This window comes from Epinephelus fuscoguttatus, linkage group LG18, assembly GCF_011397635.1.
Source record: "Epinephelus fuscoguttatus linkage group LG18, E.fuscoguttatus.final_Chr_v1".
Taxonomy (NCBI): Eukaryota; Metazoa; Chordata; class Actinopteri; order Perciformes; family Serranidae; genus Epinephelus; species Epinephelus fuscoguttatus.
In genome coordinates, this window is record NC_064769.1 from 22710241 (window position 1) to 22782329 (window position 72089).

General features: G+C 41.5%; 1 protein-coding gene across 1 annotated transcript; it reads left to right on the forward strand.

The window, feature by feature from the left end:
* Positions 1-274: 274 nt before the first annotated feature.
* Positions 275-47084, forward strand: si:dkey-1d7.3 (transmembrane protein 132D). Its single transcript, XM_049603787.1, has 10 exons — positions 275-628; positions 7471-8398; positions 15006-15152; positions 23113-23284; positions 27796-27939; positions 35032-35240; positions 39476-39656; positions 40589-40702; positions 40810-41001; positions 45055-47084. The coding sequence occupies exons 1-10, from the start codon at positions 559-561 to the stop codon at positions 46525-46527; spliced, it is 3630 nt and encodes a 1209-aa protein (XP_049459744.1). The 5' UTR covers positions 275-558; the 3' UTR covers positions 46528-47084.
* Positions 47085-72089: the final 25005 nt, after the last annotated feature.

Sequence of the window (72089 nt, forward strand, 5' to 3'; positions counted from 1 at the left end):
ATAATCATAACTGGAAAAATAAAAAAGAAATTAAATAAAAATAAAAATAAATCATCATCATCATCATAATCATCATGTGTTTCTGCAAATGAACTCGCCCTTTGGCCCAGAATCATATCCTTAATTTGTTAAATCAACATTAAAAATGACTCGTGGAGAAACCACTGATCCTCTTGACCTCATGTGCATTTAATTTGCTCGCAGCTCTTCCCCTACCGGCGATTACCCACGTGGGTCTCGTTAATCTGACAGACGGCACATGTTTACAGATTTCTATCATGGGAATAGCCGTGCCTGTTGCTGTCCTGCCGTGCCAGCTCGAGCCGTGTGCTCCCGGAGGAAAACATCCCTCTCATCATCCAGAGGACCCAAAAGGAGGAGAGCACATTTGCAAAACTATCCCAGATGCAACAAGGCGAAGTTACGTGTGGATAAGAAAGTAAAGCGACATTTACTTTAAGACAATGTAGTGATTTGCTTCCTGCGCTTTCTTTCAACCGACTGCAGACAGTCACCAAAGCTTCCGGAGGGCGCAGCACAACCTGCAACTTTGCTGAAATGATGCTCAACTTTTCCCTCCGTGCATTGCTCCCAGTCATCGCACTGACTGTTCTTACAGCTGTTAAAGGTGAGATTTATGTCTGCTTTTGATGAGCTGCTGCTGAATTTATTCATCTATTGATCAAGAGTGTTGGAGGAGACCCAGGAAATGTCTTCACATATATGAAAATAACTGGGCTGGAAGTAGCCTAAAGGCTTCAGCTGTGTTTACAAGGAAACATTAATGAAGATGAAATGAGTACATATGCTCTTGTGGATGCTTTGATGATCTGAACACACAGAAATTTGAATTTCAAGATGTGCTTTTATTGGAGTTTTGGTGCAATCTCACACATGGACAAAATAAGACAGTATGCTGTTTCCTATGGTTAGCACTTTTTGGTCTTTTTTGGAGCCCCCCTACATGATTATGCAGCTATTAGGAAGATAGCAGGAGGATATATTTGAGAAGTGAGCCTTAAATATAAAGAACCAGTTTCGTAAATGTTCACATTGGGATTTTAGGACCATTTCGTGACTGGCTTTGTAAGGATGTGAGCTCTGTTTTCCTATTTCTGAGGATTTTAAAATCACTACCCATGCCCTGTGTCCATTTCATTGTCCCTCTGTCTGAATGAAAGTGACAGCACGCTCTCCGGTGTGCATCGGCAAACCTCATCTGTGGGATTAAAGAGGCCTGAAGCTGTGGTTGCACAGCTGTTCCTCTGGTTGTTTAAAGATAACCTGCATTGGGAGCTATGGAGTCACAGTAAGCTTGTCTGTCTCTCTGTGATACTGATATCATGCGAGAGTCTACTTCCTGAGATTGCCTGGGTTTATATCTGCCCGTGGTATCTGTGTGTGCATTTTTCATCATACATAATGTGGGGACCGCTGTATTTCTGCTGGTGCAGGACTCAGCTGTGCAGCTGTGCTCTTAATGCGTGTCTAAGTGATAGAGTTCAGCCTTTGATATCTCGCCTGCATGGGAGCCGATGAATATGCATGGCGGCCTTATCTTACAGTCCAGTCACAGATGTTGTGTCAGCGAGCCCGTCTGAGGTCGAACTAACATTTACAGCAGTAGCTGAAATAGTTCTTCTGATGTCACAAGTCAGGATACTTCAGGGGATCCAGCCAGGACTCACCAAATTGATATCTGATCAATAAATAATATGTTCAGTGAAGCACAGCAGTGTGTATTTTAAACATCAGATCAAAGGAATTTTGGGAAGGCTTCATTCAAACACTTTTATTTTAAAGTTTACCAGAATGTGAGTGTGAGCATTACTTACAATCATCGTCTCAGCATGGACTATGTCCTCTCTTGCTTTTTTGTCGGCTTTGCTTGAGCCTCTTTTGTGTTTTCTTCATTCCATGAATTGCTCTGACCTGCAGCATACCCCTATGATGTGATAGGGGCCAGTCAGTCTGAGGATACATTATAAAAGGATGGATTTACAACCTTGAGACAGCCGTTGGATCTATTAAAGGGGCTTTTTTTCTGACAAGCAACAAAAGTACTATTTGTACAGAAAAATTGAAGGTATTCAGACGTGCTTGTTGGAGTAGAATACTGAGTAGAGCTACATTGATTTGTCTTAAAATTGTTTGGTCGATCAACATAACAATAATAGCCAACTATTTTGATAATCAATTAATTTCTAAAGTAAAATTATGTTTCCAGCCTCTCAAATATAGAGATTTCCTGCCACTTCCTGCCTGGTATAAGTTCTTCCCCCAACTCTCTTTATTGGGGTTTTCAAAGTTAAACAAACAGTGGCAGGCGTATAAAAGTAAAAACAGAATTTCTGGTACAAAAATGTAGAAAATAAAAGTCAAAAATCAAAAATACCTTTAAAGGAAATGACCACTTTAGAATGAAAATACAGACAGTACGTACTCACCCTCATGCCGACAAGAGGTCCAGTGTAGTTTTTTTAATCCACAAAACTTGTTCGGGGTATCGGAGGATAACAGCTAGCTAGATTTTTCCATACACTTGAAGTTCATGGAACCCACATCCAAAATAATTTTGAAAATAAATAAAACTCTGCTAATGCATTTCAAAAAGGTCGTAATCCAAGTGCCCTGAAGCTGCGACATGCAAAATTGACTTGAAAAGACGTAATTTACTCCACTTTTATAGCATAATTTCTCACCGTGGTCAGTTAGCCTGCAGGCCTGCTGTGTTTACATGGCAACTTGCGTGAGACTCGAGAACATTCAGAGACGTTCTTGTTCTCGATTATTGCGAGTTGCATTGGCTTACAATGGACGGACGAGCCGTTCTGACGTTTTTTAGAAATGCATTAGCCGATTGTTATTACATTTTCAAAATGATTTTGGACATGGGTTCCATGCACTTCAAGTGTATGGAAAAATCCGGCTAGCTGTTATCCTCCGATACCCCAAACGAGTTTTGTGGATTAAAAAACTACACTGGACTTCTTGTCGGCATGAGGGTCAGTAAGTGCTGTCTGTATTTTCATTCTAAAGTGGTCATTTCCTTTAAAGGTGGTTTGTCATACATGTAAAGAAAAAGACATAAGTTTGCAAAATAAAAGATTTATGAGTAAAACATATCGTTCTGTTTAGCATTCTATTTAAAACAATTTAAAAAAGACAATGAATAGATAAACAGCTCTAAAAAAAATTTAATATAGCTGGGAATTTTGAAAGATGTCAGATTGAACATGTTTTGTGTCATTTAAACTAGGCTAGTTAAGGGAAGAACTTAGTGTATCCCTCTTAATGTGGTCTAGAAATGGTTGCCAGACCTGATAGAATTTGTTTTGACACCCTCTTAAGGAGAATTTAATCTTTTCCAAATGTAGGTGGTGCTTCACATCCTTAGCAGCAGGAGCCTGTGTTTGCTTCCAATTCAATAATATCAATGTACATGCTCGTAGGGTTACAAATAACATCCTATTATGTTGGGAGCTGGTAACACAAGATCAGAACCAGTGAGGTCAGTGGATCAGGATCCACAGGTCGCCCCAGGACGTCTGATAACAACTGAAAAATGTTTTGCCAATATCATTTTTAAAGAAAATCTTTGTGATTTGGATAAAACAAGAAATTTTAAGACAAGATTTTGGCTTTGAGAGACTGGGAGGGACATTTTTCACTATTTTCTAACATTTTATAAAACCAACAATTAACCTAGAAGATAATTTGCAGATTAATTGACAATGAAAATAGTAGTTGCAGGCCTAGTACCGATGATAAAAGCAGCTCCAAAGCACAGACATCTACTGAAGAATAATTTCCCAACTTAAGGCCAAAGTCAGCATTTATAAAACTAAAATTTGATTAAAACTTACCAGGGTTAGGATTCAAGTCCTTTGATTGTGATGTTTTAACTATTCATTCGTGTTTATGGCTGAAAGCCAATAATCATCTAAAAGTGGAAACCTCAGAACTGGATCATCACCAAAATCTAATTAGTTGATTCTTGGCCTGGGGCCTATTTTAAAAGGCCTGTTCATAGATAAACTCCCTCCCCCTTAGCAGAGATAATAAAGGGTCCCACTAAATGTCAGTTTATTTAAACAAGTTAGACGGTTGGGTTTCCGTTCTGACAGCCCCAGGTATAGACTGATTCGCAGCAGCAGATAGCATTGATGCACAGTCGGATCACCTTTGCATTCTGTTTCACTTGAGGATATGCACATGCGATGTGTACCAGCCAATATCTACTCTGACCTTTTAATGTAAAACTCCTTCAGGCATCAGTCTGATCCCTGGAATCCATAAGACAGTTTCCTCTGTACTTTTTTGAGTCCTACATTTTTCATATCAACTCTGATATCTGTGTCTTTTATAGATTTTCCTTTGCCTTCAGAAAGAAAATTGATTTACATATGGATATGTTCATGAAATATGGTTAGAAAACCAGAAAAGAATTATGTATTACTTCTGAAACCTTTAGGGGAGGAAAAGGTGTTGTGCATTACCGTACATTTACCTTCAGATAAATTATTTTTATGATATAGAGAAATTTGCACATTAATTCTGGATCACCTTAATACGGGCGCTGGCACAACACCAAGTGTCTTTGGCAGGAGGAGGTTCGGAGCTGTCGCACACAGCATCCTGTTGGGACAAACAGTCATCCTGCGGGAGTTAGAGGGAGGCTTTTTACCACACAGACTCTGCATTTGCCATTCCCTTTATTGCAGTGCATAGCAGTAGTACGTGGAGAGTGGAAATATGTTATTTCTGTTAAGTTTAAATGAGACCTTGGCTGCATAGAGTATCACATAAGAGTTATAAACATAGTATTCCTATGTTTTAGTGCTAGAAATGAAAACTATAATGAAGAATATAATGTGTTCAATTCATGGTGCCATTTAGCAGTAGTGTGTCATTTGGCTGAACACTTAATATGCGACCTGTGGATTTAGTATAATTGTTACCATCTGGTTATATTGTATACAATAGAGATGACGCTGTATGGTCTTTTCCCATCAGTCTAACCATGGGCAGATAATGAGACAATGGGCTCCTGGGCACAAATACACAAAAGGCCCCGAGCAAGACACACAGATTTTGTGGTTTTGCCTCTTTTTTTGTTGTTGTATTGAATCTCTTTATAGTCATTATAAAGGTTGGGTACCCTACTTTTAGGGGAACCGTCCAAATTATGTTGGTACTACAGAGTGCTGATTCACATTAAATCCATTGCTGCAAAATGTTGGCACATCTGGGTGAGAACACTAGGCTTAGGGTGCTTTCAGACCTAGAGTTGTCTCGCTTTGGTCCGAATCAGGGACTAATTTTGTTACCAAGTTGCATAATTGCCTAGAGTTGGTTCGTGTTCTCACGGCAGCATTTACAAGCGGACCAGATCAAATGCCTTGCGCAAGAAAGCGGCTCTTGATTAGTCAGAATTTCCTTGTGGGAAAAATCCAGGAAGTAAACAAAGCGTTGAAGAAGAGTACACTTGCAAGATAAATGTGACACTTTCTAATGTCACAATGGAGGGACAACTACGCAGGTTGATTTTAGCGCTGCTCATCGTGGACTATATTGCTGTCATTGTTCATTTTAGTCAAACCATACAGTTTGAAAACGAGGCATGGCTCCAACTAGAAAACAATGTTTTGATGCATTGGATGTGCTGAATGTGCATATTAAGGCAGTACAGGAGGAGGTGCACATTAACAATCCTCCAGGACTGTAACATGCTCATGTTTAACCCAAACAATGTGTCATGTGACTGCAGTTGGTTCGGATCGAAGTCAGAACACGTTCTCACCACAAACAAACCGCACCAGAGTTTGTTTGTAACCAGACTGGGACCACCTCTTCAAGAAGGTCTCGGCCCATTTTTTTTTTGTTGTGCACCTGAGTGCGATTGCTGTGTTCACACCTGCCCAAACAAACTGCACTTAGGTGACAAACGAACTTGACTTTGATTGAACCGACCGAACCTAACAGGGCAGGTGTGAAAGTACCCTAAAACAAGAGCCAAAAGTGCCATGAAGCACCCCAAAGCCTGAAAGCCAGCCACAAAACTCTGAAGCCAGCAACAGAACTCAGCAGAGCCACCGCAACAGAAGAAACCTCAGACAGGAGGCTGAAGCTCTCCGAATCTATTAAGCCTTTGTTGGCTTCCCAGCAAGCCAAAAATGAAACTGAAACTAATGTGGCGGTCAGTGCTGCCACGATAGTTTCAGCATCTGGAAGAAGACAGAAGATTAGTACTATGTGTGGCTAGAAAAGAGCAAAGCGGCAGAAATGCATTTTTAGTTGATTACTTTACCCCTGCAGCTTGTTCAAAAATAAAATATTTGTTGGTACAGAAAAAGTGAAGGTACCATTGGGTGCCAGTGCCAAATTAGAGGTGCTGGAAGTAGTACCGGTATCAGTTCAATACCCTACGGTATCAAACCCTAGTCACAATGCATCTTTTTGTGGTTTTGTGTTTCTTGGCAGTTGTTTTGCATCTCTTTGTCAACATTTTAAGTCCTTTCTTGGTTGATGTGTGTTATAGTAATTTGATTGACATTTTGCAAATGAAGGCCATGGGGGCCCCTGACACATGGAGCCCCTGAGCCTGTGCCTGGTTGGCCCGTTCAGTAATCCATCCATAAGTTCAACAACACTGAGCACTGTCATTCGACTGTTTTTTCTGCACTACATAGAAGTGAATCACCTCGGAGGTGCATTTTGTTAGTTCAAAGTGTTTTGCTAATGGTCATTTGATTACTTCAACTTTTAGAGACAGAATTAGCCAGGGTTTTAAGTTGCTTGAAAGGCAGTATAAGCGAAAATGTGCTCAGCATTATTAAATGGTTAAAAAAAATCCCAGCAGTAATGATGGTCCTAAAAATTAATGATCTAAATGTTGCAGCAATTAATTTTAGGTGTTTTTTCATAGAGTTGACGTTCAAAAGAGCAGATCAATCTGTCTCCTTGCACACTTAAAGGAAGCACTCGTACTATTAAAGGCCAAACCTAACTGTTCCATCCTATTTACATGCCTGACCCTCCTCTCTCCTGTTTGTCTTAATTCTTACATCCCTCCACCACAAACACCTTGTGTGTTTTCCTTTGCTCTCCTCTTTTCCTGTGCAGGAACTACACGGTGAAATGAGCCATGTTTGCTGCATCAACAACTAATTTTCTTTACCCTGAGTCCCACTGCCCTTTGCTCCTCACAGTGACCTACCTGCCATCACCACTTATTCTTAATCCCTGCAGAACTCACCCCCGTCCTTGACCCTTTGTTTTGTTTCTACAGCTGTGAGTCCTTTGTCAACATTCGTCATCCTGCCATCGTCATCAAAGGTTCTCAATTAAAATAACTGACTGATTTTTTAAGTGGCAACTGTGTGAATCTTAAAAGCAGATTTGAAATGTAACACTGACATGTTGAATAGTTACTGCACTAATCTCTCTTTGTAAATTCTCTCTTCCCAGTTGCTGAAAGTCAGAAGGTTGCCATGGACACTGGGACATCCTCCACCCCATCTCCAGTTTATCCCACTGTCAACTTTGAGGTTCTCAATGTGAACCACATGTTTCTGAGGCAAGACAGCCCAGAGCCATCAGGGAACTCCAGCCTGAAGACTCAGACTCAGACTTTTCTCATCACTGGTAAAGGCGCTGAGCTCCTCCAGCCAGCTGTCAACGCTTCATATGGCCCCCTTACAGTGGACGCCCCGATTCCTCCAGACCTGCTCCTCAGTGGGCGCACGATCCTGCCAGTCATTTTGGCCCGCCAGGTTCGTTCCTCATCTCCTGTTGTCAAGATTCTCTTCCACATGCCCACTGAAAGTGGCATCACTGTTGGGCAAGAAAGGACAGGGTCTGGAGAAGATAATGGCAAGAGAGGTACTGGAGCCAAGGCGAAGGAAGGAGCTCACTGTGTGACGGCTTATGCCTTCTGGGAGACAAGGGAAGTTCGTGGGGCGTGCCTTGTGTCTCCAGGTGGATTTTGTGTGGCACAGCTGAAGCCAGAACCCGCCTGGTTCAGCTCAGGCAGCCGATCGGGCAGCTCTAGCAGGGAAGCAGGAAGGACCGAAGGAATTAAAGGTCTTCAGGGGAACCTTGTGGAGGTCTACTTCCAGAGTCGCAGGGATCAGACAGGCCAGTGTACCCCACAGGATAGCCTGCAACGTGTCGGCGTGGGAAGAGGAAGAGACTCTGGAGGATCAGGGACACCGATGAGGCGGATAGGAAGTGTCAATTTGCTCAGAACTCCACCAGGGAACCCAACCTTTTTTCGACTGAGACTGGGAGGCGCAGTGGTCATCCAGACCTCTTCTAAGCCTCTGAAGGCCACAGACGTGGCAACTTTCTATGTCTTCCTGGCGAGCACATCGACTCTGGAAAGTTTCACACTCAGGTGAGAAATCTTCACTTTTTCTTTTGCTTTCCTTTTGCTCTTAAAATACAGGAGTTAAACTATTTTCTCGTATGCCTCTGTTGAACATAGAATCCAAAAACTGAGAAAAGTCTTATTGAATTAGAGTCATAGGGGTAAAAGGGTAAGGAGCTCAGAGGGCTCGGAGTAGAGCCACTGCTCCTTCGCGTCTTAAGGGGTCAGTTGAGGTGGTTCATGCATCCAATCAGGATGCCTACTGGGCGCTTCCCTTTAGAGGTGTTCCTGGTACATCCAACTGGTAGGAGGCTCCGGGCAGACCCAGAACATACTGGAGGGATTCCATATCTCATCTAGCCTGGGGGTGGAGGAGCTAGAAAGAGTGTCTGGGGAGAAGGATGTCTGGAATACTTAGCTCAGCCTGCTTCCCCGACAACCCGGCTTCGGATAAGCAGTTGAAAATGGATGGATGGATGAATGAATGGGGACCACATTTAACAACAGCAAAACTTTATCAAGTCATAAATTTACAAACTTTCACAGAGCTCCTGCAGTATAATCTAAGTGTCATTTATACAGTCGTATCCTCAGTTCTTTCCAAACACATGCACTTCCTCTGAAACCTTACCATTCAAAACGCTTCTGCATAAACAGTCTCGCACACAAACGAGAAGCGTGCCTACCAACATCACATTTTCGCCATGCATAACTAAATTAAGCATAAGGAAGTGTAGCTGAAAATGCCACTTTCAGAAAACATTATAATTATTCAACTATGTTGCTGAGTCTGCAGAGGCCAAGAGTTTAGGAGGAGTCACATAAAATTTAATTGTCACTGAAACGTATGAAGCAGAAAAAGAGACTGAAACCAAGTTGAATCACCATGATGAACGGTGTATTTGAGCATCTTCATGAAGGATAAGCTCCATGCATTTAAATGGTTACTTAAGGCACTTGAATACTGATGGGGCTCGCCATCAAGGCCATTCAGTAAAATGCTTGAGCGCCAACATGACTTGTGTTGTCTGCCAGTTTCACTGGCTTCATAAATTACTGACATGTTATATCCTGTCTACTTCAACTTCTCAGTTAGTGGGGGAGTTATGGAGAGCACTCTTCCATAAACAGGGAAATAATTGGCAAATGATTCACCGGTTTCCATATCTCAACATCCCACTAACATTTCAACAAGGTTCTCTGGGTATTTGACTTCATAAATAATGCATCTATTTAATGGAGCAGGAAAACAAATAACTAACATCTCCCTCACTCCTGTGGGTGAAAGTGAAGTTAATATAAAAGCAGCCGTGTTGCACTGACACCCACAGTTCAATCTGTTTCAAAGTTTCTGCGTTCTGCCTTTTGATGCACATCACTGAGTGGAGTAAAATCGTTTTTTTATCAGTATGTTTCAGATCAGTGAAGTGTAAAGCCATCGCAGCGAGGTTTCCAGTCTTTATTCAGCTTAATGGTTTTGTTTGAAACGCAAGACAAATTTTTCTCTAATCCCATGATTTAGTGATATCATGCTGCAAACAACATACCAACCCCGCAGTAATCTGCGGCGGCATGCAGGAAAATGGAGAGGAATGTTAAGATACGTGTATTAATCCATAGGGCACATAGTTAAACCTATGGCTGTGTGTCAGTAAATCCTTTCTCAAACATCATACTTACCATCCACAGGCACAAACATGCCTGCACACACGGACCCACTGACCTGAATGTATCTTTGCTAGCATTGTTGAAATTACATGATGCAAGATTTAGTAGAGACGCTGACTCTTTAACATTTTCTGTTGTTTTTACTATTTGGAAGGATTTATAGACTCTCCACCTAAAATTCCCCAAATTCTGACTCACTGACCGAACCGATGAAGTTCTTCCAGTCAGGTCAGTGATTTCACTCCGTGTATTCCTGACCTACTGCCACATTCAGAATGAGATTGAACAAGAAGAGACGACTGAGTCCAGAGGTTTAGTCCAAGTGAAGGCTAGCTCTGAGGAGCTTGGCAAAGTGATTGATTCCTCCTGGGAGAAATCCCTGCTCTACTTCGCTCTTTGGCCCAAGATTGAGTCCACTCCAGCAGGGTTAGGCCAGATAATCTGTGGCCCTGATTGAAAATGAATCAAGAGGTTAACCCTTTAGGGTAGAGATGATGTGAGCTGACTGCCAGGATTAACCATGTCGATCTGTTGGCGGTTTGCAAGGCCATCACACCCACCTGTTAAACACAGAGGCAGCTTGTAAGCACCACATTTTTTATTAAAAGTCATCTATTTTTAAAATTGGCATCACATGGAATGATGAACATTTCATCAGATTAATATCAAACTTTTTGTGAGCTCTTCAGAAAGTGAAAATGTACAGTGTTGGAATATCAATGAAACACAAGATGCCATAGACTTGGTAAGTTCATATCGTTTCTTTCTATTCCTACAACCACACTCAAAGTGGTTTACTCTACATGCCACATTCTCACACTGATGACAAAGGTTTCAGGAGCAATTTGGGGTTCAGTGTCTTGCCCAAGGACACTTGGACATGCGGACTGAAAGAGCCAGGCATTGATCGCAGATCTTTCAATCAGTGGATGACCTGCTCTACCTCCTGAGCCACAGCCACCCCCAAATATCCGCAGACAACACAGTTCCAAAAAAGAAAAAACTCCTTTTCTCCTGCATGAATGGCTGATGAAATTAAGAGGCAAACAAATGAGTTGCTCCAACTTTCACACTTTTAAACAAAGAGATTGACAGAGTCTGGTAAAACAGCAGTGGAGAGTTGTTCACTTTACTGGTCGATATCCATTCCGCCGTCACCCAACCCCCACCTGTGGTCATGAACTCTGGGTACTGACTGACAAAGACAAAGAGCGAGGACAGAAGTGGCCGAAATGAGGTTGCTCTGCGGGGAGGCTTGTGTGTGCTTGTGGGCAAGAAACTCAGTGATCCGGGAAGATTCTGGCATTGAGTTACTGCTCCTCCACGCTCAACAGGAGCCAGTTGAAGTGGTTCGTACCCCTGGGAAGGATGGTCATCAGGTGCTGTTGTCACTGTGACGCTGAGCTCGACAAGCAGCAGGAAAATGAGTCGGTGGGTGTAGGTAGTTTGGTTAAAGGTCCAGTGTGTGGGATTTAGGAGCGTCTTTTGGCAGAAATGGTATATAATATTCATAATATCGTTTTATCTAGTGTGTAATCACCTGAAATTAAGAAGTGTTGTGTTTTCTTTACCACAGAATGAGCCATTTATATCTACATACACAGGAGGTCCTCTTTGAGGAGAGTCCACCACGTTGTTTATACAGTGGCCTAGAATGGACAAACCAGACTCTCTTTAAATAGGGCCATTAGCCTTTTCGTGTCAGCCGCTGTAGTTCTTCGACATGCATATTGAAGAAGTTTCAGCTCTGTAACCTCACTGCAAGATGCCACTAAAGCCCCATTTCCATCTAGCAGTACGGTACACTTGAGTTCGGTGTGCTTTTTTTCTGTTTCCACTGTGAAAAGTTGTGGATGGTACCAATGGAACTGTTCTGTACTGTCCCCTTTTTGGTCACCCCTCTGTTGGGGTACCTAGCACACAGATCCTGTACTAAAAGGTGGCGCTGTTCTTACAGTGGCGAGTTTTATTAGTAGTGGGCTACGGCAACACTAAACCCCCGAGCTTGCGTTGGAAGGACTAAATGCTCAAACCCACTATTTTTAAATATCTCATGGAGAGAGACTCTTACTGCAGCCTGTTCTATTTTGTCCTGAAAATGTCCGTGTGCAGCCTTGTTCTGCGGATGAAAATAAGGGAACAGACTTTCATCTGTGTCACTGGTAATGAGGAAATACAGTGAGTGCTGGACGGAGCAGTGAGTGACAATAACCCCGCCCACATTTAATGGTACTGTGTGTAGTGGAAACACTTGGGTCTAGGTACCATGTCTGAAGGGTGACTTTTGGTTCCAAAGGTACCATACTGAAAGTGTTTGGTGGAAATGTGGCTTGAATTCAACACACTGGAGCTTTAGAATGGCATTTGCAAGAAACAAATGTAAAACTTAAAAAAACAAAAACAAAATTTATCATTCGTTAAAACTCATTTTTGATTGAATCATGATTGAAAAAAACAACAACAACAGAAAGAACATTTTCCAAAATGAGTTTTCACTTTTTTAGTTTTCTTAGTCTGCCTGCTTGAGCTACATAATCAAATTAAATGTTTATAGTTTTTACATTTCAAATATTCATTCACATCTTTAATGGGCTAAAATGTAACACAAAGATTTTGCCTTTGGCTACAAGGTTTATTCCAGAAAATGATTTTCTGCACAAGCATGTCTTTATCAAGCATTCATTGAATTGTCAACTTGCTTCAAAGACCAATCATGTTTGTGTGTGTGTGTGTGTGTGTGTGTGTGTGTGTGCTTGCTTTCTATGTTTTGCCTGTCAAACAACTCCGACCTTGACCCAGTCTCAATAGTTATTGATCAGTCTGTTTGCTGTTTGATTACAAATGAGTATTTGTAAGCATGTGTGCTGAGCACGAGGGCAGTCATACTGACCCTTACTGTAGCGTGAACAGATTTTGTATCTTCCTGTCTGTCAGTTTAAATGTTCTTCAGCTGTTTGAATACTGTTCCGTTGCTGAAATGACAAACTACAGGTTGTTAAAAGAGGAATAGACAGATTGATTGCTTTAAAATAGCAGGCTGCCTCACCCAACCATTACTGGGCAGCAAAAGTGTAAAGAAAAAAGAAGAATTTCTGCAATAATTTCCAAGTATATTATCTTCTTTTCAAGTCTTTGTTTGGGGGGAAGTGGTTTATTAATTGAATCTATCACTTTCAGACTGTGAAGTGGATGGAGTGGAGGGCTGCTGCTAGAAACTGACGCATCTAATAAATCTGGAGTTTGTGTCTGAACATGCTGATGGCAGAAACAGAATTCGTAGTAGACATAATGAAAGTGTGGATCTGTCTTTCCTTGGTTCAACAGATGGGACAAGTGACGAAAGTTTAATGGCATTTTAAATGTATTTACTTAAGCTTTCATTTTATTCTGACAATAAGCATCCTCTCATGACCAAATTCGACCTGTTGTCACATGGATGTCACACATAACACATCTTAATTCAGTGGCAAGTTTGCAAACCTAGTACAACACCTTACTGAGGCTGAGGTTGAGGCTTTCAGATTATTCTCAGCGTTAATATATCCTGCAGACAAAACCACGGGAGCTGAGTGACGCTCTTCAGTAAGCATGAGCTGAATTCCCTCTGGAACATTTCCAGCACCTTGTTGAATCCCCGCCATAAGGAAATTGGCCTGTTTTGGAAACGCACAAGGCTCCCACCCCGTAGCTAGGTGTCTGTGTGAGTGCTGATTAGTGAATCATTGCATTTTAAACGTGCATCAGAAGCGTTTTGTGTCCCCATTATCACTTTTCAGCCCGGAACTTAAATAACTGCTCTGTGATCCCGTCCAATAATATTTGACTCGACGATTTAGCAGAGAGACATATGCTTTGAAAAACAAAGGCTTAGTGATTGTTGGACCTCCAGCACTGTCTGGTCCATTCACATTATTTATAATAAGCGTTGTATCTCCCCTAGCAGAGTGATGTGTGTGTCTGAATCAGACACCTGATTAACTGATTCCCAGTTGTCCCCAGGGCTAATGGGAATAAATACCCCCGCTAATTCTCAGTCTGCTGGCAGCCTGCAATACATTAGCCTGTCTGTGACTCACCTCGTTAGGCTCACACAGACAAACACATACAAAGCACACACATGCATACACCGAAAAAAACACATGCTTATTGAAAGGGAAGGTACACAAGCAACAAAACGCAAACCTTGGTACCCTCCCATAGACTTACATTTAATAATTGTAGTAGCATATACCACATCCCAAAGGTGCTCTATTGGATTCTGGTGACTGTGGAGGCCATTGGAGTACAGTGAACTCATTGTCATGTTCAAGAAACCAGTTTGAGATGATCTGAGCTTTGTGATATGGTGCGTTATCCTGCTGGAAGTAGCCATCAGAAGATGGGTACACTGTGGTCATAAAGGGATGGACACGGTCAGCAACAATACTCAGGTAGGCTGTGGTGTTTAAACCATGCTCAGTTGGTACTAAGGGGCCCAAAGTGTGCCAAGAGAATATCCCACACACCATTACACCACCACCAGCCTGAACTGTTGATACAAGGCAGGATGGATCCATGGTCTTCTGCAGACCTTGGTTGTAACCAGTGTTATTTGAGATCCTGTTGCCTTTCTATCATCTTGAACCAGTCTGGCCATTCTCCTTTGACCTCTGGCATCAACAAGGCATTTTCAACCAGAGAACTCCTGCCCACTGGATATTTTCTCTTTTTCAGACCAACCTCTGTAAACCCTAGAGATGGTTGTGTATGAAAATCCCAGTCGATCAGCAGTTTCTGAAATACTCACTTAAATCACCTTTCTTCCCCATTCTGATGCTCGGTTTGAACCTCAGCAGGTCGTCTTGACCATGTCTATCACTTTACACACCTCACATCAAACCTGAGTTACTTAATCAAGTCATGAGTAAAAGTCATGCTTTGCACTAATTGGATTATGTGTATTTATTTCTTTCTGTATTTACTGCAGGGCAACAGTGAAAACAGGCCTATCATTCAGTGCGGCGCGGCCCAGTGACTCAGCGCTGTGGGACATCGTAGTGGAGCCTGGCAGTGGAGTGACTCCCAACACTGTCTCCGTCGTCTGCCAGAGGAAGGTTGCTATCACGGCAAAGAGGTCAGTCATGTTCTCTCTCTACTCACAGAAAACTATCTTTATCTTTTGGCACTCTCAATAAACTCTGCTGCTACCCTAAGGAAAGCAATCAGTTATCATGAAAAACTAATATCAACATTTCATTTTACTGGAAAAGTAATAATTTATGGCCTTGCACTTGGTGTTGTCTACACAGCACGGTATTTGTAAACAGTCAACTTCACATTTTAATCTGTGTGAAAGACTCTTACTGTATTATTTTTCACGTAGACTTGCTTTAGTCAGTAGAGGTAAGAGAGCACCCATGTGTATCTCCAAAAATCAGCACAAGAAGAAATTAGTTTTTCATACCCATTCTGCTTTTTGCAGATTCTCTTTTGTGCAGGAGTTCTTCCTTGAGGATTGACCGTTCACATCTGCAGACACTTGATGTCTAACACTCAGAATATTAAAAAGATCCTGCAGGAACTAGAACATTTAAAACAGCAATGGGAGGAACAAATCCATGACATCAAATAAACCATTGTTTCTCATAGTGCGTCCCGCGGGCCAGTGGCAGTCCTCAGAAACATTGTGTGCGGCCCCTGAATGTGATATGAATTGCTTTCATTGTATTTTAATTATCTGGGGTTCATTTCAATACTTTAACTTTCAGTCTTGTACATTTAATACACTACTAGACTACCGCATCAAACTGTGCCCCCTTAAACACGCATCTGTCAGGTTAGAGGCAACTTGGAGAAAGCTACAAGTTACCTGGCAACTAGGGGCACCTCAAAGTGTCATAGGATTTACGTTCTGTCATCAGTGCTAGTGCTGTTAGCTAAAGTTAGCGATTTCGGTGGATAACTCGCACCTGCATTTTTCCTGTGTGGCCCTCAATCATATGTTGGCTCCCTAAATTAGCACTCAGTAAGTTTCATTAGGATGCACTGAAGAGATTAAAGGTATTAATGGTGCAATGGTATTGATAGTTATTTATTACAATGGTTACTTTACAGAATAATATTTTAAGTTTATTCGTAGAGCACATTTAAAAACAACAAACGCTGACCAAAGTGCTTTAAAAAAGAGAATGAATAAAACACAGCAATGATCGAAAATAAAAACACAGACATAAATAAGAAAGTACTGGTACATTTTTAAAAGGAATAGAATATCTATTAAAATTGTAACACAAACAGCCTTGCAAAAACAACAAAAGAAATACAAACAAAGAAAAACAGAAGTGGCAGGCAAATCTTGTTTAAGAAATGGGTTTAAATGGTATCAATGGAGGGGTACGAACTAATTGTTAGTGGTAACTATTTCACAGTATAGGCCCAACAACTGACCCTTTGCTAAGTCCCGCCCCCAGATGCAGACTGACCAATCATAGCGTAGCATTAAGTCAGCTCAGACCAGTCGACCAGTCGTTTCAGATTTCCTTCATTCTCAGGCTGGTTTTGTGGATTTGGAGCTAAATGTTGTGCCTGGGGCACGTCATGTATTAATGATACTCGTTACCTGGAGAGGTTGGAAAAAGATATACGTTTCTTCCCTGTTCCAAAACCAAAATCAAACACTGAAAAGTGTAGGGTTAGCTAGCTAGCTACTGAAGATATAGCCTACTGAATGTATACACACGCTGCTTTTGCTTTTTAATGATTGTAACAGTGACAGTAGCTCAGTCCATAGGGACTTGGGTTGGGAACTGGAGGGTCGCTGGTTCAAGTCCCCGTCCGGACCAAATGTGGAGAGTGGACTGGTGGCTGGAGAGGTGCCAGTTCACCACCTGGGCACTGCCGGGGTGTCCTTGAGCAAGGCACTGAACCCCCCCCAGCTGCTCGGGGCGCCTGACCAAGGCAGCCCCCTCACTCTGACATCTCTCCACTTTGTGCATGTATAGGTCCTGTTTGTGTATTTCTGACCTGTGTGTTAATGACAACGGAGTGAAAAAATTGAATTTCCCCTCAGGGGGATTAATAAAGTATATAAATATAAAAAAAAGCCGACCCTACTGTACAGGAACCAGTGAAGGGAAGCCGGAAACTTTGCTGATATTCAACCAGCTGTGTGTCATCGCAGTGTGTGCAGATGAAAGGTGTTTGCCTTCCCCAGCGCTCCCCGACAGTCCAGCAGTGGAGGTCTGAGCGCTGGCTGTGGCACCGGGGGGGAAGCCAAACACTGTTCAAACACTGTTCTTAGTGAGGGGTCAACACTTGATCATCTTTGGTTTTTAACTAAATAAGTATATAGAGAAAAAAGAGAGCGCAAAAAAGAAAAATGAAGGGGAAATGGCTTAAATGATCTGCCAATTTATATCTAGTACCCTCTTTTTTTCCTCTCTACATTCATGTAACTATGGAATTTCATGTATTATTTCTTGTACTACAGTATCTGTGTCCTCAGTTTTCATCGGATAATGTCTGTTTTTCTTACCTTATCTGATATTAATTCAAATATTTGGTCTATTAACAACTGTATTTACCTCAAAAAATAAATTCCTAGTCCATTTAAGTTGTGACCCCCATAGGATCACCCCTTTAATGTGACTAAAATAACTTGAAAATGAGAAATTTAAACAGCAGCAGTAAATAAATCAAAGTGCTGTTGAAGTGCTTCTGCTTAATGAATATTAATTCCATAGCATTTTCACTGCCTGACTTACCAGGTACACACCAGTTGATTAAAACAGTTTTGCCTGATGCTTGCTTCGGCACACACCAACAGCCACCTCTGCCCAGCAACCTCCCGCCCACACAGTCACACACCACCCGCCGTCCGTCCGACCCACTTATCCGTAATCATCCATAATCACGGCTACGTTATCCAGGCTTAAGCGCTTGCACGTTCAGAAGGGGAGATTAGGAAGGAGAGATATTTCAAGTCATGTCCCTTGTGCTGAGCTCCCACCAGGACACACACACACACACACACACACAAACACTCCCACCACTGTGCTTTGAAGTGATGATACGTCCAGGGGTTTAAAGTCCCCCCTAATAGATGGATTTCCAGGAAATAGGGACATTAACCCCTTCTGTCTTTCTCTGTCTCGCTCTCACACTCTCTCTTGCAGTATTTTCCGCGTTTTTCTGAGTCCATTTAATTCAAGAAAGTACAGGAAGACAAGGACCACATCCAAGAAATGATGTAGACATTTTAGTTGGACTTAATGGGGAACAAGTTCTTTGTGCATGCTTTCATGTATATGCACCCCAGACACGCATCACTTCATGTTGTAAAGGTACAAAGACACAGATTAGACATCAGCTATCTTTAATTCCACACAATATATCAACAGAATTTCTTTTTTTCTAGTTTTGTCTAGTTGGACATGTGGCATATGGAGTTCAAACTGGATCAGTTACCCGCTATAGGGGGGCTCCTTAACTTGGTTGTTAAAGAAATAGTTTAATAGTCATTTTGGGTAGAGATAAAAATACTTGGTAGAGAAAACGATTGCTACCACTCTTAAGTTTGTACGGTAAGTTTGAAGCAACAGTCAGCAGCCAGTTAGCTTAGCTTAGCATAAAAACTGGGAGCAGGGGTGACACCTAGCCTGGCTCTGGCCAGACATAAAAACAAAAATCTGACTACTCATCGCTTATTCGTTGTTTTACAGTGCCAGGCTAGCTGTTTCCCTTTGTTTCCAGTCTTTATGCTAAGCTTCATTTGCGAGCTGTTTGCCATGGTTTCATACTTACACTGAGTTCCCATACTCCTCAGAAGTTCTAATTTTCTGAGTTTTTAAAGTGTTTTTCAGACTGTGCCAGGTAGCCAAAATGACCTGGCCCAGAACAGTCCTGAAGTCGGCATGCCGGATGAAATTATCTGGGCTGGGTCTGGTTGCCCGACTTGGCTGAGACTCAGCTTGAATGAGGCTCGAGAATCAGGCCAGTCAGCTTGGCCATTTCCGGCTACCGGCATTGCCATGACTAGGCTGTTATCAGAAATTACCTGGCCCAGCATCGGCCCAAACTTGGCAAAAAACATTATGATAACAGTTTGAAGCTTTATATTATTGATTTTGCCCCAGACTTGTTTCTGCAATGTTGCTTTACCTAACTTATTATCAGGGTTAATGCTAATAAATAACTTCTCCAACTAATTTGGATTTACTGATCCATCTACATACCACCTTTCACCTATGGTCATGAGCTCTGGGTAGTGATCGAAAGAATGACATTGCGGATACAAACAGCCAAAATGAGTTTCCTCCGTGGGGTGGCTGGGCTCAGCCTTAGATATAGGGTGGGGAGCTCAGACATCTAGGAGGAGGTCGGAGTAGAGCCGCTGCTTCTTGGGATCGAAAGGGGTCAGTTGAGGTGGTTCGGGCATCTGATCAGGATTCCTCTTGGGTGCCTCCTGTTGGAGGTATTCTGGGCACGTCCCACTGGTAGGAGCCCCCAGGGTAGACCCAGAACATACTGGAGGGATTACATATCTCATCTGGCCTGGGAACGCCTTGGGGTCCACCAGGAGGAGCTGGAAAGCGTTGCTGTGGGGAGGGACGTCTGGGGTGCTTTGTTTGACCTCAACTCAGTAACTAAAGTGTACCAAAATTTTCACAGACTTTCCGAGTTCTTGTTGACTTGAGGGGGCGTTCATGTGAATTTTCCCAGTCAGATTATTCTGACGATAAGCATATTTCCCAAACTGTTGACTTCTTCTTTTTAAAAGTGATGTTCATATACCTGCCAGGTTGTTTTGGTAACTTCTCATACTGTGTAGGCCAGTGTTCCCAAGGCTTGTTTTCATCTTTGTGGTGCTCTCTGGTCTCCTTTTTTGTGAGGCTGTCAGTGAAGTGACTCAGCAGAAGTTTCTCTTTGTGGAGCTACAACGTGGTATCACTGACCCTCTCTCCCCGGTCTCACCCTCGGAGAAGGGAGAAGTACATTAGAAACAGATTTTCACTGAAATAGTTCTCATAAGCTGAAAGAGAAAAGGCCGTAATTGAACTCAGCTTGAACCGCGAGTCTACTGCCTGGAGCATCAGTCGTAGTGTAGAGCTTAATATGATTTTTGATTTTATAATATCTGCGGTCAGTACTATTAATCTTTAACCACACAGTCCAAAGCTTATTGACGCAGACAAGCAAAAAATAAGAACTGGCCTTGAGTTCCTTTTGATAGTGCATGAACATTTCTTCACATTCATTTAAGCGTCTGTGCTCGTCCTTGTTGCTGCTTTTCAATATTTGTGCCTTTTTAAAATGCAAGTTTTAGCAATGTACTGTCGAGGTTCATTGTTTTGCCTTATGCAAAGTTTTGCTCCACTTCAAAGTGCCACGGTCCCATTCACATGCTGCTCTATTTTCCCTTTGATCTGCTCCTACTGGCAGGTATGCCTACACACTCCCCAGCATCAAATAACATCACATGCCATTTCTTTGACAATCCTTTGACCAGAATACTTGGCTCAAGTCTCTGCCAGCTCTCTTAATCTCCCCTCCACACTCTCACCTTATTCTTCCATCTGCTGACGGAAATGAGACCTCTTGTGTATTGCGCTCACTTTTGCTTCAAACTCCAGTTTGTTTTTCACAAATTTCAGAGTATTTTTTTTAGTTTCTTAGGCAGTGTCTCTTTTACAAATATTTACATTTCTCTCCCACGGAACACGAGAGAGTACACACACACACACACACACACACACAGCTCATCTCAGCTCCTTCTGCATTGAAGTATCTTTCGCTCCTGACACTAGTGTTTTATAAAAACTAAATAAAACTGACAGCTTTCAGTGGATTGATAACAAATATTCAGCAGGACAGCATTCTGTGTCTGTCAAATTGAAATGACACCTGCTTGTCTTGGTTATTTAACCCACATTGCTTCTACTAATTTAACAGTAGACTGAACAAAACAATCCTCAACAATAGACTAATTTAGCTTTGGATATGGTGCAAACACTCACCAGTATTACTCTCCAAATGGACACCAAAGTTGACATTCTTTTAGTGGTGATTGTAATAAAACCTGACCTCTGTGTCGGCAGAGGGTAAGTGCTAGTTCATGCTTCCTTTATTATTATAAACCCTTGATTAAAATTCATTTTAGTTCAGTTGTTATTCATGCTCCTATAATATATTCGGTGAGCCATGATTTTGCTTTCTGTAAGTCTGAATTAAAGAGCGAAACTCTTGAAACATCATGTCGTATATTTACAATACATGCACAGAATGTCAAGGTCTACACTAGACCTTTATTAGGAGTGCTGTTTGTACTATTTTTGGTCGTATGGATCAGTGTGCATTTATTATATTGATCTGTTCTGTACATATGACATCTATTGCACGTCTGTCCGTCCTGGGAGAGGGATTCCTCCTCAGTTGCTCCTCCTGTTCAAGGTTTTTTTTGGGGTGTTTTTCCTTATCCACTGTGAAGGTCCAAAGGACAGAGGGATGTCGTATGCTGTAAAGCCCTCTGAGGCTAATTGTCATTTGTGATTTTGGGCTTTATAAATAAAATTGAATTGTTTCAGTTAATGTCCAACCCAAGACACAATGTAGCTTTAAAATGTATGTGTCCAGAAAGATTTGAATGCAGCCTTAAAAGCAATGGTTCCCAACTCTTCTGCTACTCTTCCCCATCTGCTGCAAGCTCGCTACTGCAAGTCTTCACATTGCAAAGCCCACACTATTACATGTAGCTAAGGGTGGGTGGGGGTGGGGGTAATTGATTGAATTGATCTTTTTTAAGTCCAGTAGATACATTTTGCTGCAGTAAAAATGTTTGAAGCTAGATGAACAGACTAAAAACTATCTTATTAGGTGAAACAGATTATGACAGAGTTGTCCTTTGGGGACATAACTGTCAAAAAATTGACATAGCTGACCAAAGATAATAAATCGCAATATATTTTATCGCAATACTCAGCATATCGCAACATAATGAAAATCCCAATAGTGTTGTATCGTGACTTAAGTGTTATGATAAAATTGTATCGTGGATCCTCTGGTGATTCTAATCCCTAGTAGCTACATGCTAACGTCAGGGAATTATGTAATCTTGGTTGCTGATGTTGTTGATTTCTTCCTGATTTTGGATCATATTCCTGCTGGAACATGTGCTGTTGAGCCGATGACTAAGTTTTCGTTAGTTATTTTTTCACGGTAGAAAGTGCTGCTTTACTCAGTTATAGTCCTTTTCTTAGCTGCAATGATGGTGCAGAGATGTTGAGTTGTGGAAGACCTGGAAGCATGGGCTTTTTCATGAGGTGGGCTTAAAGACACTGGAGCAAAAATGGAGGGATTCAGACAGAGATTGGATACAGTTGTTCCAGCACAGACAGTATGAGGAAAATAAAGTGTTTTTTGAGCATTAAAGCATGTAAACATATTTCAGAAGAAATCCAAATTACATGTATTAGCCTGAAAATGAGCATAATAGGTCCCCTTTAAAGGTGAAGTCAGCGACACTGGAGAGAGACTGTTGACAAACCACTTATGAGTTCACTTATGTGTTAGCTTGTACCAAGTTTCTGGCTTTTGACAGCCATTCCCCTGTCCTGTGCATGAGCAAAATACCCCCTGTTGCTGACTGGCAGGAGTAGTGTTGTGTGGCAAGATCCAAGCCACTTTGTTTCCCGTTTACAGAGTCAAGGCTGTGTATGAGCAACAGACTGTGAGGAGATATTTGCTAAATTTGAAAAGTTTACCGCATTAGAATCACTGCACCTTTAAAGCCACCTTTGCCCACTAAATATACCCCAGCCTCACTCGTCGGGTGTGACCAGCAGCTCCTAGTTGCTAATGCTAAACAATCTTAACAAACTTTTGATGGATTTTGTGATGTAACTGGCATTATGGAGCCAGTTCACTGACTTAATGACTCTTTTTTTAACTTTTGCTACTGTTGCAGTATGTTTTAGTGTTTGGCATCATCCCATGATAACAACTCGTGGCCTTACTGGCAGCTGTTCAGCAAAGGTTACCTAAGCCTGCTTCAACTTGTCTAACCCTGTTGTATTTTAATTTTGCTTTTCTCCAAACAGGGGTCTTCTGGAAGTTTTACAACTGGACTTTGTGCCAAAAGATGTTTCGGAGCAGGCTGAGAGTCAGACGATCTCCTGGTGTCTGGAGTTGCCGGGGAACGTCAAGGATGTGGGCATGATGCGGATCTACACGACTCAGAGGGACTACGTGGGGCTGGCACCTCTGGTCATGGTGAGGACAATATCTGTGTTAAATTGTGTGGGCTTTCTACATATACATACATTGTAGTCTTATTGATCCTGATGTTTGTGAAGGGAGGAGGCCTTATTACGGCATAGGATGACGAGGAGCTGTTAATTGTAGGTCACTTGGCATTGCCACAGGTGGAACATTATGGCAGGGCATGAAAGGGTCTCCCACTTCCGTACTCACTCTTGATTAAATTGGTATTTATTGCATCAATAAAAGACAGTTTCAGGCACTAAACCTCCTGATGATTTCCTTTACGTATAAAAAAAGATGATATCATTTGAAGTTTACTTATTAGTAAGCAGTTTTTTGGTCTACTCACCTGCAAGTAAAGGACAACTCCTGGTTGTAGAAGCAAGAGCCACATCTCTTGATCATGCAGATGTTGCAGTCTTTGTTGTGCCATCTGGATGTGAGACACGATTGGCCTCCTTATTAAAATGTCCACCATTTCTATCATTAATTAGCGTTTTCTGGTCTTACTGTTGATTGTCGCTGTTGATGTAGTTGTTCCTCCGTGTCAAATTATTATACTTCTGCACAGCAAGTTTCAAGTCACCTCTGCCTGTCTGTGTGCGCCAGACATTTTATCATCTGTGATGCATTAATATTACTTTTGATGCTCAGACTAATTCCCCGCGGCTATGTGTACTCGAAAACTTTTACATCTCGAGACAACCGGTAGATATTACGATGTACAATCGGTGCATGTCTGTCTTTGACAGGAGATTCAGTGGGTTATTTCATGCTACAATAGTCAACATGAATCAGACATACACTGGGGAGCAAATATGTTTCATCTCAGTCACTTACAGGATTCACATGAGGGAAGAAACATTTTTTCTCTCTCTTGCACCAGTGGAGGAAATAGACTTATTAAGTGGGCTGTGGTGTTTTTCTTTTTGAGTAAAGTTGTCGTAGCTTTATGTTTATAGCAGAACAAATTACTGCTACAATTACATGTGAACAGAAAATGTACATTTATTATTTATTATTGAAGGAAAATGAAGGAAAGGCATGTTGGCAAAGAGGTGTTTGCATGTTCTTCCCATCTTCATGAAGTCTTATCCCCCTCACATATAACTCTATAAAGTGAGACACTACAGGTGAATAGGGTAAAATTTTAAAATAATAGATGTCATCATGAAACATCCTCAGTTGATTACTTACAATAGTATGAAAAAAAAATGTATTACAAGTTTTTAACATTTTAATGTTTAATTATGCAAATTAGGCATTATCTCATTAAATATGTGCTAATTTGCATATATTTTAGGAAGATAAATCTGAACATCTGATAAAGCCAGGTGCAAAAAAATGTTTTCATTTTGTTTACATTTAAGATGAGAAAGAAATTGCAGAATGATTTAAGGATTTCTGCTTTTATTACCTAGAAAATCAAAATATACTGACCATAGCCTTAAAAAAATCGATTTTTGCCGTATTTTTGGGAATAAAATGTCACATAAATCAGGCTAGGAATGATTTATTAAGAAATCCCTGTAAATATCTTCAGAATATAGCGAGGTGTATAACTAGTGTAGGTGCTACAGAGTCTGAGATGTTCGACTTGGAGCATGACAAAAAACTCATTTTGAGAAAAGGGCATTCAAAGATTTACAGAGGGGAATTTAATGCATTTCTATTGGAAACATTGCTCACAAATAGAATAAATGTTCAGGTCCTTAGTAATAATAATATAGTATTTCAAGCTAATGAAAATTGATCATTTGATAACATGACAGGCATATAATGCCTACAGCTGTACCCAACTAATGAACATATAGGCCTACACTGCACAATGCTAACTGTTTGGTAAATTCGACAAGACAAAATGTAATAAAATAAACGTCTAAATGTATAATTTGAATATTTTCTTTATATCACTTTGACAGATTACATAGTCTATTCAAGGAGTAAACTAGCCCAAAATCTTAAAATTGACCCATGCATGAAAAATAGATGTTTTTGCCTGCCATGTCTCGCCATAAAGGATTTAGCACTTATAGTCACTGAATGAACAATAACTGAAGGAACGATTGAACACACCATACCAAGGCTTACCATAGAGGATAAATATAACTCTGTTTGAAGCACAGAAGCAGATTTAAACAGAGCAGAACTATGAGGTGAACTTGATCACTGCGAGCCAGATTACTGGGGATCTCTGTGGAAACGTTGGACGTGGAGATCTCTCAGTGTGGCGCTGGCAGCACTGCAGAGCGTTAATATTGTTTTCTGATTCTGTCCGACTCCTGATCCACTGGCTTATGTTTGGGTCAGTGTCGCAGTCTGAACTAGAGCATGTCCTTTTTGAATTGCGGTCAGCAGCTGTCAGGCCGACAGAGTTCAGAATGTGAATCTGCCCGGGAACATCTGCCGAGTGTTTCCTGATCTACAAACATCAGGAGGAGGGAAAAAAAAAAACTCTGATCACTCAGCGCTCCTTACACACACATTCTGCCACTACCTATAATAGATTAAAATGACCTTATCAGAGATCTTGTAAACTGGGAAGTAGTTGTAAATCCATGTTGAAGGAGGAGTCAAAGTGTAAAAATAATCAGGCTGGATGTTTAAGAGCTAAGCTGCTGCTGGAGGTGGGCACAAAGTGGGAAAATGGGTGTCTGAGTTGTGATCCAGTGACACAATACAGCAGAGGATTTATTTTCATCCAGGTGTGTGAGTCTGTGAGAGACAGACATGTTCTCATCACAGAGAGATTTTTTTTTTAGCACATCTGTCCAGTTGGGAGCGTTGCATCAGTGTGATTTAAACGAATCAAGTTTGTGAGCCTGTGAGTGTTTTAATCTCCGCTAGTATTGCTAACACCCTGTCGTCCCTGCCCCCATACAGAGAGTGATGACTGTCCATGGTGGCAAAAGATCCTGTTGACAGTAAAAATACTCCTCTACTCTACTGTTAAAAGTGAAAGTCCTGCACTGACAATGGTACTTAAAGTATGTAAGTATAGTCGGGAAAATGTGTCACAAGTGTTACGTAAAGGGCTGCAGCTGACGAGTATTTTCATTAAGGATTAATCTGCTCATTATTTTTACAATTAATCAATGAAATTTATGAGAGCAGTGATGAATACCCATCACAATTATCCACAGCCCAAAGTTACACCTTAATGACACTTGTTGTTTCCAACCAAAAGTACAAAATTCTAAATTATTAGAAATAATCAAAAAGAAAAGCATCACCTGTGTTTCACAAGTGTTTTTGCACGAAAAATGACTTAGGCTAATCCAGGGGTAGGCAACCTGTGGCTCTGGTACCATTTGGGTTCTTTAGCCCCTCTCAGGTGGCTCGTTGTGGCTTTGACAGAAAAATATCACATGAAATTGAATAAAGTTGTTTTTTTTCTCCAACTATTTTTATTGGGTTTCCAAAGTTGAACAAGTCATGGCAGTAGTATAAAAGTGAAGACAGAATTTCTGGTACAACAATATAAAAAATACCCTTACAGGTTAGCTTGACCAAGAAATGTTTTTTATTTTTAACATTTTTATTTTTTTATTATCAGTATTTTTGAAGTTTTAACATTTATCACTTGAGCCTCCCTCACTGGACTAGCTATGAATTCCAAGTTCATAAAAGTAAAAGTCTCAGAGGAAAACACAGACTTCAGTAGCCTGTGGACATCTTAAGTGCTATATCATAGGCAACTGGACTTGCTTAAGTTTCTTGAAGACGTTTCACCTCTCATCCAAAAGGCTTCTTAAATTCTAACGGACTGGTGTGGAGTCACAGGCTTTATATTCTGTGTGGGTGTGAACCCTTATAGAGTCATTAATGTCACATGTGAGTCGTTAAGGTTAAATGGGTCCAAGTGTGAATGGGTGTTAAGTCGTTTGCTGTCATCTTGCATAAGAAGTGAAACGTTTTCAAGAAACTCAAGCAAGTCCAGTTGCCTACGGGGCAGTCGAAAGTTTGGGTTTTAGAGACATTCTGCTGTGTTTGTAGTAACCCGGAGTAAAACTGATAATGGTGGATACTTTTGTTATAGTTCTCTGTATGCAGTCTGAAGTTGTATTGAATATGCTGAATGATTAAAATCAAGCCAAGCTACAGTGTAGCTTAGCTTGCTTTCTGGACCTCAATAAAACCAGGTAGCAGCTCCTCCGTAAGGTATAATACACTTTCTTCAGTGTCGAGGAACTGATTAGATTACATCTAAGACTGTTTGATTGCTTGGAACTAACCTACTGTATCTTTGGCTGCTGTGGTGCGAGGAAGACGAAGAAGACGGGGAAGTGGCAGGGTATTTGATTAACTCAATTCCTTGTTATTTCTGAAAGTTAACATGTGGTCTAGTCAGAGCAGCCATTCATCTTTAGAAAAGCTTGATATATTTCCCGACCTTTCATTTGACATCCAGCAATTTAGCTAAACTATCTCAGCCTTCAACCTTTAAACCGCACTCAGAAAACTAAAAACACATCCACGAGTTTGTTACTGGAGTTAATTTTGTCCTTCTCTCCGCACAGAACACTGATATCTTGAACACTGCTGTGCTGACGGGTGAAAGAGTGACGGTACCTTTGAAAACTTTGGCTGTGGAGGCTGATGGCTCCGTCACCGATGTGACCAACTACACCAGCTGTCGGTCTACAGAGGAGGAGATACTCAAGGTAAGCCACAAGAGTTTTTTGTGATAAACATTTCATTGAATATATATATCTCAATGAGTATGTACATGACAGGGAGCTCAGCCATGGGTTTGTCTTTAAGGGCCGTTAGTGTAGTGAGGACATCTTTCTCATTTCCAATAATACTGTTCTATCCTGCCTAGCAGAGAGAAGGATATCTGTTCATATGCCGCCACCCTAGCAAGCAGATTATGCCAGTCAGATGCCAGATTGATGGTGCGCGAGCTGACTTGAATTGTTGCACGACCAGTCTACCAAACATGAAAATAGTCTGGACTTACTCAGCATAGATAGAGACAATTGTGTTTTTCAGGATGGATGGGTCCCCCAACAGAAATAAAGGAAAGGAAAGGGGACACTCGTACAAACAATTCTGTGGATGAGGTCCAAAACCTTTGGGGCAATCCCATAGCATATGAGTTATTGTACCCTCATAGGAGTGGTGTAGTGGAGCAGATAGTCGGGGTATACCCACCTCTTTTTCTGTCCATTCAAGGTATACATACCTGTCAGGCAAAAAGGCATTGTAATGTATCAGAGAGTATACCCACTTCCTCCTCGGTTACCTACCCATCTACCTACATGTAGTAGAACACCCGCTCATTATTTTGAAGTCATACTTTTCATTTAGAGACTCTTACTTTGAAATCTAGTTTCGTAGTGAGTTACTTCAGTGTCTTTTTACTCTGTTCATTTCGGCAGCGCAATCATCTCTGGTGCAGAGGTCACTGATGATAAACTGAGTGTTCACACACTTCTATGCTGCACCCTGTAAAGCCTCTCATTTTGCCAGTGAAGAGCTTAAACCTACCTGATGACTGTGTGTTCTCTGACTGACCAGAGCCCTGTAGTGGTCAATATCCCGAGTTCACCAGTTAAAAGGGTCATTCCCCAACATCTCTACTATCTAAAAAATCTTAAATTTCATTCATCTAGTGCAAATATCACATGGCATGATGTTGACCCATTCTTTTTCTGTAAATCAACTTATAAAAATCTTTTTCCCTGTACAGTTTTAAGGGAACTGAGTGCCTAGTGCTTTATTTCTCAGTCCCTCCAGGCTTTCACTGTCTGTTTTTGGGATTGCTGCAGCCCATAATGATTTCACAGCAGCTTTTCTGAAAAATTGTGATGCATGTCATGGTGTTTGTGGGTGTTTTTTTGCAGTGAAATTGGTGGGGGCAAAAATTACAAAATGGCTGTGAGGGGCTGACAGCTTATCAGCCACAATCAGCTATTGCTGCTGTTCAAAGCAGCGCTGACGGACAGGCTCTTTGAGCAGCTCTCCTCCTGCTCTCTCTGCTCCGTTAGCATGAGCTAACACAGCAGCAGTGGCTAACATCCAACACAGAGCCATTTAAATAGTCCCAACAATCTCACACCGAAACAGCTCAACTCTGTCTTTAAACTCATTAATAAGCATTAGGTAACATTAGCCATGTGGTGCTAGCCCTGTTAATGTGTGTGTGACACAGAGGTCACACAAGATAGTTATAACAGAGCCTGGCCCGACCCTGACAGACTTTTTGATTTAAGTCCAAATCCGACCCGAGCCCAATGCACTTTGATACCTGACATAGTTATTGTTATCATGGTTACAGCTCGTCTGTTTAGCGTGATCACACATGGACAGTGTATAAATGACCATCAAAAGGCTGCTGTTATGCACAGTCGAACACGCCACACGTACAACACAGCACACACACTCAATTGCAGCAGAGTGTTGTGCTATAGTTTATGTAAGTGCTGGAATTTGTTATTTACGTGACAGTGTCTGAACGCAACACAAAGATTAGCATGTCAAGTGGGCCAAACCCAAACCCAAACCTGAGCAAAATTTCTGATTTGTTATCCAAACTGCTTGACCCATCAGGTTTGGGCTCGGGTTGGGTATCCACACTCTGGCTCACACTCCTGCAGCAGCAGCAGTCTCATGATAAACAGAGAGATCAAGAGAGAGGACCAAGGAAGGGCTGAGCAAATGAAATCACTGCACACAGCTCAACAGTGACATGAGATTTCACCCATTTTAAAAAGTCAAATTTACAGTAGAGTTGCAGAGATTGGACGAACTGCAAGATCATGCAGAATTTTGGGGGGATTGGCTGAATTTGCTGTAATTGTTGCAATCGAAACATCATCACCGAGGGGCAGATTTCTGTAACAGCATAGAGTAATGAAGAGATGCTTCACTATCCCTACCATAGCTTGAGTTCATAAAAGGGGGTTTAATCAGCATGAATTGAAATAAATACTGTTATCATTTCTGTGTTGCTTGTAAATATGTTTGCTTTATGTCTGTATGGAAAAATGCCTGGGGATTATTATGGTAGATGTATCATTTGTGACTCAGGACATACCTTGTTTTTGCTATAGAGCAAGCACACTTTCACACAGAAATGTTAAAGACTTTGTTTCCAAATTCCGAATAAAAAACCCAAATTATGTGTACACCATAAGTATAAGCATATTTTTTCTTTGAGCATGAGGTAAATTAATCACATAAAGTGAAAAACAAACTCCTTTCCTTTTATGCAAACTTTGTAACTCTCCAATGTATCTTGCATATTTTTTTGTATAATACTTCTCCAGAGTTTCTCTTTAGTGCATTAATGCCAGACAAGTTAATCTTAAATTATGTGTATGCACACTCCACAGTATGCATAATCAGATGAATTTGTTCTAAACAAATGAAAACAAAGCTTTTTTATATCCAAAAAAAAAAAAAACCCAGCCTTTGTTTCTCCCATATTAAATTCCAGTATGAATTGAATATATCATTAAGGCCTGATTAGCATACAAAAAAGAAGTGTTTATTCCTGTGTATAAATCCACATCCAACGTCACTGTGCTATCATACTCAACAATTCCAGACTGTGTGTCTGTGTGTCAAAGCGTTGTGGATAAAAGCAGCCTCTTCCATATGGCATTAAACACTGAGCTCATGATCCCAGCACTCAGTCCATAAGCACAGTGATTTGACCTTTAAGTAATGGATCCATGTTACCGGGACAGTAGGAGCAGAGAGAGAGAGACGGAGAAGAGAATACCAGAGAGGACAAAAAGGAATCATATTATTTCCCATTAGACGACACAGCAGCCACTGACGAGGCAGTGTGCTTAAGTGTGTAAGCTTAAGAGAGTGAGAAAGAGCCAAAAGGAGGGAGACTGTGTTTGTAATGATTTTCTGTATCTGTAGAGGAACTTAATCCAGTTATTATTGTGTCTCTGAATGGTCTCGTACGCTTACTGCAGTCACTGACCCCTCTTAGAGCAGTGCCACCGATCAGAGGAAAGTAAACCTTGAAACCATAAATCTTATCTTTTAGGCAGCCACGAGGGTGGATCTCTATTAGAGACTCATTCACACACAGTACACAAACTCTTACATTCAGCTAACATGGTTGTGTGAATGTAAGAGTTTGTGTACTGTATGTGAATCAGTACACAAACTCTTACATTCAGCTAACATGGTTGTGTGAAAGAATTACTCTGTAGTTGCACTTTGACCTCTTTAAACAAACATATTGAATTTTCTTTGCCACTTCAAGGCAGAAGAGCAAGTTGACTTTAAATGATTGATTAAGTGAAGCTGCTATTGAGGAAGGGGACAGCAAAGGCTTGTCATTTTCACATTACAAATACTAAGTTAACCCATGCAGCTTTAACAGCAAAACATTTACAGTATACTTTACATTTGTATTGGCCATTTAGAATACGTCTTATAAAGCTATATATGTACATAAATGGGAAGATATCGCCTATAACACATGGTCAAGATGACCTGCTGAAATTCAAACTGAGCATCAGAATGGGGAAGAAAAGTGATTTAAGTGACTTTGAACATGGCATGGTTGTTGGTGCCAGACAGGCTGGTCTGTCAGAAACTGCTGATCTGCTGGGATTTTCACGCACAACCATCTCTAGGGTTTACAGAGGATGGTCCCAAAGAGAGAAAATATCCAGTGAGCGGCAGTTCTCTGGGTGAAAATGCCTTGTTGATGCCAGAGGTCAGAGGAGAATGGCCAGACTGGTTCAAGATGATAGAAAGGCAACAGTAACTCAGATAACCACTGGTTACAACCAAGGTCTGCAGAAGACCATCTCTGAACCAACAACACGTCCAACCTTGAAGCAGATGGGCTACAGCAGCAGAAGACCACACCAGGTGCCACTCCTGTCAGCTAACAACAGGAAACTGAGGCTACAGTTCACACAGGCTCACCAAAACTGGACAATAGAAGATTGGAAAAACGTTGCCTGGTCTGATGAGTCTGGATTTCTGCTGCCACATTCAGATGGTAGGGTCAGAATTTGGTGTAAACAACATGAAAGCATGGATCCATCCTGCCTTGTATCAACGGTTCAGGCTGCTGGTGGTGGTGTAATGGTGTGGGGGATATTTTCTTGGCACACTTTGGGCCCCTTAGTACCAAGTGAGCGTGGTTTAAACACCACAGCCTACCTGAGTATTGTTGCTGACCGTGTCCATCCCTTTATGACCACAGTGTACCCATCTTCTGATGGCTACTTCCAGCAGGATAACGCACCATGTCACAAAGCTCAAATCATCTCAAACTGGTTTCTTGAACATGACGATGAGTTCACTGTACTCCAATGGCCTCCACAGTCACCAGATCTCAATCCAATAGAGCACCTTTGGGATGTGGTGGAACAGGAGATTCGCATCATGGATGTGCAGCTGACAAATCTGCAGCAACTGTGTGATGCTATCATGTCAATATGTACTGAAATCTGTGAGGAATGTTTCCAGCACCTTGTTGAATCCATGACACCAAGAATTAAGGCAGCTCTGAAGGCAAAAGGGGTCCAACCTGGTACTAGCAAGGTGTACCCAACTAAGTGGCTAGTTAGTGTATTATCTTGTGCTCAGCTTCTCCTTGAAAGTTACTTAAAATAAAGGATAAGATAAATGCATTGTCTTAAAAACATTAAATGCTGATTGATTTTAAAAGTCTTCCCTGCATTTTCCATTGATGTATGAAGAGAACTGAAAAAAACTTTAGAGGCAGGATGCCATTCATTCCTATAAATGTTGCTCAGTGGCACACAGAGCCAAAAAATAACCTGCCGCATATAAAATTAGAAGAGCAGGCACATTAGAGACTTCCACCAAATCCACCAGCCAGCTACTATCGGTCATGAAAGAAGAAGAAGAAGATATACTTAATTCACCCCCGAGGGAAATTGACTCTCACTCTCACTCTGTTGTCACATACACACAGACCTGAAATACGCATACATGCACAAGGAGGTCCTATGCATGTATTAAATGAAGAGATGTCAGAGTAAGGGGGCTGCCCATGGACAGGCACCCTGGGCAGTTGGGAGTTTGGTGCCTTGCTCAAGGCAGGAGGCAAACTAGCACCTCTCCAGTTGCCAGTCCATGCTCCGTATTTGGTCCTGATGAGGACTTGAGCAGGTGACCCTCCAGTCCCTATGGACTGAACTACTACTGCCCCCCAGTTAGTACTCTGATAACTTGAATGGGGATAAAGTATGTAGTCATGCAGCTCTTTTAGACCCCTCCACATGTTATCAGACTGTATTGATCAAATTCTGATAGTAAAACGAGCAATTTTGCAGCGGTAATGACACTGAAAAAAGGTTAGCCAGTGATTAACAGGCGTCTCTTCATGTGGTGGACTCGAAAGTTGCAGTCCCACTGTTTGGCAACAACAAAAACTTGCTTCAAAGCCCGACACACTTCCTGGCGGCCTGTTTTTACTTCCTCATAATGTTCTAACAGTATGATGTTTACCATAATGGATTCACAATTAAAGTTTCACAAGGCTGCTTATGGATTTGTATAATGAACACTAATGAACAGAAAATATTCAGCTTTCTGAAACACAGCAGGATTATTTGCAAAATGGCAGGGTGTGATGTAAAGTATACTAATGGGCTGAGGCATGCAAAACCACAGGTACTGGTATTTTAAGATGCAACATTCTCTATCTACAGTAGACCCACAACAGTGCGTGTAGACATGAGCCTGACCGCCAAAGGGTAAAGAAGGAATGGCTGAAATAATGCCTAAAGAAATCCTTTAATCGCAGAATAAAGAGTGAATTTTGAAATTTTTTATTGTGTTGATTTGTCTAATCACAGAGCAGACAGAAAAAAGTGCTTATAAAGTTTATTTTTGTCAGTGTCCGTTGACCCTACATGACATTAAGCTGCACTGGAGAGCTGCAGAAGACATCAGAGATCTTGATGCGGACCAGTCAGCGTGATATAAAAAGGTCCTCACAGACTGGTCTCCCTTAACATTTCCACAGGAGTTCAAGTTGACTTGCCTTAGAAGTCATTCCTCCCTCTGCTTTTTCCTCTCTTTCTCCACCTCCTCCCGTTTCACCTCCCTCTCTCCAGTGCCACACTCTACTCTCCAGTCTAGTGCCCTCCAATTACTGCTGTGGAGCCACTGGTTTGTTAAGATAAGTGAGGCGGCAGAGAAGATAGGCCTCCAATCTTAAATAAAACACACCAACTGCTGTGTCTCACCTCATTGCTCTCACTGGTGGGGACCGCACCGCTCCCGCCTACCGTACAGCGACTACAGGAATAGTCGTCAGGCAGAGCTCATTTATATTCCCCAACAGTTTCATAGAGACCGCGGTTTTGAATTTACATGACATAAACAGAAACATTCTGCGATTCCCTGGCCAGGCTTTGGAAGTTGTACGAAATGAATAAAATGTGTGTGTCTGTGTGGTTTTAGCTTATTTGTATTGGTGCCTCTGTTCCACCTCTCCTCTCTTTGTCAGATTTTAGTAAAACTTTCTTTATTCGTTTTCCATGGGGCTTTACATGGAAAAACCTCTGCGAGTGTATGTCTGGAGGAAGCTGAATTTAAATCAGTAGACGACAGTTTGGTCCCATCTCAAGTCCAGTGATTCTGAACTTTTTAAAATCACTTTCTTGCCTGATATTAAGATACATACATATAGAGTGACAAACCGGAGAGAAGGAGAAGAACTTCGAGCTAGATACAAACCTAGGACAACACCTATAAGCCTCTCATTCACCTTTCTTTTTCTCTTCCTCCTGCAGGTGTCAGAGCGGTGTGACTACATGTACGTAAACGGGAAGGAGACGAGAGGAAAAAGCAGGGTGATGCTCAACTTTACTTACGGTTTCCTGAGTGCCCAGCTGGAGATGAGCGTGTGGATGCCCCGCCTGCCTTTGCTAATCGATGTGGCTGACCCCGAGCTCAGCCAGATCAAAGGCTGGAGGGTCCCTGTGACGACAGGCAGCAGGAGGTACGGCCAGTTGCATTGATATACATCTTTAATTGCTAGAGGTCTCGTTATCTTGATCCAGAGGTTGCCATGTGAAGAAAATCAGTAATCAGAATCAGCTTTATTGGCCCAGTATGTGTGCACATTAAAGAAATCTGACTGCTATACAGCTGAGTTTGATATACTGCAGTGGCAGGTATAGTGAGAACTGGGGAACTTGTTTTTAGATATATATTTAACCACAACAGGGAAAAGCAAAAGTGGTACAAAGACATTGTTTTGTACTGTAAGTCTCATGTCTTGGCTATGAAGTCCTGAATCAAGTCCCAAATCAAGACCAACAAGTTCTAGGTCGAGACCAAGTCCTGAACTTTGTGTCTTGTCCTAGAGGACAGCTGCAACATTTGGCTAACTCTACTTCTTCCCACCTGTCAATGATAGACAATTTTAATAGACAACATGAAAAAGTGCAACAAAAGCTCATTGATTTCATGTTTCCAAGTTCTTGGCTAACATAAGGCGAAGCTATATCTCGGCAAAGGACATTAACACTAGCCTTGTGCGTTCACTCTCCTTTGTGAAGCCAAAAATGTGGAAATTCTTTCATCTCCATCTGTGATTTTTGAGCCAAATGTTTTGCGTGTTGTCGCCTGTTTTTTCTAGACCACTTGTGGTAATCTGAGGTGTCATCTGTTGTTTATGTGCTGGTCTGTGCCAACTAAAGCACTTTTTTCCTCTATTGGATTGAAGTTTAATTGTATTTTAGATTTATTGTCTGAGAAGGATATTTGTTTTTACAGCCAGTACCAAAGAACACACAGATATACACACAGCAACATACAGATATCCGCGGCAAAGAAATTAAGTCGTTCCAAGCCATGATAGGTTAAAGTGCAAGGCATGTGACTTGAGTCCACACTTCTGGTTAAAAGAGCTGAATGTTTCCTGCCAAATGACACTGCTCAAAAAACCTAAGGGAACGTTTAAATCACACATCAGATCTTGCTGAATGAATTATTCAAGGCATCAACACCTTCATCATCCAGGAACTGCCTACGCACTCTTGACCACATGAGGCTGGGCATTGTTCTGCACCAGGAGGAACCCAAGGCCCGCTGCATCAGGGTAAGGTCTGACAGTCAGTCTGAGGATCTCATCTTGGTACCTAACAGCAGTCAGGGTATCGTTGGCTATGACATGGAGGTCTGTGTGACCCTCCAAGGATATGCCTCCCCTGGCCATCACTGACCCACCACCAAACCGGCCATGCTGGATAACGTTCACCACAGCGTCTCCAGACTCTTCCACGTCCGTTTCTGTGTTTCACCTGCTCTCATCTGTAAGGAGAACAGGGCGCCAATGGTGGGCCTGCCAATTCTCTGACGAATGCCAATCAAGCTGCACGGTGCTGGGCTGTGAGCACAGGTCCCTCTAAAGGACGTCGGGCCCTCAAGCCACCCTCATGGAGCCTGTTTCTGACAGTGTAGTCAGAAACATGCACACCAGTAGCCTGCTGGAGGTCATTCTGTAGGGCTCTGGCAGTGCTCCTCCTGTTCCTCCTTGCACAAAGGAGCAGATACTGGTCCTGCTGCTGGGTTGATGCCCTTCTACAGCCCTGTAGCTCTCCTTGTGCAGCTGTAGCTGTTCTCCTGGTGTCTCCTCCATGCTCTTGAGACCGGAAACTTTCCTTCGACCACACATATGCATGTGCCATCCTGGAGGAGCAGGACTACCTGTGCAACCTGATTGGACTGCAGGTACTGCCTCATACCACCAGTAGTGACAAGGACACTAGCAGAACACAAAAGTAGAGAAGAATCAGTCATTAGGGATAAGGAGAGAGCAACTGTCTGTGGACACTACATGTAAAACCATTCCCTTTTTGGGTGTTGTTTTGCTTTTGCCTCTCCATTGCACCTGTTGTCACTTTAATTTGCACCAAAGCAGCTGAAACTGATTCACAATTACTTGTGCTTCCTAAATGGACAGATTGATATCCCTGAAGTTTCGTGGACTTGATGTTATACTGTGATGATCATGTGTTCCCTTAATTATTTGTGAGCAGTGTAAATGTTATGTTGTGAGATATGTAACAGGAGAATGCATCAGCTGCTGTGATGTACACTGAGTCAGCCACGACAGAAATCTGTCTTTGTGAAGTTTACTACAATCAGTTTTTGTTGACACAGTGTCAGAGGGATGTGGATTCAGCTGTATGGTAATTCCTGAGTCTGTAGTTAGCAGTGGTATTGCATTGGATTACAGCACACTGAGAGGTGTATTTCTAATATCCGTCTGTATACTATAAATGCAGTCAGTAATAAAAACATCACATCTGTGTTGGGTGCATTAGTGGGTAGGATGCTGTAGAGCCAACACAGTTGCCCTAGAGACAGAGGTTAGTGGAATTTCACTCAATACTTACAGTAAAGTCATTATTTTTTCACTCAATATTAATGATGATGGCCAACTGTTAGCCTGTTTGAGGCTTTCATTTCCCCAAACATTCAATACCCACAAACAGATACAAGGTCAGAAATGTGAAACTTCGATGGCCTACTGTAATGGCCAGTCTCTGCTCATGGGAGTGAGGAAGTTTCTGTGCCATGCTTGTGTTGCTGCATGCTACGGTTTGGTACGTGTGCTTATATGTAGCAGAGAAGCAGCTGGAATTTCTGTCTAATTGGGAGCGATGGAACAGACTGGTGTTAGACTTTAAGCTTCATACACTGAATTTAAATTCTGAAATATTGAGCGTGCCATCAGGTTGTAGCAGATTATCATTTGCTGTTAAGTTATTTTTATCTCTGTTGCATTCAAATTAGATTAAAAGAAACATGTGCAATCAAATCACACTAACAGACATGAATTAATAGAAAAATAACACGGTATAAGTTAATGTTAATGAGCTGCCTAGCAACCCCATAGAAAGCGTGAAGGCTCGAGGGTCATCAAAGGACTAGTGGAAAAGTTGAGTACACCATGGCAAAAAGACCCAGCATTGAAACTTCAATGATCAAAGTGTTCAAGTGTCTTTAGCAATCAGCAAATACAAAAATACCATTACTCAAATTAACGCTTTGAATGCTGATATTTCAAAGACGGGTACTTGAATCAAATCAAAGACAAAGCTTAAACTTGAACTAAGTACAGTTTATTCTCTACAGTGAGTCGAACAAAAGGATCAGGTGAATGAGTTAGTTTGCCGGTGCTGAGTCACACTTATTTAATTCAAGCAGCATCTCCATCACACGTTAAGCTCTGACCTTGGGCTGTATAATAATGATGTTTATTTGGACTGCTGCTCCTGACAGTGGCTTCCTGTCTGCAGTGTGAAAGCAAATCCTCCAGCCCTCCAGCACACCTGTGGTGCAGTGCGTGGCGGTCCAGCTGTGCTTACGATAATTATACAGACTGATCATCGCTGAAGGGTTTGAGGATGGTTCTCAGCTTAACCTCCATCACACGCAAACAAACCAATCAGCTGTGGCATCCTGTTTAATTTAACTCAAATTCATGTGGAAGGAAAGGTCACTCGGCAAATGTTTTGTGCCTTTACGGCATCAACAATCTTCACTGCTTGTCTCCAGTATTGTTTTTGAGTTGACAGTCTCTCTGCTGGAAGATAGAAGCACCATTTAGGAGTTTGGATCACTGATTAGCTGCATGATTTTGTTGTGTTGTTGTTGTTTAAATAAGGAGGGATCAACAAACATCATGTTTTTGTGAATGAGTCTCCTGCATTTAACTCACTGAACTTTAAAGCCTTGTTAAAGTATGCTGCTGTTTTGCAGCAGATTCTTAAAATGTACATCACACAGAAATTTAGTGTCACTTAAAGAAATAGTTCAACATTTTGGGAAATATGCTCATTTGCTTTTTCACAGAAGATTGGTACAACTGTCAAATATGAAGCTAGAGTTATCAGACTTGTAGCTAATCTTAGTTTTGCATGAACAGTGGATGCTAGTGATAGCCAGTCTGGATCTGTCTGGATTATTTCTAGGAGTCACTGCACCTTGGCAGGAAATAATTCAGAAAAGAATTCCCTTTAAAACCACATCTTGTCACTTACACACTTTGGTTTTTGTATGGTTACACCAAGGATTTATATTGTGTTAATTAGTGAGCATTAGAGGTACCTTTGGACAGAGTCAGACCAGCTGTTTCCCCCTGCTCACAGTCTTTATGCTAAGCTAAGCTTGAACTTTAAATTACGTATGTGCCTTATTTGTCTGATTACTTTTGTGTGTCAGGTCGACATGGGACAGTGAGGAAGAGGAGGAGATGAGGAAGGGCAGGGGTTGCATGCTGCAGTACCAGCACTCTACACTCAGGGTGCTGACACCATTCATAGCGCAGGCTGACGCTGAGGTGTTGCCTGACCCGCTGACAGGGGCAGAGCCTATTGAGTACTTCCTGGGTCCTGATTGGCAGGTAAGTACAAGCTAACATGCTAGCACTTACTAGCAGGATTGAGTTATCCAGTTTTAAAGGGACAGTTCACCCCAAATGCAAAAAAACCCCCATATTTTTTCTCTTACTTGTTGTGCTGTTTATCAGTGTAGATTGTGTTGGTGTGAGTTGCCGACTGTTGGACATATCGGAGATGTCTGATATGATGGAACGAGATGGCACTCAGCTTGTGGTGCTCAAAGTGCTGAAAAATTACATTAAAAAACCTCAACAGCAATGTCTCTTTCCAGAAATCATGACCCGGTTTCTCAAGATAATCCACAGACCTTGTTGTGAGCAGTTTCATGTAGGAACTATTTTCTTTCTTCGGAACTACACCTGCCAACTGTATCACCGCGCAGAAGGAAGTGTGCATCTACTCATGAACAAAAATATTCAAATTAATAGTTCAATATTGCTAGCTCACCTGAGCTCACTAATGTTACAGCTCAACTAAGGAGGACGCCATTAATATTTACATTTCACGCTGTCACGAGCATGACCCTCTCGTCCATGAGTAGTTGCACTCTTCCTTCTGCTTTGTGATAAGGTTGGCAGGTGTAGCTCTGTAGAGAGAAAACAGTTCCTACATGAATCTGTTGAAGTTTTCAAATGTATTTATTTGAGCACCACAAGCCGAGTGCTATTTACTTCCATTATACTCAAGAGAAGGCAGACATCTCTAACTCTCAGCAACTCAGACCAAAATAGTCTAGACTGAAAAATAGCACAACAACTAAGAGGAAAAATATGTATTTGCAATTTTGGAATGACCTGTCCCTTTAACTATATTTGTCAGACAACAGAGTTATGTTCAAGACACTGAATCAGTGGAATGATAATTATCATACATTATATCAGTAGCTTTGGCTATGAATTTATCATTATTAACGATTTTCTCTTTTGATTGACAGGTGGATGTGACCAAACTTGTATGTTCCTCTTTAAAAGTGGCAGATCCTGATGTCGCCAGGGTGCAGGATGGCATGGTACTGCAGGGACGGGCTGTAGGCACCACAACTGTACAGGTGAGCCGTGATGAGCGTGTGTGTGTTTGTGTGGTTTCAGCAGGTGCAGCTCATGCTATAATCATGCATCTCCATCTGCAGTCTGGCTGAGCTTTTACTTGTTGCAGGTGTTCTCTCCTCTGACATCTTCGGTCCTGGCTGAGCGGAGCATCAGGGTGGTGGATGATAAAGTGAGTGTGACTGAGCTGGGAGTGCAGTTGGTTTCTGGGCTCTCTCTGTCCCTGCAGCCCAGCCCCGGGAGCAACAGGGCCATCGTCGCCACGGCAACCACACGGGAGATGATCACGCAGCTCAAACAGGTAAGTAACTGGAAAATTGTAGCACGCAAAGCATAAAACTGTGGGGCACGGCTCAGCTGTTTGTGATGGGGCTCGTCTCTTTTTTATGCCCGTTGGTTTTACAGTTACTCATTTTTAGCCTCGCCACATAACTCGTGAAGGGCCATTCAACAGAGTGTGAACATCAGATGGGACGAGAAATCAACAAAAGCAGTGAATCGTGTACAGTAATAAATTGAAAAATCAATGTGAGATTTTAAAACTACGTTTGCTTATTGTAGGACCGTTCATGATTAAGAGTAAATCAGGGATCTTTCATTCAGATTTTGCAACAGTAAGATTTATACATGTCTCATAAGATACAGAGCCACACAGTTTTGCACGTATCTAATAGATTCGAAAATAGTCAAGGAAATATAACATCAAAGCCATAAGATGTATTATAAATATTCAACAAGCCTAATTTTCCTTGCATGGAAACATCACTGAGCAATGCCCGCATTCTTTAAATCACTAGCTCTCTGGCTTTGTAAGTCCCATCCTTTGAAACTCAAAGCCATGAGAACACCTGTCAGTGTCTCCCCCCATAGACAAGGTTTCATCAGAGGCCTTACATAAGAGCAGAAACACAAATGCTGAATTCAGATCGCTATAGGCTCTGACTAAATATCAAAGCCTGCATTTTTGTCTGTGTTTATTCTAACTGCGTAATTATTTATTGGCTTTTAAACAAGTAAGCTGTTTCCCTCTTGTAGTGAGCTGCTACTATTGCAGCTATGCTTCTGCCTATGAGTGCACAGTCCTAAAACATCCCCTTTTTTCTTGTTCTTTAAAAGTGTGGGTATTTAACAAGCAAGCCCCCGGCATCCATCACAGACTTCCACTGACAGTTTTCCCTCCCTTTTATTACTGGTGTGAAAACACTCACGGATGCATGTAAAATAAAGCAACAGCATGAATAACATCAGCGTCCTCATTGACCCGCGTTTTAAGATGAACACACTTCTTGCACTGTTAGCAGATTAGAGGAAATGATTTGTTGCTGCTCTCTGATTTTCCTGCTTGCACTTTAAACCTTGTACATAGGAGGTAAGTGCTGATATTAGTGTTTAGATTTATGACTTTGCAATTAATCATAGTCTGGCTGATGATCAGAGAATTGCCTACATTGCAGGTGTACTGCTGATGAATTAATTTGATCAATTTTAATTTTGATTTAATTTGATTAGATCCTAAATCTGCGGTGTCATATATACATGTGCCAGAGAGTGTGTTGTGAGGAATTTAAAGGAATAATGTGAGCAGCAGGGAGACAATGTGCTGGAATCTTACTACCGTTAGATACGATACAATACGAAACGATGTGATGCGATGTGATGCGATATACTTTATTGTCCCTATACGGAAATTTGTCTTGGACTCAGGAGCTGCACAAACTGCCTCACAATAATGGTCCAGACTATAAAGGCAGCCGTAATTGGGCTACATGCACATCAAGTGTTTGGCGAGACATCTGTAGGGACAAAGCTCTATGTTCAATGAAACCTTTTATTCATGATATTTATACATGTAATACAAAGTGATCATGCAAGGAATAAAAGGTTTGTGGATGACAAGGAATTGAATCTGGATAGGACAGGGAAGAGAAGTGAGGCTACCAGCTTCATTTGAAACAGACGACATTAGAAACAGGACGTTATTTATTAATCCCTCTGTATTTTTCTATTTTTACTTTTAATCCACTCCCGTTTGCCTTATTACAGTTAACACATCACATCATCATTTCAAACTCAACACTTCCTCTATCAAATTAAATAAAAAGGTCCTTATAACTTTGGTTGAGAGAATCCCTTCATTTTCTAAATAGGCTTTTATTGTGAAACATTTACAGGAAGTTGTTGTGGAGGAGTCAGTGACTAGCATAGTTTGCATGTGGTGCATCAAATGTAGCTCCTGCCATCTGGTGGCACTTTTTATGACACTACAACAACATTTCGGCCGGCACATGAACAGCTGTAGGGGCTGAAATAATCGTAGTAATGATAAAAATAGGACAAGAACAACCCAACGACATCAACACGTCATGAAAGATGACCAGTGATGATTAGTTGTGGACCTTGTGTAGTCTGTCATGTCTGTTGCCCAAGTCACAGCACAATTTTATGTCTCCACAACTGCCTTATCTGACATAGTGACTGTGGGATTGGACAAAAATGTTGTGTAGTGTGAACCCGGCATAAGAGAACCTTGGCACCATATTATGGTGATGACCCATTCCAATTGCCAAAAAAAATGTGTTGGCATTGTACGTTTCAGCAAACTGTGTGTTATTATGTGGTGGATACTTTTGTCTTCTGGTTAGAATTAGGCACAAAAACAACTTGGTTATGGTCAGCAAAAGATCATGCTTTGGCTTAAAGTACCCAGTTTTGGTGGCACTATCCTGGCAGGAAATGCAGTCATGTTTCAGTAAAAAACAACTGCTCTTTGTGGCACTAAAATCAGTCACAGTTTGCTAAAAAAAAAAAAAAAAAACACCCAATTTTTTTGTTGGCAGTGGTCTGCAGCTTGGCAGGTGACTTGCCTATGTTTTACACCATCCACTGTCCACTCCACCTCCCAATGACAAAGTCAGCTCATATATTGCATCACTTTAAAAACAAATGTAATAAATGCATGGTTTGCAGTAATGTACAAGCCAACATTTTCCCCAGCCAACTGGGCTGGACGACCATATTCACCTTAACGGTTCCTAGTGTTTGTAAGTTTGGTACCACATGAATTTTTTCTGGATATCTGAGGATCTGTGAGGAGAAATTTGGCATTAATCAGCTTTTTCTGATATTTTTTTGTGAAACATTTAATATGAAAGCACTGCAGGATGGTTTTGAACTAAACTTCAAGCCCACATTTCAAGGACCAAAAGCAGAAAGAGAAAAAAACATTTTTGTACGAGGTGATAACCACACTATTCCACATTCATTTAAGATTTCTCCAGTGATGTTGCTCCTGCACAGGGAGCAGAGGCAGTACATGCAACACAAACAATATCATTCAAAACAACTTTTTTTGTAAACCCTCTGTGAGGGGGGCTGAAAATTACACTTTAAACTTGCCATGATAACACAGTGCGCCATTAACATATCCTAAATGTATATTTTCCTGTGAAGATACAACAGGATTCTACAGGGAGGATATGAATTATTCTAATTGCCACAGCGCAGCAGATTTGCACAACAATCACCTTAAGGGTGTAATAGTATTTGTGTTTTCCCTTTGCTTCCCAGAATGTAAACTCATTGTGTTCACAGCCACGGCCATCATCTGCCGTTACCATGCTGTGTGAGAGAGCAGAAGAGGCAGACAGGGTGCACAGATGATCATTTTAAAAGCTCACTCACACATTTAGCCGTGGCAGCTTGCCCATTTTAAACCAGCTCCCGGACACAGGCATGGGGCGGCAATTAGGCAGTCTATAGCTGAGCGACAGCTTACTTTACCTACAGTACACTGTCGCTTGGGCTGGTCTGGCCCCTTCAATAACAAACTGTTGGAACTGTGCCAGTGCAGATGACCAGCCAATTGTGCCTGTGATGGCAAGCTGTTAATGTTCTGCTCAGGGCCATTCATAATGTATCCAAACCCAAAATATAGGTTAGGTCTGTGGCGACCCAGTGGCTCACATTAGCAACAGGAAATAGGTCATTGTGTATTAATGTGATTGGATTGGCTCTTTACATGACCCTTGTGGCTGTACTTTTTTGTGTTTAAAGGACTTCTATTATACTCTCCTTATCCAGTTTGGCTAAATTATGTTTCATAGTCTGACTTCATAGGACTATAATCTATGGAACAATAGCACCCTACTGAGTGTAATCATAAAGAGATTAGCATAGGCAATTTAGTGCTATTAACAATCATGGGAATATAGCTCTCACTGAAGGCAGGGGGGAGAATATTGATTTGCTGTGTTCTGACCTCCTTTTTACACATGAACTCGGTATTGCTCAGTTATTACTGTCTCTTTCTTTCTTTCCTTTTCTCTTTCTTTCTGTCTATCTTTCTCTCTTTCAGGAAGCATTGGTCAGCAGCTGGGTTCAGTTCAGTGATGGTGCAGTCGCCCCACTGGACCTGTTTGACCGCAGCATCTACTCTCTGACCGTCTCCACCCCAGATGATGGGGTGGCCACTGTACGCCGCACCCCACAGTCCACATTTTTAGTGGCACAAGGTGAACGTGGAGGCCAGGGGGCAGTCGTGAGGGTGGAGCTGAGGATTTGTGAGGAATGCCAGAAATCCAAGAGGAAGAGCAAGTTGGCAGTGGGCACAGGGCTCCTCAGGATGAACTTTCAGAGTAGCAGCAGAGTCGTAACAGAAGGAGGTGGTGGATTTGGTGAGGTTGGCACTGACGGAAGTAAAGATGTGGGTGGTGGTGCATCAGAATTGGTAGGCGAGCTTAAAACGACGGTGACATCACAGCAATCTGTCACAGATATGGATAAATGGTTGTTCAGAAGCACAGCACTTGACCAGCGAGAGTCTACCGCAGCAGAAACTACTACCTCGACTACATATTCAACAAAATCCATGCAGCCGCAAGTCATATGGATTGGAACTACAACCAGGCCTACAAGAAGTAGCACATATGCTACCATTCCCACAACTACCACTACAACCATGAGCACTGCCAGAGCTACAGACACAACAGTTGGTTTAGTTGTTAAGGGAGAAGGCCAGAAACGAAGCTACGGAAACATGCTTGACAATCCAAATTCTCCCCTGAACAAAGACATTCCTAGACCAGAGGTGCCCAAGAAGGAGCCTCCGAAATCGAAAACTCCAAAATTAATCGAGAGTGACCTTATTAGGACATTCAAAGCCATGTCAGACATGGAAATCGGCATGTACGCCTTGGTGGGTGTCTCCTGCGTAGCCATCTTTGCTTTTTTGCTCAACTGTGCTTCGTATAATCTCTGTTTCCGGAATCATAAAACCCCCATACAGGCCGCCCCGGCACCCACCGGGGACCCGAAGGATCACAAGCACGACTGGGTGTGGCTGGGGAGCAACAATCACAGCGCTCCAGCTCCAGGTGACCCGGCTCAAGTGTCCACGATAAAACGTGAGGCCCACCACCCTCTGGAGTCCTGTCACTCCATGGACTCCATCGGCCACCGCAGCATGGAGAGCACCCTGCCCACCGTGAGCGCCCCCGCTGTCCCCGAAAGAACTGCCACCCTGGGCCGCAGCAGGACCAGCTCCCAGCAGCAGTTCCAGGCAAAGGCGATCGACCCCATGGCGAACCGTTCGGCCACCTTGCTGGCCCGGCCACACCGCAGCGAGCCGCTTCATTCCCCCACCAGCAAGCGGAACCAGGTCCAGTTCACCACCTTCACCACGCTGGACATCAAGCACTTGGCTGCGCTGAAGAAGAACGGTGTGGACTTAAACTGGGCCAACCAGCAGACGCAGGCCCCCGCTGGGCCCCAGTCACCTTTACCTGACATGCCGTGGCCTGTAGTCAAACCTCTGGGAGAGCCTCAGTGAGTTTGTTTGGTGAGAACAAAGAAGTGTATGTACAGTACACAGGAAGCTATAGTGGTGAATGTCTGAAAGAAAAAAAGCTGGCTTTTGTTTTTTAATAAAAGATAAATCACTTTAGAGGATGTATTTATTGAGATTAGATAGAGGACATTTTATATTGAAGTATGTGCTCAGTGAAAGCCTGTAAATACATTATGTAATGGTGTACCCATGAAGAGACACCTAAGAGATACTGAGTTGATTTTTTAAGATTCAAAGCATGATTTTATCCCTGAAATGCAAGATTCTTGTGCTCTGCAGACCTGATGTTGTAAATATACATATATCTATACTATTAACTTATTTCTACATTTCTAACTCAAAACAAATGAATTCTCATCTCCTCTTGCTTTTGTACAATCCCGTCGCCCCTGTAGAAACCACTCCAGATATTGCTAGTTGTCAGGTTAAATGCAGTACAGGAGGGATTATTTCTTGTAAGTAATTCTATTCTTTTCCAGCCTTTTTGTACTTTTTTTTTTTTTTTTGTTCTCGGATTCCTCCAGAGAGTACCTGAAGAGTCTGTGCAATTTGTCAGAGAATATGCAACATTTATCAAGCTATTTTGAGCAATCTGTCACCGCAGTCTGCAGCGGATATTTATTCAAATCAAATGCATGCTATGCAAATATAGTCTGCGCCGTGTTTGAAGTGGACATTGTTTCTGAATTTTTTAACAAACCTTACCTTGGGCTCCAGGTTCCTCCTGGGGGCCCTGCTTCTACAATTTGTTAAAAAATGTCTAATCTCGGTCTCTTGACACGGAGCAATACATATTCAGCTGTAAGATTTTTCATGTGTGAATGCAAAACAATGATGCCTTTTTCTATGTAGCAATCTCTTATTTTGAAACCAAAATGTGATGTGTACTTCCCAAGAGATCCTATCAATAAAGAGCAAATGGATTCATTTGTTATAGTCGAAATTGAATTTAATTCAATCGTTGTCTCTAAAGCCTTTCAAACAGTAAAGTATCATTCATGGGAAAGCACAGTGAATGGTTTGGATTATAGGCTCAAGCTCAGCGATGAATCAGTGGGATTTGATTACGTTTAATCACTTCTGAATGTGATTTGAGGTTGATGTCATCATTCATTCGTTGAAATGTCAGACTGACAGCAGTGTATTTGATGTGCCTGCCAATATTAGGATTCTGTGGCGCTGCATAGAATAACTGTTGCGCCGAGAGTAAATGGGGAGAGAAAAGTGATCCTCATTTTGTGTATTGTGACAGTGTCCCTAAAGAATTACAGGTATTTTATCAATGATGGGAGGCTTTCATAAGATAACTCACGGCTCATTTGTCTCTTTTTCCCTCCGCCCTCCCTTCCCGCATCTCTAAGGTGACCACAGCCACACTTCTCAAAATTACATTCTGGGAGCTGTGATGCATAAACAGCGTCCCCATTTTAAAGAAGCCCAGATAATCTGATGCCCTGCACCTCAGGAATTGGCAGCTGTGGATATGACAGCAAACGTCATCTCTCCCTGCTGCACAACAGCAGCAGGCGGATTTAGAGTGTTGATAAAAGTAATTTTAATAACTTTCTCCCAAATTCTCTACCTACAGGCCCAACGTTTTTTTTTTTTTTTTGTATGAGTATAGACTCTCTCTGCTTCCCAGTCAATTTATCTGTCCGGCAGCGGTAGAAAAAGTAAACAAACTCGCCTCGGAGATAAGCAGTGATTCAAAGCTGTCTCCGTGGTGCATCGTGGCCCGGCATCTTTGATTGCAGACCTGCCGTATCATGGAAGACGCTGAATTCAGAACTCAAAAGTTCAGACACAATAATGATTAAGATATAAAAGCTGCACAGTTTGTTTGACAACAATGGAGCAACAAAATGTGCCTCAATGTGCTTTTCTGCTGAAATGCTGCCTTTTTTTTTGATTCCTCAGACACTCAAGTTCATCCCTTATTCTCCCACATGTAACCTGAACACAATTCAAATGGTTTTGGCTGTCTGTGTGAAGTACTTGGCTTTATCGCTGTCTGGGAAGGCTCTTCAGTTAATCACACTCATCATGCAAGCTTTGGCTGCAATGGGAGATTGTTAGGAAACAGCATATTGTAAGATAATTCCAGTTATATCATTTTGACAATAATGGACGTAGCAGTCAGGGCTACTTTGCATATAATGAAGTATGCAAATCTCTGTGTGTGTTTGTCTTGCAAACAACAAGACAGCAGTAGAGTCCCTCAGTATCATTACAGCAGGATCTCTAATCTGGAGCATCAGCTTCCCTATTGACAGATTTAAGGGATTGGGGTCATTGTGTTGGAGGATTAGTGTGCATTAGTGGACCCTCTCCATGGCACACTCCTGATAATGTAGGCCAAAAGAGACAAGGTCGCTTCTTTCACAAGGCTTCTTTCACACAGGTTGGACACAAACGATCGCAGATGGAGGCAGGTGCTTGTGGGAAGGTGTGGCTGCAAATGGAAGAACTCACTTGTGAGACGCGATGCGCAGCGACTGTTTAACTGAGTGAATATAAAAAGTACTGTAACATGATTTTTAAAAGAGAACATCAAAAAAAAAAGATGACAGACAGAGATAGACGAAAGAAGACAGGCACAGAGAGAAGTCAGCCCTAAGATGAATGTGATGAGAGCGGTAACTCATATCACAGGTGGAGGGGAACTCAGACTGTATGGCAGCTCATTAAGACAAAGTACCTCGTGCTTCCCCGCTGCACTCGTCGCTGTCATTGCTTGTCAGCACAGTGTCACCGCTCGGCGTGCATCATAAGATAATGTCACCAAGTTTTTACAAAGAAAAGGACAAAAAGCAGAGAAGTTCTTTGTGTTAATGAGACAGATTGGGGGAAAACAGCTTTGTCGCAGCAGAAGACGGAACAGCCTTAATTGGCAAAAGACGAACTAGATGAAGCCGTGTTAAGGCAACAGGTAAAGAGTGTGGTCACAACAGAGGAGACAATATGCGACACATACGGTGGCCCTGTGAGCTAAACGTGCTGTAAATAGACTCAACACGAGCACATGGAGAAACATCTCCACCAACTTGACAACACATGCAGCATTTAGACAGCATTCACTGACTTGACGACACAGAAACAATAATTTGGCACTTATAATTCCCGGCAGACATCAAGCCAGATCCTTGTGAGGTGTTGCCATGCCAATATGAGCCTTAGGGGGTCTATGAAATTTCATGGCAATCCATCTGATGGTTGTCAAGATACTCCAGTGTGGACCAAAGTGGTGGACCCACCGCTAATATATGCCACTAAAATGTAAGGATCGACCGATATGGTTTTTTCAGAGCTGATGCCGATACTGATTATTATGTTACAGAGATACTGATAGCCGATATTTACAACCAATATATGTCTGCTGTAAAAATCATACTTGACACAGAATTAAAAAAATAAACACTGAGAAAGCACTACACAATAAACATATAATAAAAAAATGAATAATAATAAAATAAAGGAGAGCTCAATTAAAAACCAGGCTAAAAAGGTAGGTCTTGAGTTTGCTTTTAAGAGCCTAGGGTGTTACGTGTAGGCAGTGAGAAGCATGCCAGGGGCAAAACAGTGCAGCTAAGGAAAACAAAACTGTATATCGGCATATCGGTGAAAAAAATCACCGATAACACTAAAAATTTATAATATTGGCCCCAGTAATCGGCCAGGCTGATTATCTGTCAACCCCCTACTAAAATGATCACTAATATATACAGTACCAAATGAATATACAAATCCAGCAGTACAAAATGGTAAAATGTTCATATTGATTCATTTTAATTATTACTAGCAAAAGAAAAGGCCCATACAACTGTAACAGCATAAGTAATTAATGAATCACAGACTGAATCATAACAGTCCATAAATATAGACATATATGAAAAGCCAAATAGCTACCCTAGGTTTCTGATTACTTTGTCCAAATACAGTGACAGAAAGATCTAAGACATACAAATGCAGGGGCATACTCTAAAAGTGACACTGGTTGAAATGGTACGTAGCCTACGTATGCACTCACATTCAACATGAAGCATTGTGGCACAAATTAGCAAAGTGCAACAGAAAGACAAAAGTGGGGGATACAAAAGGAGCTCTGAGAGAGCATGAATGGTTTCTTCTTTTCAAAAGACAGAGTGAGATGGGCTTGAGTCAAAACAAACGAACACCAAAACATTCTGCAAGGCCAACAGTTGTTTGGGCTCGGTCTACATTAATAACGCTTAATAAAACCACACGATGTCCTTCTGCTTATTTTGTACAGACGTGTGTTCTAGTGCATGGGTTTAGTTTGGAGCAGGTTGACTGAGAGAAGGAGAGATTGTTTTCTGTGGGATGCAACATCTTTTTATGCTTTAATTATCTGACTTATTATATATTAGTCATAGGGCAAAAGACAGGAAGAATCTGGTTATGTACACAGTTTTGGAATACACATAGTAAGTATATATATGTGTGTCTGCGTTTATATGTATGTATATATATATATATATATACATATACATATCAGTGTTATCTCAGTGATAAGAAAAACTGTAGGACAAACAGGCAGGCAAAGAAGTGTTCAGTTGAACTGTTTCTTACAAAATAACAGATTTAAATTACAACTTTCCTCTTTATTTTGAAGACTTTGTGGCATTTGACAGGTGACATTCTCCTCTTCCTACTTAATACATTTCTCCGTCTCTGCCTCTTTCAGTAAGCTGTCTGGCTATGTCAGTAATTCAAAAACAGAATGCTAAAATATATTTTTCAGTGACTAGTGTAAAACCACAATAAATAAAGGACAGTAATATAAACAATAAAAATAACAGACCTAAATCAAAACATGTCTTTTTTGGGGACATTAGAACATGAACATGTCCTGCAAATAACACGTGATACCAGTTTGTTACTGTCTTTCTCCTTGCTTCTTACTTAATACTGTTCTCTGTTTCTCTAGCTCTTTTCTTTGCCCTTTTGCTGTCTATTCTTCTTCTTCTTCATGGTACCTGCCCATGGTAGCAGTGGTGGCCTAGCAGCCTTACTACAACCAAAATTAGCTACAGCCAACATAGGAAAAATACCCCAAGAGTCAGCGAGAGCAGGGGTGGAAGATTACTCACAGGTGGATTACACGGTAACAGACATTGGAACGGACACGACTACGCATTGGATCTGTGACTCGGAGAAGGATAGGGGCACGGACCTATCCACCAGGGCTAGAATTAGCAGCACTCAGGGCAAGGCGAGCGCATCTGTAGAGGATAAAAGTAGCATAGTTGAGAACAAGATGCTTCAGGTTTGTCCTTGTGGCTGGCAGAAAGTAACATCAGTAAAAGGCCTCAGAACTCATCAGGGAAAGAAGAAGTGTGTGGCAAAGAAAGGGCAAAGTAGCTGCACTGATCAGTACTTTCTAAGAAGTCAGTCGAGTCAGTCGGATGAAGTCCAGCGGCAGGTAGAAAACCACAGTTCGCAGGATATCAGTAACGCTGCCACTGAGGGGGAGGAGGAGGAGGAGGAGGAGGGGGTAGTAAGAGAGGATGCAGGTGACAGTGAGGCCAGTGTGCCAGTCAGAGAGAGAACCATGGAGCAAAAGGTTAGAGTTAGATGGCCTAGGGCAAATGACAGTAAAGAATGGGAGATAGTTAATAGATTTGTCAGTAATCTTAAGTAGGCTTAGAGGAAATGCAATAGAAAGGTTAGAAAAGATGGGAGATATAATTTACTCATATGGTGTAGAGAGGTTTGGGTTGCATGAGAGAAAGAGGAGTGAGAGGGTACAGTCAGGTAAATCTAGGCAGCAAAGAGAAATAGAGGAGCTAGTTAAGGAAAGGAGACAGTTAAGAAAGGTGTGGAGAAAGGCTACAGAAGAAGAAAGGGAGGGGATTAAGCTGTTGCAAGAGGAGTTGAGAAGCAGGCTAGCAGTTCTTAGAAGGGCAGAGCATCTCAGGAAAAAGAGGAGGAAGAAGGAATATGTAAGGACAGGTTTTTTCAGGGACCCTTTTAAGTTTGTTAAAGGATTGTTCAGCCAGGAAAAGGGAGGGCAGCTCAAAGCAGAAAGGCTAGAGGTTGAAGAATATTTGAGAAATACATATTCAGATTTAGAGAAGAATAGGATAGTAGGTTTCCCACCCGATATGCCTCCATTAGAAGGGATAGAGCATGAGATGGATGTCAGACCACCTAGGTGGAAGGAAGTTCAGGAGGTGGTCAGGCGTGCAAAGGTTTCTTTGGCCCCAGGGCCTAATGGAGTCCCCTACCGGGTTTATAAAAGTGCGCCTGATACCCTTAAATTTTTATGGAAACAGCTAAGAATAGTTTGGGAGAAGCAAATTATACCAAGAGCATGGCGTAGGGCAGGGGGTGTCCTCATTCCTAAGGAGAAGGAGTCTGTGGACCTTAGCCAGTTCCGGATGATTTCTCTCTTGAATGTAGAGGGGAAGATTTTCTTTAGTGTAGTTGCGCAGAGATTAGCTAGCTACTTAGAAAGGAATAGCTTAATAGATACCATGGTGCAGAAGACAGGAATACCAGGTTTTTCAGGGTGTTTAGAGCATACTAGCATGATCTGGCACCAGATTCATGCAGCAAGATTAAGAAAAGGGACCTGTATGTAGTATTTTTAGATCTTGCAAATGCGTTTGGTTCAGTACTGCATAGCCTCATTTGGAGTGTGTTTGACTATTTCAGAGTGCCACAGGTAGTTGTTAACTTAGTGAAAGCATATTTTCAGGATATTAGGCTGTGTCTAAGTACAGCAGGTTTCACAACAGGTTGGCAGAGGCTAGAAATAGGCATCATGGCAGGGTGTACAATTTCTCCATTAGCATTTACTATGGCGATGGAAGTAATCATCAGGGCTTCTAAGTGCGTGGTAGGTGGGGAGAGATGGCAGAATGGGTTGCATTTTCCACCAGTTAGGGCTTACATGGATGACATAACACTGGTGACCACAACAATGCCATGTACAAAGAGGCTATTAGAGAAGGTAAATAAGAACCTCAAGTGGGCCAGCATGAAGATCAAGCCTAGTAAATCTAGAAGCATCTCGATACGTAGAGGGAAGTTAAGTGATAGGAAGTTTGTCATAGATGATGAGGAAATCCCAACAATTAGGGAAAAGTCAGTAAAGAGCTTAGGTAGGTGGTACAATGTGGAGTCGAATGATGAGGAACAGGTGGTGAAATTTAGGAAAGATGTGGCAGAAGGATTGGATAGAATAGATAAATCCGAACTGCCAGGAAAGTTGAAGTTGTGGTGTTTGCAATTTGGGCTATATCCTAGGTTAATGTGGCCATTGTCAATTTATGAAATTCCAGTATCCGTAGTGGAGAGAATTGAAAGGTCGGTTAGCTCCTATATTAGGAAGTGGTTGGGTGCTCCTAGGTGCCTAAGTAGTGTTGCATTGTATGGAAAAGGGATACTTCAGCTACCAGTATCTAGTTTAACAGAGGAATTTAAATGTACCAAGGTCAGGACAGAGCTGTTGTTATCTGGGAGTAAGGACGTGGTAGTTAGGAGTGTGGTTCCAAATCCAACCAAGGGGAGGAAGTGGAACCCAAGATCGGCAGTTCAGGAGGCAGAGGCAGCTCTTAGGCATGCAGAGATTGTAGGTAATGTTCAGTTTGGCCGGGGAGGCCTGGGGCTTGGCTCAGGCAAACCGGTATGGAATAAAGCAGGTCTCAAAGATAGAAAGCTGGTTGTAGAACAGATATGTAGACAGGAAGAGATGCTAAGGGGTGCAAAGGTAGTGGCCCAGGCTAAACAGGGACAGTGGTTGAATTGGGAAAGTGTAGAAAAGAGGAAGCTTAGTTGGAGAGACCTGTGGAGTATGGAGGAGAATCGTATTAGATTCCTGGTAGGGGCTACATATGATGTGTTACCAACCCCCCAGAACCTAAAACTGTGGGTAAATGGGGACCCATCATGCCCATTGTGTTCACGTACCGCAACCTTAAAGTTAGCTTGTCACAAGGCCGATATACATGGCGACATAACCAGGTGTTGAAATGTTTAGCTGCAGGCATCGAAGGGAAACGAAGACAGGTGAATTCAGAAGGTGTTAAGTTAGGAGTTTAGTAGAGTTTAGTAATTCAGTTTGTCCGTGAGGGAGAGAAACACAGAAGAGATAAGTTAGTGAGGAGGCAAGGGTGTGGCTGCCTAGAAGGTGCTTGTGATTGGGAAATGCAAGTAGATTTAGGGGGAAAGCTTGTTGTTCCCCAGGAAATAGTTTGTACCAGGCAGAGGCCTGACTTAGTGTTGTGGTCAGTGAGTCAACGGATAGTTTATTTCATTGAGCTGACAGTTCCTTGGGAAGACTCAGTGGAAGAAGCCTATGAAAGAAAAAAGCTTAGATATGCAGACTTAGGAGCAGAAGCTGAGCAGCGAGGATGGAAAACTAGGATTTGTCCAGTGGAAATGGGGTGTAGGGGATTCATAGCAAGATCAGCTGTCTCGCTCCTGGGTGAACTTGGGGTGCGGGGACAGAGTTTGAGGAAGACAGTGAGGGAAATGTCAGATGAAGCAATTAAATGTAGCCAGTTTATCTATAAGAGAAGAAATAATGTTAGTTGGGGGCCAGCAGGGGGAACTACTAAACAGGGCATATAACTCCTTGAGATCAGGTGGAGAGATCCACTTCCTCTCAGGAGGAAATCCAGGAAGAGGAAGTATTTAAGTGTGGGAGCGGCCTATTTGAATCCATTTTGTTTGAGGCCATGCGGCAAGGTGAGTGTGTTTGCTGATCCTGTTACTTTATTTAGCTCCTTTAACTTTAGCTTATATTGTAGTTATGCTATGTAGCGTGTGAAATAGAGTATGGTGAATGTGCTAGGAAAGGTAGTATCAGCCCTGCTTCTACCTGGAGCTCGCATGTACGGAGCCTGGGTTTGGTTGAAGGTGGCAGTGCTGTTTGGGCTGAGAGAGCCATGTGTAAGTAAGGTAAAGGAGGTTTTTGGGTTGGTGTGGGGAGGGGAGCAGTGAGACCTGGCATTAGGGGAGTGTCTCTGGGACGCTAGAGATCACTGTCTAGCCTCCTCGAGGTGTCGTGGGACCAACTAGACGAAACACTGGTGAAAGGAGGGTCCCACCCGATGACCCCAAAGACATGCTAGTTATCACTGCTCATTGGTTTGTATAGTTAAGCCTTGCCATATTAGCTTATCATAGGGCTTAGGTTTTTCACTGAGTGTTGATCCTTTCTCTAGAGCACAAACCTCTTGTGTTTATTTGAACTCTTCTAATGTCCACAGCAAATATTCTTAACATATACAACCTCTGGGCAAGACACGTGAGACATGCATCATCAAGAAGTGCAATGTAGCCAATCAGAGGCAGAGTAAGGCGGATCTTGCCAAGAAAAGCCAATAGCGAAAGCAGTAAGCGCAAGAAACTGAAGGATTAGTTTGTGATGTCATGTGGAAGTGATTCCCTTGTCTACATGACTCGGTGTGATCAGTCACATTACTTATCCTCGGTTTTATTATCCTTACTTTTATCCAGACCTCCACAGAAAAAAAGTCCGCTGCACTTCAGAGCTTTTCCTGGAAGAAGAGCTTGTGACTTTTATGGACCCTACCACACTACTCGGTCAATTCATTAACTCAATTAACTACTGAAAAGCTATTTTACTCAGACAGTAGTGACATTACCACCATGCTACTGAGAAATACAGTTAAATTCGTAATGTTACCACTTGTAGTGACGCTACACTGCATTTACTGTGTGATGCCATCATTTATAAAAGCTCTTATTCTGTACTTTACAGATTGATTGTTTTTTGTCAATGTAAAGAATGCTACAAGTTTGTGAAATGTTTTAAATATTGTCACTTTTCTTCACTCACTTCATTTCAACTATCTGTGTGCAAAACACACACACAGCCACTGATGGATTAATGACTAGGCCTGCCGTGCATGGGCCAAGTGATAAAATAACAAGGGCTCCCCTGGTCTTCATCTGTAAATTTTCCCTCAAATTAACACGTGCCAACCAGGAAGAGACTGTAAAAGATCACAAAACAACAACAGAGAGATGCAAAACAGCTGCAAAGAGACACAAAGAGACTCACAACAACTATGAAAATGGGCAAAACAACCACAAAGAGACACAACATTACCACAAAGAAACATAAAACAACTACAAAGAGACACAAAGAGACTCACGACAAGTATGAAAAGGGGCAAAACTGCCTAAAGAGACACAAAATGACCACAAAGAAACACAAATGAGTAAAAAGAGACTCAAAATCACTACAGAAGCAAGCAAGGACAAAAAGAGTCAAAACGACTACAGAGAGACACAAATCAACTTAAAAGAGCTGCAAAGAGACACAAAGAGACTCACAACAACTATAAATAGGGGTGAATTAACCCAAAGACACACAAACTGACAACAAGGAAACATAAAACGACTACAAAGAGACACAAATCAGCTTAAAAGAGATGCAAAAGAGCTGTAAGGAGACACAAAGACACTCATAACAATTATGAAAAGGGGCAAAACAACCAGAAATAGAAACAAAATGGCCAGAAAGAGACTTAAAATCACTACAAATGCAAAGCAAATGACAAAGAGATTCAAACTAACCACAAAGAGACATAAATCAACTTTAATGACATGCAAAACAGCTGCAAAGAGACTCACATGGGTTTACAAAAAGGGGCAAAACAACCCAAAGAGACACAAAATGACCACAGAAATATAGAATGACTACAAAGGGACACAAATTAACTTCAGTGAGATGCAAAATAGCCACAAGGAGACATAAAAAGGACTCATGACAATTACAAAAAGGAGCAAAATGACCAGAAAGAGACTCAAAATTACTCCAGATGCAAAGCAATGACAAAGGGACACAAAATAACCACAAAAGGGGGCAAAACAATCACAGACACAAAAAGCCAGAGACAAAAAATTAACACAAACAGACAACATGTACAGCGGGATGCATAACAGCTACTAAATGATGGAAAACAACAACAAAAAGAGGCAAAGCAACTGTTAAGTCTGTGTGTGGAGGTGATGGGGCCCTCTGCATGGCTGTGCCCAGGGGCCTATTGTCTCATTATCTGCCCCTGCTGGCTGCAAATTAAATTCATGATGTGTGAGCCTGATTTTATAAAAACACAGTTAAAGGAAATCAGAGCTCTTAAAAGAATACCATTTGAAAATACAAAGATAAAATCTGCCACAAACTTCACAGTAGATTACACAGCTGTGGCGGGCGGATTAAAATAGTCTACGGGAACGAGGAGTGTCGCATTTATAGTAATCCTGCCTTCACAGATGTCACAAGTCTTTCACACATCACAGCAGAGTTCCTTTCACCTCCAGCACCTCGCCTCTCTAATCGGAATTTATTTTCTTTATTGTGTTGCACACAACTAAACCTCTTTTTGGGAAAAGCCATGAAGGACTTTTTATGCCTTCTCATTAAAAACATATTGGTTTATTGCTGTTTGGCCTCCTTTCTTTCACGAGTTGCACGCTGCAAAGTTGTCACCAGAAATAATAATGTTGGCACCTTCAAGAAAAATGAAATGATGGGACTGCATAGCAAGTCAGACGCACCATGGCGACATTAAAGGTGTTTGTAATGGAATAGTTGTATTCATCCCTGAGATAGCTGCAGGCGCCCGTCTGGCTTCGCACTTACTTTTCCACCTCATTTCAGATCTGAAGAGCAGGGTGTGTGTGTGAGGGAGAAATATACACGCTCATGCTCGCACAAAGAGAGTGTGCCTCTGTCTGACTGTGCATGCCTGTGTAGGTGTGGGTTAAGGATGAAGGTAAAAAAGACAGAGCTGGTCTTTCAGACGCAGCAAAAATAAGGAAAACATGACAGGGCACAAGGTTGGTACTGTACGGCAGAGTTTCTCCAGGCTCGCACAGATGTAATATTTCTTCTTTTTAGCTGACGGACATTTGGAAGCAACAGTGTGCATCAATGTTTCATCTAGAGTCTGCCCATTTGTTTTGGAAATGTGGGCAGACACTCCCTATATCCACACCATTATTTCCCACCCATTCATTCTTTGCCTCTCTGTCTCTCTGCCTCCTTCTCTTCCACTTGATTCCCTACTTGCTTCACACTTTATACACATGCTGCATTCATCTTGCCTACAGCCCTTAAACAAAGACTGCCTGTCTTGCTGTTTTTCCGTACTCCTTTCCCTTCCCTCACACCTGCCACTCTCACTGTATCCTCTTGATATTTGTTTCCCCCTCAAGTTTTTCGCTGACACTGTGTTTTCCTCTGTCTCCGGAATATCTCAGTGTCAGACACTGGCTGAAACTACACAATTTGGGCTTCATTCCTGTTTCAATCTTTAAGGGATCTTCATTTGCGGGAACTGTCATCTTTTAAAATAAGTCGGAAGAAATGTTTTTTCAGGATAAGTAACAATTTAAACACAAGAGACATTGAATTGATGTGACAAATTAAAGGAAAAACCATTATAAGATGTCTTTATTAAGGGAGTTGGGACAGTTTGAGCTCCTTGGCATAGATCCGTCAAGTCCAAATACCCTTTTGGGAATAAACACAATCATTCAGATAAATAAATAAATGTGTCTGTGAATGTCACATTTAAATTTACATTCAGGCTCTTTTGCAGCTAACACAGTTTATTCAGGGATTTTTTTTCCCTTTTTGCATAACCACTACAGACCTCAAAAATCAGACTCCTCATAAAAAAATTATAGCAAGTATTGATTTCTTATAAACAACTAAATGCTTACAGCAACATGTTGGCTGTTTGCCCATCCTGATGGAAGCAACGGCCAAAGTGCTTTTGCCCTGTTTGTTTTGATGGACACACTTTGTAATGACTAGTGGCATTGTGAATAAGGTTAGTTGTGTTAAAAAAAGGAGGAATGGCCTGCAATGAACCCTTTTGTCAAAATAGGCAGGATGAAATGATTTTTTTTTTTATTATTATTATTTTACAAAAGTAAGCTCACTTTTATTACTTTCCCCCTTAATATCATCTTAAATATCTGTCTGCATCAGTGGTGTAATGTATCTAAGTACATTTGCTCAAGTACTCAAGTATAAATCTTGTACTTTACATGAGTATTTCAATTTTATGCAACTTTCCACTTCTACTCCAATGCATAGGTAAATATACTTTTTACCCCTCTAGATTTATTGTAAAGCTTTAGTCTTAGTAACTTAGTAATAATAATCTAAATTGTTCTATTCTGCTTTTATTGAGTCCGTTCTTTCTTTTAACACTGTTGGTTTGGTAATCTGAACCTTAAAAACAAGAACAAGTTGTGCTCCAAGATCAGTGGTGTTACTTCTAATAACCTACAGCATCTGTATGAAGAGAGGGTCACCTCTGAAGCTCAGACTCTCAACATCCCCTCCATGCTGAGTTTCAGATACTTCGATGATCTGTACGATCTATAGCGTTACAGATCATCCTTTGCTATCGCTTATCTAAACCAGGGGTGACCATTAATTGTCCATGAGTTATCCCTGACAGTGTGTGATACTGGACTTTGCGTGTTATGTATTGTCTGTTTTGTTCTACTATTGAATACTGTCTGTATCTCAAATTGCCCCTTGGAGACATTAAAGTTTTGTCTTCCCTTACCTTTCCTTAAATTTGCATATCGGTTATAAGATATTCTTATAGGGTGAGCCACCCTTCAGTGTTCAAAGCAACTTAAATTAGTTTAGGCCGTACCAGCTGCAACATTAAAGTGATGAACACATGAATGTATCAATATCAATAACTATCAATAATGGTAAGCACTGTTGCCTCACAGCAAGAGGGTTCCTGGTTCGAACCCAGGGTGGAGGGTTGCATGTTCTCCCCGTGTCAGTGTATGTTTTCTCCAGGTACTCCAGCTTACTCCTACAGTCCAAAGACATGCAGGTTAATTGGTGACTCTAAATTGTCCGTAGGTGTGAATGTGAGTGTGAATGGTTGTCTGTCTCTATGTAGTCTGAGTGGGCGGAAGTTCGCTGCATAGATCAGCCTCTCATTGGGCGGAACGAGCCACCCGCTGAAGTCCCGCCCTACCACCTCCGGTTGTGTAGCAGCTTTCAACACGTCCTTTACTAAATTTTGCGGTGTTTGACCTTGTGGGGATGTAGCCATTTTTCTGCCATGGTTCGCGTCCTGTAGGCGATAACCTGTTTCCCCCCTGCAATATTTTGCAAGCGCACCATTGCTGTGGCACCGCCCAGAACAATTGTGATTGGTTGAAAGAAATACAAGCAGCTGGGGCGTTTTTTTCTCCAATCTCAAAGTGAGAGTCGGTCCAGCCAGACCTTTCTTTTCTTGAGAAAGGTCTGGTGAGCGAGACTAGTCTATTTGTGTCAGCCCTGTGATAGTCTGGTGACCTGTCCAGGGTGTACCCTGCCTCTCACCCAATGTCAGCTGGGATAGGCTCCAGCCACCCGGCAACCCTCAAGAGGATAAGCGGTTACGGAAAATTAACGAATGAATGATATAACGTGTGATACTGAAATGGGCCAACTTTACTTTTGGTACTTAAAGTATATTTGATGTTATTATTATATTGCTATATTGCTAATTTTACATATTTATGTATGGCTTTGTATTTTATTTTTTCTACTGATGCTTCCTGTTTGCAAGATTTCTGTTGGACTAATAAAGAATTATTTTATGTTATGTTATGTTATGTTACGTTATGTTATGTTATCTTAAATTATCTTATTATTACACTTTTACTTAAGTATGATTTGGACTTTTACCAACAGAGTATTTTTATACTCTAGTAAAAGTACTTTTACTCAAGTAAAATATCTGAATACTGGTTTACAATATTATTAATTTGTTAATTTCTAAAACATGTATTTCATTTTGGACTCTCTGGGTTTCCATAGAACAGGGCAGAGCACACAGTGCACGTGCTAGCTCAGGTAGAATACTCCTCAAGTAACTGCAACGTATCAAACGCACCTTGTTCAAAATGGCGGCCAGTTTTAACTACCATACACCTGCTTGTTGTTGTTTTACACCTCCTTAGCGCACTTTTCTTTTATCGCTGTTACAGTTGTTGTAAACTCTGCTGCCTTTCGTGTAGCATTTAATGAACAAGCTAACTTTGCGCCTGTGGCTGCTTTTTCTGAGCTGTTGGTTTTTATCAGCTGTGGACTCTTCAAGCTTCAGGTGGAGTTTCCGGTCCTGGACTGATATGAGAAGATGCCAGGGATGACCATAGATATATACACGTAGATGCCGCATTCAACGGTGCTCCTCATTGGAGCGATACGTCAACGCGGCCGCCATCTTGCCCAGGTGGAGCCGCACGCCTTAATGCATGTATGTCTATTGAAGCAGGAGATTATTTATGATTAAAATCATCATTACTCGCTGAATTCTCAACCGATTTTCATGCGGTTTGGTTTGTTACAATTGTCAGACATGTAGTTATGATACAGGATACTTCGTTAAATAAAAAATGCAGCTTTTCATACCAAAATATTTGATCTTATGTAGATAAAGTAACAGTAATAGTTCTACAACACATTTAAACTAAACTTTCCCCATGTAATAAATATTATTTTTTCTTACTAGAAGCAGAATGCCCACCATGATGTCATTTAATTATTAATTTTGACTATAAATGTTTATTCACATTTCACACAATGTGCAAAAAATAGTGTATCAGCAGGGTTGTGCCGAGCTGCAGTGTAGTTACACATTCTGATTAACAAATGTTGGTTTTGTACAAGTGAAAATAAATGACTTAGAGCTGCATGTTTACACAAAATTTTGCTTTAATCTCATATGTATAACACCACAGTGCTCATGGGAGCCTGGACCCAGAACTGTTTACATTATTAGGTCATATTTACAAAAAATACAGTGTACAGTAGCTAGTATTATTTTTAGGAGTCTGCCCAGTTGTGTCGAAGTCCTCAGGTCTGAAGTGACAGCTGCAGATGACTGAGGAGTCACTTGGGACAAAGTCCTTTCTCCTCACTGCTGCTACCCATGCCCGTCTCCTATCTGTGTTTTCTGGGGAAATAACACACAAAATAAGTGTGTCAGAAAAACGCAGTTCCACATAATTTGGAGTTACAATTCAGGCCACAAGTTAACTACTAACGTTATGCTGCGTTATGTCACGTTGGTGCCATGAAACAGGTAGTTGACAATTTGGAATAACACATACACCGACATAGCTGTTTGACAAAGCATCATAATTTTATAAGTAATATTATATAAATGTTAACCTTTTTTCTTTAAGTTGTGTGACATAGTGTTAGCTTAATTTGGCATTAGGACCAGATCAGGACAGTTACTTTACTTGATTAGCTTAAAAGAAGGATCAGTTTTTGAGATATATATCTCATTAAACATGTTCGTAACAGTAAAATATTGTAAAACAACTTCTTACCTGTGGAATGTTATTCCTTTCTGCTTGGTTTTAACACTTCTCTCGTTCGTACACCCAAGTGCAGAGCAAAGATGTGGCATTTTTGCCGAGTCTGACATGGGTCTGAACCGGTCAGAGCACCTAGGCAAGATGGCAGCGGTATTGACGCATCCCACAAGCCAGGGTGCGGCATCTATGTATATATATCTATGAGGGATGACAGCTAACTTCAAAAAAAGTAAGTGTATCTTCCTGCTGGCTTTGTCTAACTTCTGAAAACGATGTCTTGGCTCTGTTTAATAGTTTGTGTTTGTGCTGTTGGCCGGTACTGCTTTCCACCATATGTGCTCATGTTGTGATGTCTCCTGTTTGCTGGCTGCTCTTATGCTGCTATCAGTCATGTTCCTATGTGCAGTATATGTTTTGGCAGGTGTGTTGTGCTTTCAATCTGTGTGTTGTTTATGTCTGTTGTATTAATGTTATGGCTTATTCTCCCCCTTGGTTGTGTTTGTTACTGTGAGGTGTTTGTATACTTGCTACAGGGATGTAAACATAACTGGAGTCCTTTTACATAACTTCACCTACATGTTTCCCAGTCATGTTAAGAGTTCATGTGAATTTCAACATGTTAGATGATAGCTGCAATGATTGATTGAGTGTCACTTATTAAATTAATTGCCAGCTAATTTTTATAATTGATTGTGGTTTAAATGATTATTTAAAAGGAAAAAATAGTCAAAATGATGTGATTCCAGCTTCTAAGATGTGAATATTTTCTGGTTTCTTTACGCCTTTATGATAATAAACTGAATATTTTTGGCTCAAGGACAAAACAAGACATTTGAGGACGTCATATTTGGTTTTGGGAAACACTGATTGACATTTTTCACCATTTTCTGACCAAACATCTTCCCTAAAACTTCAATTAAAAGCCTAAACACCCAGTCCCTTTTACTAGCCCGGTGTGGCTACACATTTTCAATTCAATTCAATTCAATTCAAATCACTTTATTTATCCTCAAGGGGCATTTTAAAAGGGCATGACAGTAGCTATAAAAACGCAATCATCAACACAAAAATCAGCACATACACTGCAACATACAACATTCACAGTTAAAGAGTATAGTAATTTATAAAGTACATGGATTGTAAAGTGTTAAAGTGTTAACTGTGCTTCAAGCACATAAATGCCTATCTCAGTTAGACGCCCGGTCTGGTTGCCAAGCAGTTCTTTTTTTTTTTTTTTTTAATCAAAGGTCTTTAGATGTATAAAATGGAGTTATTGGCTACCTCAAATTATGTGTCGATAACCTTTGATTACCCAGTAAATTATTCATATTCCTTTAGTCCTTGAAAAGTTTTTTTTTTTTTTTTTTTTTTTTTTTAATAAAAATTAATTCAAGTTGTGAGTATTGTTTTACAAGATAAAGTTTTGTTGTGTCGGTATGCCGGTGGACGTAATCCCCGGGTGCTGTAACACACTCTCGCTCTGATGTGCTGTCTGTCGGAGCTAGATGAAATGAATGATTCATAATTGATATATTATCTGAAGCCTAATTTTTAAACAAGTAATATTCATACTGGTTTAAATAAAGAGTTTGATTATATTTCCAGAAATTGGTGAGCATCAGTTGGGTGTGAAAGGAATTAAAGGCCTGTCCCAAATATAGGCCTGTTGATTTCAGTGATTTAAGCAAACAATAGCCTGGGCTATTAATTGAAATTTTACGGTAATCACTTAATAGAGAAAATATTCAACAGATTTATTGACAGTGAAAATAGTCATTAGTTGCGGCTCTATTAGATAATCACATTCACATTTTCTTCACCCACTATACACTGATATATAGCTAAGTATATAGAGACATTTTAAATAAATAAACTATATGTTTATGTGACAATTTGCATCATCATATTTAGATATAAACTGCCCAGCTGTTCTCATGCTGAGCTACACTCTTTGAAACCTAATCATATACCTGCTGCTTATTATACGTAAAGAGATTGTTGTCTGCATTTTTGTGATATGCTGGTCATAATTATGTGTTGCATAGCTGATGGTTTCCAGCATGCTGCTGCTGCTGCTGCTGCTGCAGTGCACTGTGCAGGTGCATTGCTGGCTTTAGATTTATCCATGTCAGGTCACTAGATAAGTGCTCCCCTTGTGGTCTGAGATGCTTAGCAGGTGACTTTGCACACAGGGGTTGGTCTCAAATGCTGTAGTAGATGAAAGCTTGTGTTGGGCACTGTAACTAATGTGGTGTGTGTGTGTTTACTACGGTCCTGAGCTTGTTGTACGCTTGTGGGTGGTGATGAGGTCAGAGCCAAGGTGCCAAATCATTCCTATACTCGTGTTTATTATACTGTATTTCCACATTGTACATTTGTTCCATGCACGCTGGCTGACTGAAAAGAGCTATTTTGCTGAAAGAAAGCCGGGGATATATTTTATTCATATTTAAGCATTATGCATCTGAACTTGTTGTGTGCTACTAACCAGAAGGCATGAATGCATCAAGTTGATTTGTAGGTTTATTGCTGCTCTGTCTCTCTTTTCTCTCATGCTTTATCTCTGTCTCTTACTTTCCCCCACATTCAGCTGCAGGCCACTATGTTAATTGTGCCACGGTTCTAAACTTGTCTTATCCAGGCCAAGAAGAGAAGGCGATTCTATTTAGATAATACTAATTCAGCAGTAGTGTGTTTACCGCAGCAGTTGTCTTGATTAATTTTTCTGCTGCTTTGAGGTTGGCGGTACAGCTCCGTGGGGCAAACGCAGCGAGTGTCGGACCACACCTGTGGTGTGCAGCTCCATCAGTTGAGTTCATGCAAATCACTTCCTGCAGGGAGAATGAAAGGCTTTGAAGTGACGTTGACAACTTATTTCGCACCATTTTGATAGCAGTTACACGGCTAATCGTGTTTTGACTGACACGCAGCTTTTGAATTTCTCATCAAATGACACGTGCAAACACACAAACATAAAAGAGGAGTCTGAATAAAACAAATACAGTATCTACGCACGTGTGCTTAACCTGCACAGTGAATGATGAAGCAAATCTGTCTCTCAGACTCAGACATGACAGCGTGTTCACTCGCAAAATAATCTTTCCTCAGTGTGATGCCTTGTGGGTAATGTAGACATTAAGTGATCGGAGAGACTAATGCACCAATTAAAATCAGGGTGTGTGTTAAACTCTCGTTTCCCAGCAGAGGGCTCATCTATGTGGCTCTATTTTACACTGAAGTCAGTGACCCGGAGTAGCCCTGTGTCAAACCATTTCCACAGAACGTGGACGAGAGATGCGAGTCAGGCAGTGCCTCGTGTTGCTGTCAGGTCTGTGGTCACACAGCCAGTTAATTACTCATGGCTTAGTGACCCTTTTTTATGTAGTGACCCGTGTTACACGTGTGGGTCCTGTCTTCAAAGTGGATGGTTCATACTGGTCAAAACTCTATCACAGTGATGACTGATCTGTGTTGATGAGATCGGGGTATAAGGGAAGACTGTCCTTTGCTGGATGCGGAAAATTAGCCAGCAGGGCCTTGACCACAACAATCCCATACCTTAATTTAATTACTGTGTGTAATCTTTCAATAGCCTAACATTTCTAACCTAATGCCTGTATTTAAACATATTGTATATAACTTAGACTATATTATAACTTACAAATTATAATAATTTGGTACCAATTAAATATTGAATAATAATAAATATAAATACAATTTTTTCCTAGTGTTTTTCTTTTCTTCCTATTTTTTAAAATGATTTCCAAAATCTATAATTTTTTTGCAATGTGTGGGACATTTCCTACCAAGTTGCTCATTGCCTTTTTGCCCATGTTTTTGAAAGAAATCTCACCAATTTGCTCAAGGTTGAAAGGTTTAAATACTTAAGAAAGGCGTCTGAAAGCAGCACAAGAAAAATTAAAATGCTCAAGGTTTCAAAGGGTAAAGTTGTATGTAAGATTTTAGCATCATTTGTGTAAAAATATAGTAACTGTTGGGGTCTAATGAAAAGAAATATCACCAACTTCCATTTGCTGTTTCATCCAGTGAGCATCATTTTTAGTAACATTTTGAGTTGGTGAAATATGTCCCCCTAAACGCAAGTAAAATGCCTTGAAAATGAAATGTTGTACATTTTGGTGTTGGAGTATGGTTTTTGAATACCCTCAGATTACAGATTGCGTGTCTGTCTCTGACAAACATTACATTAGCGCACTGAGATATTTTAAATATATTGGTTGCAGAGGTGGTAATTTCCACTTTTGCACCAGCTCATAAAGACACTAACATTGTATCAGCTGCTCAGACAGTGGAGATAGTGGTTTATAGCTGTGTAAATAAAAAGGTGAGTGTGTATTATGATGTCCTTATTATATTTCTCTGTGCCTGAAAGCAAGAAAAAGATGGTAACAAGGTAACAAGAGATGTGATGATAGAGATGAATTGGTTTAGAGTAGGATAGAAAAACAAGGGCACAGTGTACACAACAGCCACTTTATTAGGTACACCTTGCTAGTACCAGGTTGGACCTCTTTTCTTCAGAAGTGCCTTCATTCACTGTGGCATAGATTCAACAAGGTGCTGGAAACACGCCTCACAGATTTCAGTACATATTGACATGATAGCATCACACAGTTGCTGCAGATTTGTCGGCTGCACATCCATGATGTGAATCTCCCGTTCCACCACATCCCGTAGGTGCTTTATTGGATTGAGATCAGGTGACTGTGGAGGCCATTGGAGTACAGTGAACTCATTGTCATGTTCAAGAAACCAGTTTGAGATGATCTGAGCTTTGTGACATGGTGCGTTATCCTGCTGGAAGTAGCCATCAGAAGATGGGTACACTGTGGTCATAAAGGGATGGACACGGTCAGCAACAATACTCAGGTAGGCTGTGGTGTTTAAACCATGCTCAGTTGGTACTAAGGGGCCCAAAGTGTGCCAAGAAAATCTCCCCCACACCATTACACCACCAGCACCAGCCTGAACCGTTGATACAAGGCTGACCAGGCAACGTTTTTCCAACCTTCTATTGTCCAGTTTTGGTGAGCCTGTGTGAAGTGTAGCCTCAGTTTCCTGTTGTTAGCTGACAAGAGTGGCACCTGGTGTGGTCTTCTGCTGCTGTAGCCCATCTGCTTCAAGGTTCGACATGTTGTTGGTTCAGAGATGGTCTTCTGCAGACCTTGGTTGTAACCAGTGGTTATTTGAGTAACTGTTGCCTTTCTATCATCTTGAACCAGTCTGGCCATTCTCCTCTGACCTCTGGCATCAACAAGGCATTTATACCCAGAGAACTGCTGCTCACTGGATATTTTCTCTTTTTTTCAGACCAACCTCTGTAAACTCTAGAGATGGTTGTGCGTGAAAATTCCAGTAGATCAGCAGTTTCTGAAATACTTTCTTACTTACTTTCTTCCCCATTCTGATGCTCAGTTTGAACTTCAGCAGGTCGTCTTGACCATGTCTACATGCCTAAATGCATCAGGTTGCTGCCATGAAAGTGGCTGAGTAGCTATTTGTGTTAACAAGCAGTTGAACAGGTATGCCTAATAAAGTGGCCGGTGAGTGTAGGTCAATAAAGCCACATGTAATTTGGGCAGCCTTTAGACTTGGCAACTGGTGCGAACACTGCATTGAATTATAGCCAAGAAACAGACAAAGTTCAGTGGTCACCCCTCAAACACTTGGCAGTATGATGTACAAACATGATGAATTCATGATTTTTAATGCTCTCTTTCACAACAAAATTGTGAAACCCAATGGTGCTGGTAAAACAAAGAAAAAATCCTTTGAAGAAGAATTTATTTAGAAGCCCACATATTCACCTCAGGCTCCCATCTGGCACTATCTGCATCAGTGCACTTGTCACCAGAACTGATGGGTGCGCTGTCCGCGACAGCTTTTAGATCACGAAGGAAGACGGTGTCATTTCGAGACATGGGACTTTGATTGTCAGTATTACTACATGTCTGAAAATCGTGCAGGATTGGTTTTGCTCATGAAGCAGCGACGTGCGGGGGTGCACCCAGCAGGTGGTTGACTTCCACAGCCGTCTGATGTCTTGACACCCACAGGACGTCTGTGGGCCTGGTGTGACAGTATCAAACGTTGCCACCCTGGATTCAGTGGCAGAGAGATGTAATTACATTGTGTTGCATGAAAAATGAAACGAGAGAGACGGAAAGAGAGAGGGGGTTGGGGGGAACTGGGGAGAGAAATAGAGAGTTATTACCTTTGCAGTGACAACTCACTGGCAGAGATGGGGGGCCTTTGATGGTGGGCCCACTGTGTATTTTTGTGATGTCAAATTGGAGATCTGAGGATCATTTATTCATGAATCTCCATCTTTAATGCTCACTGGTTGGCTAAGTTGTTTGTATTGCACGCCTCAGGCTTGAGTAGTGGTTAAATTGCTCCTGAATAATTTCCTTTATTCGCCATTGTTTCAGATTTATTGGGCTACAGAGGAAGAAGTCGTCACATTAATTTCCTCTCCCTTCTCTCTGTCCCTTGTGTCTAGTTGCTCTTCTGCCAAAGTTTGAACAACTGACCGCTTGTTCTCTGCTCTCTCTCTCTCTCTCTCACACACACACACACACACACACACACACACACACACACACACACACACTCACACACAAGTCTAGGGAGATGGTCTGGTAAGGATGTGAAAGTCAGTAATGTGAGAGCTTGAGAGCTGGATCGGTGCAGAATAAAAATAGAACAGTTTGAGACAGAGACAGCATTAGTTATGTGTCTGCTACCCATATGCTCAATCATACGGTAGCCAGAGCAGTAGTAGTCTTTTATTGAAACTTAATTGTCAAGTAAACATGACCAAGTGTTGACCACCAAGACGCCAAGATCCATGCACGTGAGCATATAGCTTTTACAATGTAACGCCACTATGTAATCAGTGCAGGATGTGGTGGTGGTTTTGGTAACAGCTCCCTATAATTTGCCCATTTTAGGACGAGTTGGATGAAGCCTTGTGTAACCTTCCATTGTTTTGCCTTATGGAAGGAGACGTGTTGAATTCTGTTTACAGCATTATCTCTAGCTCTACTGACACAACCAATAACATAACTGGCGAGAGTGTGGACATGGTAATTGTGTGTGGGAGCTGTTGGCCCTTTAAAAATAATATGATATAATGATGTGGTTTTTTTTTTTTGTATAGCACTTATCTAAACAAGGTCACAAAGTCCATGAAAATAAGACAACAATAACAATACAACATTTTTGAAAAATGTTAAGAGCTGAGAAAAATAGTGTCAACAGAGGCCAAATAAAATAAAAGGAAATAAAACACAAACGTTACAAATCAAAAAGTACAAATCAGGCATTAAAAGGGAAAGCTTTCCTATAATAATGTGTTTTTTTTTTTGTTTTTAGCAATGATTTAAAAACGGGTAATGTGCTAGCCTGCCTAATCTCCTCAGGCAGAGAATTCCAGAGCTTCGGGGCCTTGATGGCAAAAGCCTGGTCACCTTTGGTTACCAACCTTGATCTAGGGATGACTAGTGAAGGTAGGATTGAGGATCTCAGGCTATGACTTAAAGTTTCTTTATGCTTCTGCATACACTCGACACAACGTGCACGCAGTTGCTCCGCAGTTACTGTGTGCCTATCATAGTTCTGCGTCCTGTTGGTCTATCTTGCTATGCAATTCCCCGCCAAAGTGCCTGGGGGCGCGGTATTCTTTTATATACCTACCTAGACTCTGTGACGTCTACGGTCGTTGCTTGTTCATTGTTTGTTCATTGTTTGTTTATCTTCCGGCTTTGCTCTAGTCACAGTGAAGATGGCGGCCGAGAGAGAAAGACTGTTGCGCCCGTTAAATGGCTTGACTTTTGAAAATGGCGGTGTTGTGCAGTTGTGGTACTGCAGCAGGAACTGAAACCTTACGAATTGCCGGAAATGATGTAGTTTGAAGGACCAATCAGCTCTTGCGGTCTGCGTTGGGTCTGTGTGGTTACAATTTTTTGGAGGTGCACGTCGCGTCTCTGCGTCAGTCACAGAGGGACACAACGCCTCTGCAAAGCCCTCTGCGTCGTAGATATGCGGAAGCGTATACCTTGCTTTAGAGCCTAGGTAGTCAGTTCTGAAGCTAACTGGCAACCAAAGGAGGGAGGCGAGAATTGGGGTGATACGTGACATATATGAGGCATGTAAAGAGTGCATCACAGTAATCAAAGTGCAAGATGCAAAAGCATGAAAAAGCTTTTCTAGCTTTAGCGGCTGTGACGTAGGCAGTAACAAGTGGTCAGCTGGAGATGAGCGATAGACACAGGTATGAACAGTGTTATGTCTCAGCTGCCCCATTGTGCTCAGGTCACCGAAGTGTGTTTTAAAACCAAGTGTAAACAGGATCCGTGAGGTTGTAGTGGAATAGTGTTCATCCAAGACATCTCACAAGTCAAGGGCATCACAAGTTTACAGTATTGAACAGGATGCAGTCACTGTGAGCTGCCAGGTGGCTCAGGTGTCAAAACGAAAGCAAGAATTTGTTGTTTGTTAAAGTCCAACTAAATTTATTGCATATTTTTTGTCAGCTACAGCACACACATCTGCTCCACGTGTGCTGTGGTCCCCTCTGAGGAAAAACTCTAAAACCAAAAGGGAGAAATCTATATTTAGCATTTCCTTTCTCTTCAGGATGGTGCCTCTCTGCATTAATTCATCTCGATACCATCTCTCTCTACTAATGTAGGGAGCTTTTTTCGAGCAGTGTGTGTTTGATGATTGTCCCTGCAAACATCCCTTTTTATATAGTACTAACCCCCATTCAGGGACTTTTGGGGGGTAGAATAATGTCCCTTGAACTTAATTTAGATACTGGTCCCTGCAGTCAAAACACAATAGGGGTGGGAATCACCAAAGGATCCACGATATGATCACAATACTTAAGTCACAATACGACATTATCGCGATTTTAAATATGTTGTGATATGCTGAATATTGTGATAAAATATATTGCGATAAATTACCTTTTTCAACTGTAAAATATGTCCCCAAAGGAAAACTTTGTCAACATCAGTTTTATCTAAGATTTTCAGTCTGTTCATCTCACTGTTCAGCCATTTTTTGCAGCAGCAAAATGTATCCAGTGGACTGAAAAAGCAATTGAATATAATTTGCAAGTAGGCTACCTAAAGTTAAATTTGTATTTGTCATATAAA

Bases quoted from the DNA above. Each gene is read 5' to 3' on its own strand.
- si:dkey-1d7.3 (XM_049603787.1), top strand. From the start codon at position 559: ATGATGCTCAACTTTTCCCTCCGTGCATTGCTCCCAGTCATCGCACTG. The intron at 629-7,470 runs GTGAGATTTATG...CTCTCTTCCCAG, and splicing joins TGTTCTTACAGCTGTTAAAG to TTGCTGAAAGTCAGAAGGTT. The intron at 23,285-27,795 runs GTGAGGACAATA...CTCTCCGCACAG, and splicing joins GGCTGGCACCTCTGGTCATG to AACACTGATATCTTGAACAC.